General features: G+C 40.1%; 3 protein-coding genes across 5 annotated transcripts; 1 reads left to right on the top strand and 2 right to left on the bottom strand.

The window, feature by feature from the left end:
• Window positions 1-12,573: 12,573 nt before the first annotated feature.
• On the bottom strand, window positions 12,574-38,164 carry Daao2 (D-amino acid oxidase 2). 2 transcript variants are annotated; one of them, XM_083139538.1, is made up of 8 exons: window positions 38,062-38,164; window positions 30,654-30,843; window positions 26,754-26,951; window positions 24,530-24,752; window positions 22,867-22,934; window positions 16,009-16,126; window positions 15,236-15,337; window positions 12,574-12,724 (listed from the first exon to the last, which is right to left on the bottom strand). In XM_083139538.1, exons 2-8 carry the CDS (start codon window positions 30,839-30,841, stop codon window positions 12,590-12,592), a joined length of 1,032 nt encoding a protein of 343 aa, XP_082995664.1. In that variant the 5' UTR covers window positions 30,842-30,843; window positions 38,062-38,164; the 3' UTR covers window positions 12,574-12,589. The 2 variants fall into 2 exon arrangements, with proteins under 2 accessions (XP_082995664.1, XP_082995663.1); XM_083139537.1 differs by lacking the exon at window positions 38,062-38,164 and adding an exon at window positions 34,405-34,610.
• Window positions 38,165-39,422: 1,258 nt separating this feature from the next.
• On the bottom strand, window positions 39,423-65,040 carry LOC146002388 (D-aspartate oxidase-like). Its single transcript, XM_083140138.1, has 8 exons — window positions 64,978-65,040; window positions 61,063-61,260; window positions 59,471-59,665; window positions 58,210-58,432; window positions 57,659-57,726; window positions 46,395-46,512; window positions 45,528-45,626; window positions 39,423-41,966 (listed from the first exon to the last, which is right to left on the bottom strand). Exons 2-8 carry the CDS (start codon window positions 61,251-61,253, stop codon window positions 41,835-41,837), a joined length of 1,026 nt encoding a protein of 341 aa, XP_082996264.1. The 5' UTR covers window positions 61,254-61,260; window positions 64,978-65,040; the 3' UTR covers window positions 39,423-41,834.
• Window positions 59,983-71,643, top strand: LOC146002389 (uncharacterized). 2 transcript variants are annotated; one of them, XM_083140139.1, is made up of 3 exons: window positions 59,983-60,117; window positions 70,377-70,443; window positions 71,087-71,643. In XM_083140139.1, the coding sequence occupies exons 2-3, from the start codon at window positions 70,396-70,398 to the stop codon at window positions 71,408-71,410; spliced, it is 372 nt and encodes a 123-aa protein (XP_082996265.1). In that variant the 5' UTR covers window positions 59,983-60,117; window positions 70,377-70,395; the 3' UTR covers window positions 71,411-71,643. The 2 variants fall into 2 exon arrangements, with proteins under 2 accessions (XP_082996265.1, XP_082996266.1); XM_083140140.1 differs by lacking the exon at window positions 59,983-60,117 and adding an exon at window positions 60,136-60,236.
• Window positions 71,644-72,089: the final 446 nt, after the last annotated feature.

Below are 72,089 nucleotides of genomic sequence, written 5' to 3'. Positions count from 1 at the left end.
GGTTGTTTGGGATAGCGTCAACTTGTTCTTGTGGTTGAAATAGAAGATTGCCCTGTGGGTCGTGGAGCACTGGCGTCGTTGAGCTGGCGGTGTGTCCGCGGAAATTTCTTGCGAGCTTCCAGAATTCGTTGTTTGGCTTGTCGGAGCTCTTCAGTTTTTCGTCCCAAAGGTGTTCCCTTGATCTTTGAAGGTGTCCTCTCACTCGACGTTTCAAGTTCTGGAGGAGCTGCCTGTATTGTGGATGTCGTGTCTGTTGATATTTGCGTCTGATCCATCGCTTTAGGTGCAACAGGATGTGTAGCTTGAGGTCCATTGTGTTTGGTTGCTCTTGACGGTTTTGTTTGGTGGTACTGTTTCGAATTGCTGAAGTGATCTTCGCACCGATTTCCTCAACGGCCGTGTCGATATCTTCCGGGGTTGCAACGTGGAGAGGCAGCTGGATTGCTTCGTGAAGAGTTGTTTTGTACTGCTGCCAATTTGTCAGCGGTCGTGTTGGTGCGGTCGTGAGATGCGTCAGTAGTCTATGGGCGACAACACATATAACCGGCTCATGGTCCGAGTCGAGATCGGCGACGACATACGGCGCTACGGTAAAGTTGATTCCTTTGTGTAGTGTGATGTCTAAGACATCCGGCCTAGCTCCATTTTTGGGGTAGTGTGTCGGATCCTTTGGTGCTGTTACCGCAAAGTTTATAAATGGTATGTGGTTGAACAGCTGTACTCCGTTTCGATTGGTGACCCTAGAATTCCACTCTGGATGTTTGGAGTTCAAATCTCCAGCTATCAGTACTCTGGTGCCTAATGACTGTAGTGTTTGAAGGTCTTGAAGCTCTACCCTCGTTTCCGGTCTTTTGTATGCTGCAACAAGGACCAGCGGTTCAGTTGGTGTGATGATTTTGATGGCCAAGGCTTCAATGGTCTGCAGTTGTGGGATGGTGATTGTCTCTGTGGGAAAATCTCTCTTTATTGCTATCATTAGGCCGCCTTTTGGGGTGGGTCTGTCTTGTCTGTGTATGATATAGTTTCGTAGGGTGAATCTGTTCTTGGGTTTCAGGTGGGTCTCGTTTATTAGAGCGACGTCTATCTTTTGCTGATGTAGATAGTGTAATAGTTGCAGTCTTTGGTTGAAAACTCCATCCGCATTCCAGTAGAGGAGAGTCATGTGTCGGTGTACTTGGGTTTTCTTAGAAGCACCCATCGTTGAACATGGCGATGACTGTTTCAATGCACACCGTGATTTTGGTCGGAGTGTCGTCTGCTGATCGGAGTTTTTCGAATCCGGTTTTGATGTGCTGGAGAATTTTTTGGATATCCAGGCCATTGATGAGAGTTAATATTTTCTTTATGTCATCGCCGAGAGTTCCTTTGGTAGACGTCGTTGCCGGTGTGGAAGCTACAGTATTTTGTTCAGCTTGTGTGGTGCTCTCCGCTGACGTGGTTGGCTGGGGTACATCGGGTTGCGTTTCTTTTGTTTTGTTTTTCATGACTGGCCATGCCGGAACTGGTGGCAATTTCTTTACTGGTTGGTTGTAATCAGGGGCTGCTGGTTCTGTCGACGTGGGTTTTGGAGGTTTGTAGTTTGCCTTTGTTTGTTTGTATTGTTGGAAGGCTTTGCATCCTCTAAAGTTGGCTGGATGTGGCTGGCTGCAGTTTGCACATTTGGCCGGTGTAGATCGATCTGTTTTTGGACATTCCCTAGTATGGTGATTTTCTGCGCATTTGACACATCTTGGTGTCGCATTGCAAGTATGCTGACCGTGGCCTATTCTCTGGCAGTTGTAGCACAGCAGGGCATCCCTTGCTTGGTACGTCTCTATCTTGACAGGCATATGCAGAAGGCGTGTGACGTCGTACATCTCCTTGGTTATTGGAGACCGTTGGAATGCGGCGAGGAACAGTGGCATTTTTACCCGTTCGTTGCTTAAGTTGTCTTTCTTTGACATCTGGGTTACTTGGATTACCGGGAAATTCTCGTCTCTGAGTGCTTCCTCTATGTGCTTTGGGTCCGTGTCGTATGGTAGGCGTCGAATGACCACTTTCATCGGCCGATCTGCCTTTGGTACTCCGGTGGAAAAGGACCTTCCCGTTTGTCGTAGAAAAGCTATCATCTTGTCGTAGTCGCTGTAGTTGCGGCAGGATATTTTAATGTACTCCGCTGTGGGATGTACTTGCGGGTTGTCGAGATTTGGCGTGAGTGTAGATATGAAGGTGTACTTCGATATTATATCATATATGAAAACAGGAGGTGGTTTGCCTGTCCTCCTTGTGTCAGGGCTTGTTCGTCTTGTGTTAGAGGAGCGAATCTGTTTGGGTGGAAGAAATCCTGCTCAACTGTTCCTTGTATATACGGCTTCACTTTTTTTTCTTGGTGTCAGGAATTCTCCCTCCTCTGGGTCGTCCTCTTCTGTGGTGCTGGATTCGCTATCGCTTTCTGCTTCGCTTGGTTTTCCGTGTTTTTTGTTTGCCAGTGTGCGTGTGTTGGTCTTCGTCGTGCTGGGAGTTGGTAGATCGTCTCTATCTGAGTCTGGACGTGACACTTTGTTCTTGCTGTTCGCTTTATTGTTGACCTTTTCCTGGCATTCTTGTAATAGTGCATCTAATTGTTGGTCGAAGGAATGTTCACTGGCTGTGTTCTTGGGCTGGATCCCATTCGCTTTTGCAGGCGTCGTTGGTCTGTCCGGTGTTGATTCTAGTTCGTTCTGGGGCATTCGTGTGCCTGTCCACCGCTGTTGACCTCTGCCTCTTGATAAACCACCTCTTGTACGCATTTTTCCTCTTTCAGTTCTACCTCCCTTTCTTTCTATTCGAAGATCAGTCTATTTATCCCCCTTGATTCTATCTCTCCTCTTTCTCGCATGTGGTTCCGTAACAGAAGGCAACGTTCGCTTACCCGGTGTCCAGTATCTTCCTTGTTGTTAGTGTGAGATATCGCCTTTGTTCACTTTACCTCCTCCGCTGATGCTGTTCGCGGTAATTTATTCCGCTCACCCTGCCGGACCGAGACGGGGGAGGGGGGTTTCTGTCGAAGTTTGCACACTCTCCTCTCACCTGTCGCAGACGTAGACTAGCTAATACTGCTCCACACCGTCTCGTTACACAAAAACGCTCACTTGTTGCACTCTTGCACTACACTTCTACACACTCATCGCCACACTGTCTTTGTCGTTAATATGAGTTGATTCTTCTTCACTTTAATTTCTCCGCTGGTGCGGTCGGTGGGGGGGGGGGGGAGAGGTGATGGTAGGGCACTGACAATAGGTGTGCGTTCTCTTCTCTCCTGTCGCTGGTCGACGGTAACACTGACGCGTTACACACTACAACTTGCTACCCTTCCTTCTGCATTGCACTTTTACACCACACGCGTCACAATTTTTTTTCCTCCCCTTTTTTCCCTCACTCTTTGGACACGATTTTTCACTTGGGACACTTGACACTACAAAACACTATTTACACGAAATTTTATAGGTTGGGGGGGGGGGGGGTTAACATATGACTTCTGCTGCTGGGCACATTCACTACACTGTTTTAACCACTAAACACTTTTTTTTCCTTTCACACACTACAACACTTTTCTATTTCCCGCCTACGAACACAATATGAATCGCGGTGTCACTTGTTCCTTCCAGGAAGGCAACCCAGCTCTTTAACTACGCCTTTTTTTTTTCCTTTTTTTTTCCGACTCTGCGCTTCGGAAGAAGAGAGCGGACCTGCGGTCAATTCCAGGTTGACTCTTCCCCTCTTCGAAGGGGCTCGTGAAAAGTGGGGCTTCGCTGCTTATATAGCATTTCTCGGTGCCGTGAAAGATTTACCAACTTTTATCTTAACATCAATTCTACATTACAATAAAATACATGTTACTAAAATATCAATGAGGAACATAATTAGCTACATGTAAAAATTACTATTTTTACCCTTTTGTGAATAATGCATATGCAATATAATTTTAATTGTTACACTCAGCATTGAATTTGACCAGGGAGTATAGCTTCTTTCAACTCCCTCTCTCCCTGCAACGGCCACGCGAAATGACAACAAAGAAAAAGATAGAAAAATTTCCAACGTCAAAATGTTAAGCAAATTTTTTATATATATACAGGTTTTGTCTTGCGCGGGCATAACTTTCTTTTACGTTATCGTAACTAAATTCTGAATACACTGTCTTGCAGTAAAAGAATCAGGGATTATTATGATATTAGTCTAATTATTGTCCGCCAAGGGACACGACAGATATAGCTTTGGAAAGACAACTTAATCTTTCGTCTTTTCCCGGAGACAACGTTTTCATGAAGTTGAGTCTGCCGGGCTCTTACACAATAGCGTTATATTAGCTTTCTTGCATTGTTGTCACCGATAATAAACTTCCAGCTCAGCTTGCTGGCAGAAAGAAACAAACTCTTGGAACTTATATTTAACATCAGGATATATAGTTTATATACTAGGTGTGTTCCACATTCCTTGGTAATTAAGCATTAACACATAAAATTTTTAAGTACCAAATAAAGAAAAATATTAAGTTTATATACATCTTTGTAACGTGAACACTGCTACACGTTACATATGTATGTATATGTCTTGTGTTGTAGTTGTGCTGTCTAGTATGTTTGTGTAGTAGTTGTGCTGTCTAGTATGTTTGTTTAGTCTTGCGTAGTAGTTGTGCTGTCTAATTTGTTTGTGTTTGTCTTGTGTAGTAGTTGTGGTGTGTAGTTTGTTTATGTTTATATTGTGTAGTAGTTGTGGTGTGTTTGTGTTTATAAATTGTGTTATAGTTGTGATGTGTTTGTGTGTGTCCTGTGTAGTAGTTGTGCTGTCTAATGTGTTTGTGTTCATCCTGTGTAGTCATTGTGCTGTCTAATGTGTTTGTGTTTGTCTTGTGTAGTAGTTCCTCCATTCATATTGGGGGTTAGGCGTAGAGCTGACAACTCTGCACTGTAAAAAAAATGTCAAGAAACAGCAATATAAGGCCATGGATGTTCCCAAGGTAAAATATTCCGGAGGTAAAATAGTCCCCCGTTCGGATCTCCGGGTGGGGACTACTTTGGGTGGTCCCTAGACTAAGGATAAGATCTACATTAGGAATAAGGATATTAAATTAGGCACCTGGAATGTTCTGAGCCTTTACCGGCTTGGGGCATTTCAGTGTACAGTTAATGAGATAGTTAAGTACAAATTAGATGTAGTAGCTGTCCAGGAAGTTAGGTGGCCAGGAGAAGGGAATTGTAAAACTAAAAATTATACTTTTTCTATGGTGGTACTGAAAATCATAATTTTGGAACAGGCTTTTTCATAAATAATAGAATTATCTCGGCTCTTAAAACAGTAGAATTTATTAATGATAGGATATCATATGCAGTTTTACAGGGTAGGCGGTGTAAAATTATTTTAATAAACATACATGCACCAACGGAAGATAAAGATGATAATACTAAAGATGATTTTTATACAGAGTTAGAACAGGTCTTTGATAAATTTTCTCAGTATGATATGAAAATTCTGTTAGGTGATTGTAATGCACAGATTGGCAAAGAAGAGACATTTAAACCCACGATTGGTAAAGAAAGTCTTCATGAATTAAGTAAAGATAATGGTATAAGATTGATTACTTTTGCAACCTCAAAGAATTTAATTGTGAAAAGTACCACTTTTAAACATAAAGATATCCATAAATATACTTGGTCTTCTCCAGATGGTAAAACTCATAATCAGATAGATCATATTCTCATTGATAAGAGAAGGCATACTAGTATAATTGACGTTCGTACACATAGAGGTGCTGACTGTGCCAGTGACCATTATTTAGTAATTGCTAAATTAACAGAAAGACTCTCAGTGATAAATCATAAGCAACAAAATTTAAAAGTTCTAAAATTTGATACAGGAAAGTTTACTGATAAAAGAATTAACAAAGATTACCAAGTTAAACTGTCAAATAGATTTGATGTTTTGCAGGATTTAAATGATGATGAAAATATAAATGAAACAGACGTAAATAAGAATTGGGAGCACATACGTAATGCAATAGAATCAGCAGCTAAAGAAAGTATGGGATACCATAAACCGAGAAAAAGTAAGTCATGGTTTGATAATGAATGTCATAATCTAATAGAAATAAGAAATCAGGCTAGACTTAGGTGGTTAAATAACTCTGATGATAAAAATCTAAACAATTACAGTAGAATAAAGCGAGAAGTTAACCGCACGTTTAGAAGTAAAAAAGAGATTACTTGAAAAGCAAAATTAACGAAATTGAAACAAACAGCAAAAATAAAAATATCAGAGATTTATATAAAGGTGTAAATGAGTTTAGAAAGGGGTGGCAACCTAAAGTAAACTTGATAAAAGATAAAGGCGGTGATTTTCTAGCTGACCCAAGCGATATTCCAAATAGATGGAAGAACTACTTTAATGACCTTTTAAATGTCCATATAGGAGATAAATCAGAAGTAAATGAAGTCCACACAGCAGAACCTTTAGTTCCAGAACCTAACTTGATTGAAGTTAAGGATGCTATTAAAAGGCTAAAGAATAACAAAGCACCTGGCATTGATTTAATACCAGCTGAGTTAATTAAATATGGTGGAAATTCATTAATATATCAAATTCATAAATTAATTTGTTTAATATGGAATAAAGAAGAAATCCCTCAACAGTGGAAAGAATCCATAATTGTTCCTGTGTTTAAAAAAGGTGATAAAATGAACTGCAATAATTACCGTGGAATTTCTCTACTCTCAACAACATATAAAATATTATCTAACATTCTTTTAACAAGACTAACCCAATATGCTAATGAAATTATGGGTGATTATCAATGTGGATTTAAACGTAACAGATCAACTACAGATCAAATTTTTCACATCAGACAGACACTTGAAAAAAAGTGGGAATATAATCAAAATGTCCATCAGCTATTCATTGATTTCAAAAAAGCATATGATTCGGTCAAAAGAGATAAAGTATATAATATATTAGTAGAGTTTGGGATACCTAAGAAGCTTGTTAGTATGATAAAAATATGCACCAGTGAAACAGAAAGTAAAATTCGTATGGGTATTAATATGTCTGACAAATTTACAATTCATGATGGGTTAAAACAAGGAGATGCATTATCTCCTTTGCTATTTAATTTTGCCTTAGAATATACTGTTAGGAAGGTAAAAGAAACTAAAGAAGGACTAAAATTAAATGGTGTGACTCAGTTGTTAGCATATTCAGATGATGTAGACTTACTGGGGGATGATGTGAATACAATTAAGAATAATGTTAAAATATTTTTCAAAACTGCTAAAGAGATGGGTTTGGAAGTTAACAAAGAGAAAACTAAATATATGCTTACAGGCCGAAACCAAGTGTTATTTTTTTTATTTATTTTTTTATTTATTGAGAAAATTTCAGATACAGCACGTAGCCATTTTACACTGAAATCAGTAACAATGAAAATAACAAAAAAGAACAAAAATAAAAATAGCAAAATAAGACAAAATATTAATATAAATAAGTCAAGATAGCACAATTAAATATTATTTAGCAACATATCTTCTGATGGTTGACCGAAAGGCATATTCTGTGGAAAATACATCAGCACTTGATGGGAGGTCGTTATATTGAGTGGGAAGTCTGTGGAAGAGCGATCTTTTTTGAATTTCCAGTCTTGGCTTTTTTGTGTAAAATAGATTTGTGTTGCGTGTTGAGCGCATAGGCACTCGAAAGTGGAATTCCTGGAGGAGTGTGTTGCAACGGATTTTGCCATTGACAATTTTGTAAAGATACCTAAAATCGTTCAGTAAACGGCGCTGATAGGGAGTCTGTAGGTTTAGAAAGGCCAGGAGATGTGGTGTTGGAAAGTTGCGTAATGAGGGAACCCTGTAACGAACTATAGCCAGGAAAAAGTTAAGAACAGAATCAATTCTGGAGAGCTGAGTGGGACATGCCATGGACCAGACGGGAGAGCAGTATTCTATTATTGGGGAGATGAATGATTTATAGTACAAGGTGAGGGCTGAGATGTCACTAATTTCGGTGAAACGGTAGAGTAAACCTAAGAGACGCATAGCCTTTTTTGTCGTGCCTGTAATATGTTCTTCAAATGTGAGCTTTTGGTCGAAAACAATGCCTAGGTCTTTATGAGAGGATACTGCTTTGATGTTATTGCCAAAGATGGAGTAAGATGACTTTAACAGGTTCTTTTTGAGAGAGATGGTGAGAGTAGTACATTTTTCAGGATTTAAAGTAAGTTTCCATGTCAGGCACCATGAGAAAAACGTTGTTATGTCATTCTGGAGAAGATGAGCATCGTTGGAAGTGGAGATTTCTCTGAAGATCTTACAGTCATCTGCGAAGAGAAGGTAATTACTAGAGGCGGCTGTGAGATGGTCGGTAAGGTCATCGACGAATAATATGAACAATAGGGGTCCTAGAACACTGCCCTGTGGTACTCCAGAAAGGACGGGAAGAAAGTTAGATAGAGTTCCTGGAAGGACTACACGTTGTTGGCGATCGCTAAGGTAATCTGTGAGCAAGTTAAGAAAGTTACCATGAATGTTGAATCTATTGCATAATTTATGAATCAAAAGACGATGACTGACAGTATCGAAAGCTTTGGCTAGATCAAAATATATAACGTCCAGTTGTGAATTGTTTGAAATACATTTCATAGCATGTGAGAGAAAAACAGACAGGTTCGTAAGACAGAAAGTACCAGAAAGAAAACCATGTTGATTTGAGCTAAGGTACGGAGAAACAAATTTATATAGCCTGTCTTTGATGATTTTTTCACAAATGATGGACAGAGGAGAGAGTGACGAGATTGGCCTATAGGAAGAAGCACGGTTTTTGTTGCCATTTTTGTGAATGGGAGTGATGTTAGCTTGCTTCCAAGCGTGAGGAAAGACGCCCTCCGAGAAACATCTATTCAGAAGAATGCAGAGGGGATAAGAAAGGGATTCCCCAGTTTTCTTCAGGAACATGGTGGTGATATTGTCCGGCGCTAGGGCACGGTGAGCTGGGAGAGACGACAATAGACTTTTCACTTCATCGGTCGTAGTGGCAAGCTTTGTTAGAGAGGAAGAACAGACTGATCTTACGTTTGGCAACGTTGCAAGGGGGGCAGGCGGACAGAAGTTGCCGTGGAAATAAGCATTTAAGAGTTCAGCCCTTCGGTCACCTTTCGCACTTTCACTATTGTGTGTAATTTCAAGAGGAATTCTGCTGTTGTTTCTTCTCGAGTTTATTAGACTGAAGAAGTTCTTTGGATTTTCCTGGATTGTTGCATTGATACTGTTTATGTATTCTTTGTATTTGTTTCGGAGAAGGTACTTTGAGTGCCGTCGAAGAACAGCGAAAGTATTGTAAGTGTGTTCACTCGGGATGTCCTTCCAAACTTGCCAGGCTCGATTCTTGTTAGCCAGTACAGCACGCACTTCGGAGTCGAACCAACTTGGAAATCGGCGAGATGCTATTCTTTCCGAAGGAACAAGGTCGTTCACCGTTGCATGAATGGCAGCTGTAAATAGCTCACCTGCGTCGTCGACTGTCCCGTCTTCCAAAAGCCCCCAGGGGAAGCATTCGAGGGTACGTCTTATCTCCTCCCACAGTGATCGGTTCCATAGGTGGCGCTTCTTCTGGATCGATGGGCGATGACCTCTTTTAGTAGGTGGGGGGATGGAAATGGACACGTCCAAACTATCGTGGTCAGAACTGAGGAGATTCTTACGCGGCGTAATGTTTACATTGTTCAATGTGGACACAACATAATCTAGATTACTGTCCTTCCTGGTGTTGAATAAATTATGCTGCCTTAGCTTTAAACCAGAAATGAAAGTTTCGATGAACCATAGGTCATTTGCACACTTCGCGATTCCATGACCAGGATCTTGCCACTCAATAGACAGGTTGAAGTCTCCGAAAAGTGCAACGTCCCCCAAGGCAATTGCTGCTAGTAACGAATCTCGACATTCTTCGAGAAGGTACAGTGGACTATTTTTATTCGGTCTATAGTACGAACCAAGGAGAAGATTATTTGCATTGGATACTGAAACCTCGACCCACGGTAATTCACAGTTCCGATTTAGGTCATTGCATACTTTACTGGGCCATTTTGTGCTAACACATATCATTACACCACCCCCGCGAGTCGCACGATCTTTTCTATATATGTTAAAATTGCTTGCGAATGGTAGTTCACTGTCACTAACATTTTCAGTTAACCACGTTTCCGTAAATATCAAGCAATCGTATGTCATTAGCTCACACACAAGAGCAGCACAGTCAGAAAGCTTGTTCTTAATGCTCTGTGTATTTTGGTAATACACAGAGAAATTTGCCAACGTCTTCACAGGTCCTGGATTCACTTGTATGTCCCCACAGATTAAAGCCATGCATAGGAAGTGAAAGTACCGGGCTGGGGTCCCCTTACCTGCCGAGCGCTGCTCCCTGCTGCTGGGTGAAGCCATGGCGGAGACACGCATACCTGTTGCCGCGAGTGCCGAAAATGAAAAGTCTCTCTCAGCACATCTCCATCGCAATAGATCATGAAAATCCTTTGACATCGGTGAGGAAACACTGTAGCGGAGGCACGAGTACACCAGGATTAAAGATAAACTCAGAAAGAACACTGAAAATTCTCGAAAAACGGGACGACGATCAGATCAGCGCAGCTTCTACTAGTTGCCGCAACTCGTTTGAACCAGTTTCCAAATTCAAATACTTAGGAGTAATATTAACAAATGAAAATTATATTAAAGAGGAAATAAAAAGTAGGCTTAATTCAGGAAATGCATGTTACTTCTCTCTTCATAAACTCTTGTCTTCTCGTTTAATATCTAAGAAACTAAAAGTTAAAATATACAAAACAGTAATTTTGCCTGTAGTATTATATGGATGTGAAACTTGGTCCCTTACATTGAAAGAGGAACATAAATTGAGAGTATTTGAAAATAAGATCCTTAGGAAAATCTTTGGACCTAAAAGGGATGAGGAGACAGGTGAGTGGAGAAGGTTACATAATTTAGAACTACATAATTTGTATTCATGTCCAGATATTATTAGAAAAATTAAATCAAGAAGACTTAGGTGGGCAGGCCATGTGGCACGAATGGGAGAGGAAAGAGGAGTTGACAGGATTCTTGTTGGGAAACCTGATGGTAAGAGACCTGTAGGAAGGCCAAGACGAAGATGGAGGGACAACGTTGAGATGGACCTAAAGGAAATCGGTAGGGATGGAAAAGAGTATATAGATCTTGCTCAAGATAGGGACAGATGGAAGGCCTGCAGCTGCAGCCATGAACCTTCGGGTTTAAGAAGGCTAGGGAGTTAGTTAGTTAGTTACTTAATGCATAATGGTTCTGTTATTTGGGAAGAAAAGTTTAAATAAGCCCAGCAACTGCTTATCAATTTCTCCTCTGTAAACGATCTCTTTTCTTAAAATACAAGTGATAGAAACATGGTTACCCAGCTACGCAAGAAATGTGGGTCTTTAGACAGGAATTTATTCAATATTTGGAATCATGTGAGAGTATCCGTGAGGTCATACTACAATTTCTAAGGTGTTCCTTTCAATTTTAATGCACATTTTGATCTTTATAGCGCATATACCACCTTGCCATACCACACAAGTATGAGTGAAGTTCCTGGTTCTATTGAAGTTTCAGTCTCAATTCTCGAAGAGTTGCGTCGGATTAAAATTAATTTATAATTTTTGACCTATTAATATCATATGTTAAATATACAAAATAGCAAGAAGGTGAGGTATTTAATGTCCGGTAGTGTTGAGTATACAGTGTATTCGTCCTGAGCCTTCGAGGGAAAAAAAAGAATGCTCACAGTATCCTGAACGCGAGGAGGTTGTCAAGAATTTTTGAACAATTCACTCCAAATTTGGAAAATATTCTCTTAAATGATGTTTCTCACACACATACACAAAACGTTCTGGCTTGAAACTCATTATCAGTGTTCATATTTATATACATTCCTGACAATACATCGAGTTCTGAATGTTCTGTCTCTGACATTTTATGGGTGAAAAATACTTCTCTTTCACTTAACACCTGAAAATTTGTGGGGGAGGAGGGTACCCCCCTTGCCTCTCCCAAGTTACGCCTATGTTCATGGCAGCAAACTGATGATCCTAAGTTCCGTTGCCTGAATCCTAAGATCCGTTGCTCCGATCTTAAGATACGTTGTGCAGCCAGCCGGTTTCTTATCGCTTCGGACTAAGTAGTGAAGACCCTTATTATTGGATATTTCATGAACGTCAGTTCGTCGCCGCCTTGTAATCAAGGGGGGCCGGGTTCGATTCCCGACGTAAGTAAATAGTTGTTCGGATCCCGCTTTAAACTATGGGTCCAGTACCGATTAGCTTTACTGTGCATAAAGTGGACTTAAAACGCCAAATCAATCAATCAATGAATGCCAGCTGGTGTGGCGGCCACCTCTTACCCCACTGGCGACGTCGCTGATTCGAGTCCTGACCGAGCACGCATTTTTGGCTGAAATATCTACGTCTATCCTCTTTTGTATAGCTCAGGAAGGAAACTTATGAGAACAGCTATATTAAAATTTGCTATAATAAAACTGATTTATTATAACTCATTGATTACAGTTTCGCTTTGAGAGTTTTGTCTGTCGATTGCGCTTCTTTCAGACACTCCTCAACAAGATTCGCAGCGTCCTTGGCACAGCCCCAACACAACGTCACACCGCTTCCTCCGTGGCCATAGTTGTGGACGACCTGGAAACAAAATTTAAACATTTTATTTTTGAAGTTGCCGGGACAGATGGAAAGTAGGAAAGGTTCCACAGGAGTCACGCCGATTTCATACGATTTGGAGAAGGGAGGGGGCAAGGTTGACAATATTACATGTCTCCTTCTACCTATTGGGTCAGGGATGCTCCCTCCCCCCAAGTCAATGGAGCATCACACATAAAATCATGCCATAATCCTCATAAGTACACTGGTCAAAACAATTAGGGGAGCAAGCAAGAAATCACAAAACCAAAGTTGGAAAGTCAAAAGTAGCAATGGATGTTGATGAAGTGAGTGTGTCCTCAACCAGTACAATTCATCTGTGATGAATCATCAGCATGAAGAGCTCTCTAGTGACACCATAAGGCACGTGGCAGAATTTGTGATATGAAGAGCAATCACGAGGTCACTTGGGAACACCGGTTGTTTGGTGCTGGCAGACCGTAAGTGCAGGTGGGATTCAGTTGAGTAGTGTTGAATAGGAACGATGGCAGAACAACACGATTTAGGGGAATCTAGCTCATGGAGAACCATTGGGAGGATGGAAGCAGGGCAAACACAACGTGAGGTGGCTGCAGCCCTTGGTGTGTCACGCAGTGTCATTTACAGGTTGTGGACACGATTTTAACAGACAGGTACAGTACGAAGGAGGCCTGGGCAAGGTCGCCCACGGTCAACAACAGTTAGGGAAGACCGGTACTTAGCATTGTCGGCTCGCAGGAATAGGCAGCAAACTGCAACTGACTTGCAACGCGCCCTTGTTTTGGCAACAGGATGAAGAGTCTCGGGCCAAACTGTACGAAATCGCCTGCGGGAAAGGGGTCTTTATGCAAGAAGACCAATGGTGTGTGTCCCTCTGAATGCCCAACACCGTAGGGCCCGCAGACAGTGGGCTGTGGAACATCGTGAGTGGGGACATGGAGAGTGGAGTTCAGTTCTCTTCTCGGATGAGTCGCGTTTCAGTCTCCAGTCAGATAATCGATGCATTCTCATCTGGAGGGAACGTGGGACTCGCAATTATCCCGCACATGTGCGCGAAGTGTCTCAGTATGGTGGCGGTGGCTTAATGGTATGGGCAGGGATCAGTGTTGGTCGACGTACCCCCCCCCCCCCCTGCACATTATCCGGGACGGTACTTTGACAGCCTTACGGTACCGGGATGAGATCCTCATGCCTCATGTTGTCTCAATGGCTGCAGATATCAGTGATCGTTTCATTTTTGTGGACGATATTGCCCGACCTCACCGAGCACGTCTGGTTGACGCCATGCTACGGGATGAGGGTATCGAACGAATGGTATGGCCAGCATCCTCCCCAGACTTGAATCCCATTGAACATGTGTGGGGCACACTCGGAAGACGCATTGCTGCTCGGCCAGCGCCGCCTACAACTCTGCAACAGTTGGAAATGGCCCTTCTGGAGGAATGGGTGAATATCCCGCAGGCTGTCGTTGATAACCTTATTGGTTCCATGCAAAACAGATGTGCAGCTGTCATAGCAGTTCATGGCGACCACACGCCTTATTAGAGGCATGGATCTGTTGCGTATCTGTCCATTTCTGTTGTATCATCACCGTGCTGTTCTCCTGATTTTGTGCAGTACCTTGCAGAAATCACCCCTAGAACTCTGTTGTGCTAATGACTCAATAGACATGTATTGTACTGGTTGAGGACACACTCACCTAATCAAAATACATTGCTACTTTTGACTTACCAACTTTGGTTTTGGGATTTCTTGCTTGCTCCCCTAATTTTTTTTTACCAGTGTATTTAATTTCGACAGCGTCTCTACTACTAGCTATCCTTATGGTTCATTGGTTGATTTGGTATTTTAAGTCCACTTTATGCACAGTAAGGCTAATCAGGCCTGGACCTACAGTTTAAAGTGGAATCCGAACCACTTGTGCCTCCATCGGGTATCGAACCCGGGACCCCTTGATTACAAGGCGACGACGCTACCACTGCGCCATCAGTGAGGCTTCACTGAACACTTTACTTGATTTGTCCACTACTAAAATTCTTCCTTTTCTTCATCTAACGGATGAATTACTAAGGAAATATATTCTCCCACCCAACCTCATGGCATATATTGGCTGAAATGCTTCCCCGACGGCGCAGTGGTATCGTCGTCGCCTTGTAATAAAGGGGTCCCGGGTTCGATACTCGGTGGAGGCACATAGTGATTCGGATCCCACTTTAAACTGTAGGTCCAGTCCCGATTAGCCGTACTGTGCATTAAAACACCAACTCCATCCAAACTCAATCTGAAAAAATATTACCTGAAAACTTATGAAACCAAAATAGAAGTGAAAATTATCGTTAGGAGTGTTAGATTTATTGGCGTTTATAAGTTTACGTCGATGGGTTTGGACTGTTAGGTTCAATGGACCGTAAATACGAAGGCACCGGAAACAAAGGAACAATAGTGAAACAAGAAGAGGAGGAAACTGTGAAACTCAGTTAAGCTAAGTCCAGAAGTTGAAGTTGTTCTACTTACATCTTTTACAGAGCCACCCTCGCCTGTCAACTTCTCCCTCTCCAATCTGACCCTGAAGCGTCCTGGACGAAGACCAACCCACTCCTTCACGTATTCCGCGTGCTGCAAAGTAATTGTACACTTGGTTAAGTATATTCATTTTTTTGCTGCTATGGCTGTGTTAAATGTACCGGCTGGTGAAGAATGGGAGACAGAGAGAAAGATAAAAGAGGGAGGAATTGAAGAAAAGAGAGAGGAAGAGAGAGAAGCAGAAAGAGAGAGGAAGATAGAGTGAAAGAGAAAGAGAGACAGAGAGAAAGAAGGAAAGAGAATCCATATTTTTCCTAATATGACTGTGTCACCAATTTGCACCGCTGGAAGCCCACATAAGAGTGATGTGCGGAAAGATTATCGTGTAATTGTTGGCTCTTTCCTCGTTACACTGTCGTAACTTAAGTATCTTCAGTATATTTAAAGAAAACTATGATATCTCGAGTAGGGGATTGGCCTCGCCCTCCTCTTTAATCCATTAAAGCTTCAAGTTCTCTTTTCGGAGCAAATTCCTAGTTATAGTAATGGTTTCATTATTGGTAGGAATCAGATTAACTTGATTTATTTACCAAAACTAGGAAAAATAGATATTAAGTCAGCAATAGCTACTAATGCATGCAATTGAAACAAAACCACGTGTAATCGTTAAATACATACATTGAGATTACAAGAAATATGATTAAGAAGCCAACACGGTTTTTAAGAAAAACGAAGAAACAATTCAATAAATACACGATACTAACCTTAAGGCCAGGAACAAGTTTGGTGCAACCTTCTCGGATGAACTTTGTATCCTCAGGGTAGGGCTTTGTCGTCCAATCGTTCTTTTGGTGAGTGCCTCCTAGAACCACGGTCTCTTGGCTTCAAAGGAACACGAGGTAGCTATCAGAATGTGACCACCGAAGGGGCAGATAAAGCTACAAATTCATATCTTATGTTAAAGCTAGACACAGTCAGACTTTTAAAAATGCTTTCGAGTGCTCGCTCATTACTCCTTCCTCGCTGAGTACTTCGTACCTCATTGGTACGTATTTGGTTTAGCTTGGACACTGATTTATAGGTATTCTGTATCCTAGTAGTTTGCGTACAATACCGCAAAATTATTTAGTTACAAGGGAGAGTCAAATGAAAACCTTAATTTGTCTTATTTTTTTTTCTAGTAGCTTTCATCATGTAGTGTTGCACAAGTTTGCTGCATTTTAGCATAGACCCAGTCACTGTGCAAATTAGAGGAAAATAACCAAACCTGGACCCCACTCCCTAGCCGGACCCCCTTCCTGTTTCCGTAAGTAGGCGCTGCTAAGTGGACGAAACACGTCCAGAATAACGAAAAGATTGTGTAGGGAAGGTGTCACCAGTAACGTTTAAGTATCAGGTGCTGTAGTCTGCCATGACTTGTTTTTGTGTGAATGAAAGTTTGTACATCGCTGCACAGCAGTGGGAATTTTGTAACACCATTAGGACTTGTTTCCATGATATTAAAAACTCAATATGCTGACCAAGGCAGAAATTAATTTTATTATGAAACATAAACTAAACGTAACGTTTCAACCTTCTAGCAAGGTCTTCTTCAGACTCTGCACCAAGTACAAATGTAACAAGGTACAAAAACAGGACGATATATATACACAAACATTACTCCCATCCATACTATTAGAAATGTGTTCTGAAACATTCTAGAAGGTGGCTTTCCCTTGTCAACTGTACTGTAGAAGAAGAAGACAAGATAAGCTACCTAGATATATTGATGAAAAGGAAGAGAGGACAAGAAATTGAAACCGCTTGGCATCAGAAGAAATGCGCAGCAGGGGTATTCTACCACGAAAGAAGTGATGTAAGTGAGGTGACAAAAATAAATTTTATAAAGAATATGGAGGACAGAATCAAGAACACATGCACAAAAGAATGTGAAAAAGAAGGCAAAATAAATAGCCTATGGAAACAGCTGGAAAAGAATGGCTATGAGAAGCAGGATAGACTGGACATAAACAGAAGAAGGAAGAAAAGTGGCAGGGGAGAATTGGAAGAGAAAGAAAACGAGAGGAGGAGTATGGGGAAGAGCACAGAAAAGATATGCATAGTTCTTAGGAAAGCGGGCATTAAAACTTACAGGAAGGGAAGGAGAAGCATCTTAAGAATAGCAAAGAATGCAAACAAGAAAAAGGAAAACAGAGAAGAGGAAGAGGAAGGGATTATCTACGAAGTGAAATGTAAAGAATGTCAGAGTGTGTACATAGGAGAAACGAAAAAGAGGCTGAAAGACAGGTTGAAACAACATAGGGATGACGTACGACTTAAGAGAGAGTGAGAAATGCGATATTTAAACACACGAGATAAACAGGACATGACATAGAGTGGGATGAGGCTAAGCAGATAGGAAGGGAGAAGAGAATATTAGTGAGAAAATGGAATGAGTCCAAGTAAATAGAGAAGAAAGGTGAAGAAGATACAATGAACTGGAATGGGGGACAGAAGATAAACAAAGAATGGAAGAAGGTGTTAGAAAGAGTGGAAAGGACAAGAGAGAAAGAGGAGAGAAGAAGGAAGAAGAATGAAGGAAAAAGAGCGTGAAATAAAGAGTCCAACCACATTCTAGATGGAAGAAAATATGTTTAGCTTTTTAGGGGAAAGTACAGTTGACCTGCTAGAATGTTTCAGAAAAACTTTCTAATAGTCTGGAGGGGAGTAATTTTTGTGTATATATATCGTCCTGTTTTTGTATCTTGTTACATTTGTACTTGGTGCAGAGTCTGAAGAAGACCTTGCTAGAAGGTTGAAACGTTACGTTTAGTTTATGTTTTATAATAAAATTAATTTCTTCCTTGGTCAGCATATTGAGTTTTTGGGAATTTTGCTAATTAAGAGAGAGGTAAGTAGCAATCTTGATACAATTTAGACACTAGTAAGTATTGTACTTTGAAATTATGGTAATGGTTTGTTTGAAGATACGTGTGGTTTTATTGTATAAACAATAAGACTCCACGAGTAAAATGCCCTAAGTAGGACCCCTCAATGAATGCCTAACATTACAATTGTAATTAAAGCAAAGGGTCGTTACTCGTTAGTAAAGTCCTTTTACATATTGTTTCAGATGTTCAAAGGAAAAGGCAATGCAGGTGGGAGAAGGTGGGATGTCCAACAAATGGAAAGGGCGATTGATGCAGTTAGGATATTGGTAGTGTATATTCTATTACTTTTGTACACCTATATTCTTTATGCAAGCTCAATAAATGTAATTCATTTACTACATATCATATATTTACATTTCTTTGCGTCTTTTCCAATTTTTGGAACTTGTTAAAGGAGGGGTCCGACTTTGGAATCTTTTCCTCCGTTGTTACTTTTCGTCCCTTTTTACAGAAATGCTTACTGGCAAAGCACCATGCGCTTTAAGGTGGATTAAGTTACTCAAAACGTTAGCAAACATATCAAAGAACCCATTTTATTAAATTTCTAATAGAAATAATATGCCATAATGACACCAGGGATGAAAAACAAAACGGGTGTTCAACTTTGGTCACTTTCCTCTAAGCTTTTTGCTTTGGAGGGGATGCCAACTAAGTGATTTCATTTCTGGAGGTTTTTTCGTATGCAAATTTGCATATGTTGCCAGTCAGTAAATCTAAACTCGTGCCTTGCGATTCTAAGTACCTTAGAAAATTGGTTCTAAGCTATTAAATCTTATGATAACATTTACACATAATTTAGAAACATTCTAAGAAAACCCAAACTCAAGCCCAAAAAGAGCTTTGAACTAATAACACCGAAAACTTGACCAATATCTATTGCCAAGTTCAAACTGAATGTCCATCTAATCTACCCACAAGTTTCTTATGAACACTTCAGAAAAATATCAGTACCATGCCATGAATACTTAAAGTGGGAAACAGCCTGGTGTTCCCTCTTCTCGGTCAGGTTGGTCAGTTGCAGAATGGTGTCTTTCTTGAATCCACAAGGCTGCATACTTTTGGCAGGAAAATGTTTGGTGACGGAAACTTTAATGGACACGAATGATTTTGTTTGTTACCTGGCAAATGGTTTGATATATGCTTTCAATCCCATGCTTTCATTCTCTGTGGGGGGAAATCCCTGCCCCCCGTTAATTCGCACACTGGACCCAGTGCTGATCTACATATGATTTCAAGTTTTAGTTAGTGCCCTTAAACTTCAAGTCACTTTTAAGCCACTGCGAAGGCCATTCCACCCATCTGCCTGCGAATTGAGGACATTGTTGAACTCCCTCCTTCGTTTGCGAACTTGCTGGTGTAGTAAGCATGAATAGAGATAATTAATTTTCATTTACGGGAGAATTTCGATAAGTTTTAGGCTTCCAGAGGGCAAGAAACCTCGCTCTTTACTGGTTCAAGTGTGTAGAGGAGGCGCCATCTTAAAATGACAAAAATGGCGTTTTGAAGTACACGTGATCAGTGTTGCAGCATTGAGGTTGTTTTGTAAAGAATTAATGAGAGAGTTAAAAAAAAACTCATAAATAAATTTACAGTATAGTTGATGCCTTATATAAATTTGAACTATACAGTCTATCATAAAATTTTATCTCGGACTTTTTAAGGTTTTAATTGGCTCTGCCTCGTACAATTATTTCTTAAACGTAACCTACAGTCCAGCAGAATTAACTTGAGAGAAATGGCCGCTCTGTGAGTGATGCAACTGCGCTCGAATTGGCTAGAGAGGGGGACTTCCCGCTGTAACGGGCCAATGGAAACTCTAGAGTAGAGTTTGTAGAGTAGAGTTGACCCGTTACAGCGGGAAGTCCCCCGCTCTAGCCAATTCGAGCGCAGTTGCATCACTCACAGAGCGGCCATTTCTCTCAAGTTAATTCTGCTGGACTGTAGTTACAGGTAGAGTTCACATTAAAAGGCAACTGTAGTTATTTTTACAGTAACTCGTAGAAAGTGCTACGTGTATGAACTGCAAGTGGGTTGTTCCTATGAACATGTAAGTAAAAATAGTATTAATTTTCATGATTTTTAAATAATAAATCTAGTTACATATATAAAAATTATGAAAGTAAGGTTATATCTGAAGAAAATTGTGAGGTGCATAACATTTGCTCAGTCCATACGACACTCTTCACTGATAACAAGGATTGATGGAAGGGATGAGTGAATGATAACTCTTTTGCCTTGTAAAATAAATGGTTCCGGGTTGGAGATTCCGTGCTCGTAGCGAACACGTGCTCTTAGCGAACACCGAATGGAAAGGATTTGCAGGTGCGTGCTGTTAGCGAACACACAAACTTGTCCTGTCTTTTTTGTCCTTGAAAGTGGTCAACATTCAAGTGATGCCAGTGATACCTTATAATCATTTTAGATTGAAATTAGCTGTGATGGATCGTCAACAATTTAGGATGAAAGGTTTTGTTAAAATAGTGATATATTTCATCTTCCTTAAAATCAAATTTTGCATAGGAAATGGGAATGTTAACCAACCTAGGTTACGTTTTGTACAAAGGACAACTTCCTAAGACATTTGTAAATGTTGTTATCAATTTTAGGTTAGGCTAGCTATGTTTAGTTTTCTTAGCCTAAATAATATTTCTTCATTGTATTTATGCTAATGGAACCTAACCTAACAGGCCTAACCTAACCTTGTAGGCAGTGGCGTGCGGTGCTAAATCAGGCAGGGGAACAGGTGACCTGCACTTGCCCCCTCCCCTCCCATACCTGTCGTAATATAATACAGTAAACCAAGTAAAATTCAACCCTTGTTGAAATGAATCAAATAAACATACGAAACATATGTTAAAAATTTTCAGAAGTGACATACATGAAGCACGTTCAAATTATGAAAATACCAATGTTAAAGCAAATATGATATAATGTAAACAAAACATTAAAAACAAAATTGTTGATGCGCAACAAAGGAAAAATTAATAAAAGCAATTTATGATTGATCAGAAAAAAAATGTTTTGTTGAAACCGGTTTCATCTCTCCATTTGTAGATTAAGTTCACTTTTTTTTCTACAGTTGAGCATTGTAATTCAAACGTCCTTAATGCAATAATGGCAATCAGATGGCCGAGTTTTTTCATAACGTGCGCTAGATTTGTAGAAATTGTGACAAAATCCGAACTGTTCCAAACTCCCTCTCGGGAACAAACAAGGTTAAACAAATATTTGCCACTGGAAGAGTATCCAGTTAATCATTTTACAGAGTTGTAGTAACTTGTTTGAAAATGCCTTGTGTACGATTTCGTTTTAGTTTCTAATTAGGTTAGGATAGGTGTATGTCTGCTGTCTTTTCTGTAAAGTTCAATGTACTAAAAGCTTTCGTCTTCAGCTGGTCGATCATACAACATTCGCTTTCTTGTCCTGCGCTGCGCTTGTCTTGCTGGTGGAACAGGTGGATGCGAGCTGTTCCCTCGGAAGCTATTTCGCAGCGTTTAGCCAAGGTATTTAGCAGACGCTTAGACTCTAGAAGATTTTTCCAGTTCGTTATGACTGGCAGAAGCAATTTTGCAATGAGATTAGGAAACTATAGACTTACTACACTCCAAACTATCACTACGACGCAATTAAGCTTTAGCACATAGCAAAAACTCGAAGCAAAACGAATTCGCTATGTCTCTCGTAGGAAACAGCTTGAGAGTCCAGCTTCCGCGGTGGGAAGTGGCTCCATGAGGATCGTTTACCTTCGCGCGTGGTCGGAAATACTCGGCGTCAGAGCAGAGGGTGGGACGACGAGGGCAGGTGAAGTAAACAAACTTCCAGTCAGGGTGAAAGTTTTTCTTCGGCGTGTTGATTTCGGAAGAAAGAAGTTTTCTTATTATGTTATTATAGATAATTTAAATAGCTGAAAAGGGCGATAAGTTGAAGGGAACAGCCTGTTCCCTCTGTTCCATGGAGGGACCGCCACTGCTTGTAGGCATTCCTCGTCTGACGTCAGAACACAAGGTAGCAAAACTGTTGTGCGACAAGGAAGACCCGATTGAAGAATGATTAGGGGTGAGTCAGGTCAGCTACTGAGGTGTTTCTCCACATATGTTGGCTTATCACTGGCAACACTTGCATGATGACCACTTTCAAGGACAAATAAGACAGGGCACGATTGCGTGTTCGCTAACAGCACGCACCTGCAAATCCTTCCCTAACTGTGTTCGCTAAGAGCACGTGTTCAATACGACCACGTTCGCTAACAGCAGGGCACCGAATTGGAACACCTACATTGCGCAATGGTTCACGTACCATTTTAAACCCACCTGAGCCTAAAGTGGACTTAACACTTTGGATGAATGAGCAGCCACATCGGATAAATTCGCAAATCCGTAACCGAGGTTCGAAACGATGAACTCTTGCTTTGTAGAACATTCGCCAGTACCGGGCATGCCATTAAGATAACGAAGTAGAGGGTTTGATAGATACATACAATACATGTTGATTGATTGATTGAGTTGGTGTTTTAAGTCCACTTTATGCACAGTAAGGCTAATCGAGACTGGACTTACAGTTTAAAGTGGGATTCGAACAACTATGTGCTTCCACCGGGTATCGAACCCGGGTCTCCTTGATTTTATATATATATTAAGGAAGTGAAAATCATACCTATACTTTAAACTCAATTTTATATCTGCGTGTACTTACTTGGGTATCATGTAGTTGCCAATATCGCTGTCATCCACGATTACATGAAATAACCATGGTGCCTTCACCTGCAAAATAATACATTATCATGTAATTAACAGTTCGAACTTATACCAAATAACTCCAGGAACCTCAATAATATCGGCACCATATCTGGCATGTCGGACCCGTTCTATTAATTACATTAAAAATAAAACGACTAACAAAATATGCTTATTTTCACTTCATTTTTACATTTCGCTATGTATTTTTAAATAATAGAGGGATACAACCTCAGAAACACTCATAGAATACGGAAGTTGAAGTTTCTCTAGGACTTTGACTATCTTTCTCTCTTCTTTTTCCTTCCTGGTTCTCTCTCTCTCTCTCTCTCTCTCTCTCTCTCTCTCTCTCTCTCTCTCTCTCTCTCTCTCTCTCTCTCTCTCTCTCTCCTTTCTTTATTTTTATATTTCCATCTCTTTTGGTTCTGTCTCTCTTTGATGGTCCGTTTCTAACTAACTCTCTAGCCTTCTTAAACCCGAAGGTTTATGGCTGCAGCAACACAAGCCTTCCATCTGTCCCTATCCTGGGCAAGATCAATCCAATCTTTTCCATCTCAATGTTATCCCTCCATCTTCGTCTTGGCCTTTGATGATCCGTTTCTCTCAATCATCTGCTCCCTCCTTGCTTCTCTCTCTCTCTCTCTCTGATCATCGGTTTCTCACGCTGTCTGTCATCCTGTCGGATCCAGAATTGACACTTGGGAGGGGCGATTTTCCCGCGGACGGCCATTCTAACCAATATTTACATATAGTCTTTATGTAAACAATATGTAGCACTACTTTGTGGCCTGTAGGGATTAACGTGCACGGAATGAAGATAGAGATACCGGGGGTTCGAATTCTGGAATAAATAAAGGATGTTGTTACTTTCTTGAATCATTATTATATCTTTCCATTGTCGTGATAAACTTAACTATATAAAGATATGACGAAAAGTGGGGAAACGAAGAAACAAGGGCCTTTTCTACAGAGCCTTTGTTGGGCCATGAAAATTCGAAAAAATATATATAAAGCATTAGGGTATTTTTTTTTTATTTTCATTTGAAATGTGGATTATTAACAGAAGACATCAATAAAAACAAATAATAATATTAATGATAATAATTTACATTTGCTATTACAATATTTACAAAATATGAAAAATGTTGTAGCTGACATGAAATTTTTATACAAGATAATAAATGGCAAAATCAGAACAGATCTCCTAATCAGAGAATTCACACTTAGGGTACCCCAAAAGCAAACGCGCAACCTGCAACTCTTCCACAACCCAACCACTAGGCTATCCCTTCTACAACGCTCCCAGAAATCTGCAATAAACTTCTCCTGAATGTAGATATTTTCCTTCCACAACGTAATTTTTGTATATTACTGACCAAGAACATGTAAATCTATCCCATCTTGTTATTGTTTTTATCTTTTGTTATTTTTTGTTTCTACTTTATGTTGTTTCAGTGTAAAATGGCCAAATAAGACTGTATCTGAAACTCTGAGTACATAAATAAATAAATAAAAATATGGTTTAAATATAATGTATGCAGGTATTGGGAGGGGTGATCGCCCACATACCACGAACTTCGTTGCCACGAACTTCAAATGACGAAAAACATTGTTATACTCACCCTCATCACTTGCCCTCTCAGTGGATGAACTGATTTGTCTGCCACCAGGTGGTACGCTCCAATGCCGCAACAATTAACTATTACGTCATACTCTTTTGACAGAGATTCCAACGACGACACATGTCCAATTTTCATAATTCCTCCCTTGTTCTTGAAGATCTTCATCAAATACGGAAGGAACTGAACAGGTTCGCAAATGAAAGTTACAAATTCGTCGCCAGGCCTGAAAGCACAGAGTGTGAATTATACAAGAATGTCGGTCTTAAATACGTGTACCAATGCCCAAGCCCGTAGCCAGAAATTTATTTCAGCTCATCCCGTATTAGCAGACGCCATCTAAAGGCGAAAAAATGAAGGAGGGGGTACAAGAACTGAAGATCAATGTCTCAATATATTACAACTTATTATATAAGATGTTTAATCCTGCTAATGAAGTTAAATTAATGACCATTGTACACAGTTTAAATTAGACATTTGATTGATTTCGGAGGGGCTTGAGCCCCCTGAGCACTCCCTCTGGCTACGTGTTTGCCTATGTCATGTAAGCCAAGAGTTTATCAAGGATTTTCCATCTGAGAGAAGTGGGAGATGTAAGTGTAAATTTAGGGCCAAAATTACCATAAATAAGCCTTTATGAAAACTTTTACGGGTCTGCTGAAGAAATTTTGGCGGAGTTTCGGAATGAAAGGGGGTTGGGGTGTGTGGATAAATCACTGGCGTGAACAAATAGTGGCTGTAGGACCTAAGAACTCAGACTGAAAGTACACGTCCGTACGATTGGCATTTAACGGCAGAATCGCCCAGACCCATGCCCACGCAAGGACTATAGAGACCGTTGCGCCATCTCCAATGGCGTCACCATACTTCTTATACACCAAGGTATGTCTGTAGCAAATTTCATTACATTTGTGACCAATAGCTTGATTTTTATAAGCTAAAATCAGAGCCGAGAGCGAGTGAAACACCTAGCGTGCGAAATAAAGTTAAGCCCCTATCACACGGAACTGGATTTCTAGTTGGAATGCTCTAGTTGGCGATGAACTGACTTTCTAGGTAGTAATCATGGCCGCCTGGCTGACTGCTTGACTGGTTTTGAGGAATAGGACATGTTCTAATTGCTACTTGCTTCCTCGACTGAATTCTGTGGAACAGCCAATCAGAGCAAAGTTTGGCCATGTGAAGATAATCTGTGAGTTTGCAAAGTAGCGTTTTTTGTCTGTGGTTTCCGAGTGCATACAGCACGAAAGGCATGTTTACAATTGAAAAAGCTAAAATATTCTTCCAGACGTGTATAGTAAACATTGTAAAGTATGTATTTTATCAGCGCCGTTCTTCTCTACCTAAAACCATTTAATGCGATGCGATATTCCTCTCGGTTGAATAGTTATCGTATTTTAAAAGTGTGAAGTGATACGTTGTTTACATCTCGCGCGGCCGCCATTATGGGAACGAAAGACTATCGACAAGTACGGTATAACAAGTACCGTGTGAGGCGAAAACTAGCAAATGGGTAGCCAGTCCAGCGTCAACTAGAGCATTCCAACTAGAAATCCAGTTCCGTGTGATAGGGGCTTTAAAGTATAGACGGTGTTAAAGGCGGAGCTACTGCGGAGCAAGCGCACTCGTCTGATCGGTGCAGCGAGTGCTGTTGTGTGCGTGCGTGGTTGAAGTGAACACCATTTTGTGGACTGCCCTAAAGCATGCTTACAAAGGTAGAACAGCGATTGTGGATCCAAATACAGATGGCCCGTGGTAAAAAATGTACGAGAATGTCATCAAGATTTGCATGAAGCCTGTAGCAACAATACCTAGCCCTATCTGATGGTTGCACAATGTTGACAATATAAGGAACTCAACATGATGCAATTTTCCTCATTTTCTTACTGACACATCCCAACCTCCTCAAGAAATGCACTTACCCATTGTGCAACCATCAGATACGGCTAGGTATTGTTGCTACATGTATTTTTGTACCAACTCCTGCAACGTTTTTACAAGAAATCAGAGGCAGTTCTCACTCCTTTCACAAGTGCATTATGAATATCTGGATTTTTTGGCTTGCCTGCACCTAGTGCAAGAGCTAGGCCAGTGCATCTTGAAACGTTGACTGATGAAATGCCTTCAATTCCACCAAAGAAGAGAGTTTACTAAGTTTCCTTGTAAACATGCACAGTGTTATCACCTTTTCCTGACAGTGTTGCCACTTTTAAACCCACGTACTTACCAGCAATTTGGTAGCCCAAGTTCGACAAGCCTTTGTTGCTTCATCTTGTTGTATCCGAGGACCAGATCCAACCACAGAGGTTCTGGTTGAGGTTCCTGAGAGAACTTCCACACAGGAAGCAGCGAGAGCCCTATCTCTCCTCCATCCGGAGACCTCCAAAGGTCTTTGAAGAGCTCGTATGTCGCTCCGGACCATCGCCTGTACGAAAGGAAGAACCACAATATGAAGAGAAAGCTCTTAAGTTATTCTCTCATCTCAGCATTTGTACATAAGCGTGTTATTTTCATTATTAATAAAAGAAACAATCAGGGTGCGAAATTATTGAATACTAGTTGGAGGGGGAGAAAGATTTTGCTCCACACACACACACAAATATATATATATATATATATATATATATATACTATACCGAGTGATCAAAAAGTCACGCAACCCATGTAACATTTGTTTTTTATGGTGTTGCAGGTGGCTGGTGGTGTTAGTTGAGGCAAGAAGCAGTGTAGAGGTCCACAGCAGGATGGTGTACTCACTTGAGGAACGGAACAGTACATACGGAGTTTGAGTTACGGAACCACCGCGTATCCTGAGAAGACACCTCCGAAGAAATCAACAATTAAACGTCTGTATGATAAGTTCAAGATTACAGGGAGTGTGGTTGATGCACCCCGAAGTGGTAGACCGAAAGTTCTCACAGAAGACAAAGTAACGGATATCAGTGCAGCAATTGCCATAAGTCACGCAATTCTTTGACTCTCTGACTGACGAGGAAAAGGACAGAACATGGTTTCAGCAGAACAGTGCAACAGCTCATACCTCTCGTGTAAGCATGGACTATCTTGAATCTGTGTTACCTGGGCGCATCATTACGAAGCCACTATGGCCGCCCAGGTCTCCCGATCTCACTCCGCCGGACTTTTTCCTCTGGGGATTTCTGAAGTCTGCGACCTACGTAACGCATGCACACACTTTGGATGAACTGAAGACGAATATTCAACGTACTGTGGACAACATTTCATGTGGTACACTCCAGAGGGTCTTCAGGAACATGATCAAAAGGGTGCACATGTGTGAGGAACTGAATGGTGGCCATTTCCAACATCTTTTATAGTCTCTCCATGGGTTGCGTGACTTTTTGATCACTCTGATATATATATATATATATATATATATATATATATATATATACACACACACACACAAAATATGATATACCGTATGCATAAATAATGTTATTAAATATTAAATATAAAAATAAATTACTAAATATTTAAAAATGCCTTACTATTAAATACATATAATGGAATTAATATGTTACATACGTATATATAAGATATTTGTAAAGTAGCAAACATATTCCTTTAGCCTCCCCGATGGCGCAGTGGTAGCGTCGTCGCCTTGTAATCAAGGGGTCCCGGGTTCGATTCCCGGTGGAGGCACATAGTGGTTCGGATCCCACTTTAAACTGTAGGTCCAGTCCCGATTAGCCTTACTGTGGATAAAGTGGACTTAAAACAACAAGTCAATCCAATCCATATTCCTTTACTAACTGAATAAAGATGTAAATAAATTACAAAATACTTGGATTAGTTTTATTATGTATAAGTTTTTGCTTTCTTTTAATGTAAATAAATTAGATTTCATGGTATATTTGTCGTGCATTCTTCTATTATTTCTATTCTGTGTGTATTGGTATAGATACCTTAAAACATGCAACACTTACATTACAACCACGCTACTATGTGAGTTCGTGTTTTCAATATTATTCTAAGTAAAGTAAAGTATATTTGAAATCAAAACCAACCTTTTGTTGTTACAACAAAAACTCTCCCCCCGGATATTTTTGGTGGGGGAAATTCCCCCTTTCCCCTCAAGGGTTTCGCACTCTGGAAACAATGTTCGCTTAATTAGTATCCTAACAAAATAGCCAAAGTAAAAGCAACTTTAGATCTAAGAGAATTGAATATAAAATACAGTAACCAAACCAGGTGATGTTTTCATCTGACAATTTATTCCCAAAAATAAATGGTTCTCAATATTCAAGAAAATAGTTTTATTGTAAAAGGCCATACAACATATATTTTATGACTAACATTTCCCCCTTACTTTTAAAGATCATTTCTTGAACGAGATGTATAGAAGTTAATATCAAAGTTGAACGCATTTTAATACACTAACTGCAATGTAAAAAAATAATTAGGATCAGTTGTGCTTGATGTTTGTTCACGCATATGGTGGATCGAGTACTTGTCTCCCAAAGGATATAATACTTGTAACAGCAGTAATAATAAAAAAGGGAATAAAATTAGTTTATTTTTAATAGTTTATAATAGTTATGATTCAATTAATAACAATAACAATTATTATTATTATTGTTGCTTTTACTATTATTGTTATTATTATTGATTGGTTGGCTTTATTTTACTTCGATTTTTGTGTCACTTTTGGCTAATTTGCGAAGATGGTGATCAGTGTTGATATGACGAAATTGATGAATGGACACACACAAACATCCATGCCTAATCCGGAATTCGAACCCGGGAACAGGATCCCTGGCGTCGTAGCGCAATGTGCTAACCACTCCGCCACGGGGGCCGGCTGTTATTATTATTATTATTATTATTATTCTACGATTCAAGTTTTTTTCAATGGTCTGCCCCCCCCCCTCCATAAGCGACGCACATTCCGGGGCCTCGACTCCTTGCTCTTCGGAGGTGAGACAGTGACTTGAATATTCAAGAGCTCGACCACCGAGCTGCACATATGCCTTTATTTCTTAGGCGACTGGTTGATTTGTATTACTTACTATCCTTTAAGGAGTTGGTGTAAACAGTATTTTGTTTACATGTATGTAACCTTATTTAAAAATAAATATTTTAGATCCTATCGAATGTGATGACATGAGGCTTCCCTGGAAAAATCCTGGCTGTTGGCAACTAATTGATTTCTCAGACTGTGTCGTGTAGTCCATTCTTTTCACAAGCTGTGCAATCGGCCTCAGGAGTTGAGAAAACTGAATTGAGCCAATCACTCGTCTTGCGTAACCCAATTGTGTCTATTTATAACCGCGTCATTCCTAAATTTAGCTTAGCGGCAACGCAGCGTGCACTATCTTATCCCTGTTCTCGTCTGCTGCTTTAATTGAAAAGACATTTGCCAAGACCGAGAAAGATAACCAGGTATAGTAGAGAAAGGTAGAGAGAAGTAGAAGTAAAAATAGGGACGAGAGAAAAAAGAGAGAGAAAGAATCAAAAAAGTGTGAAAGAGGAATGGAAATAGTAAATGAAAGAACGAAATAGGAAACAGGGGAATGAGAAAGAAACTGAAAGATGGAGGCAAAAGATATAAAGTAGTAAGAAACAGTGAACCAGAGAGAAGGAGAGAATAGTCATGAGAGATGAAAATATAAGCAGGAATACAGAAAGAGTTACAAAAAAAACGGAGAGAAACGGAGAAACAGATATGGGAAGAGAAATGGAGATAAAAAATAAACGAAGAAAAGCGTTTGAAGGAAGACTACAAGAGTAGGAACACAGGAAAGAGAAAGATTGAGAGAATAAGGAAGAAGGTTGTGACAAAGGAGAAACAGGAAGAGGATAAACAGAGAGGTGGAGAGTGTAGAGACAGAAGATAGAAAAGAGAAAAGGAAAACAAAGGGAAAAGATATGGACAAAGACGAAGGGTAAAATGGAATTGGTTAACCTGCTTACATTAAGAAAAAACATTATCAGTAGTAATCCCGCTCCCATAAAATTTCGTGAGTAGGTTAGGCACGTCAGGTTAAGTACTCTTTAAGTGTTTGTGACGTGACGTTCACTGACAGCGGAACTTCAAGACACTCCATGTAGTCCGGAGGGGAGGGGAGTTGAACCCCCAACCACCACATTCTCGGTAAACACTTACCGAATGTCCTCCTCAGGTGTATCTGACAGAAGATAAGGTTCCCATAGACCTGCAGAGCCATCTGCCGTCGTGTTCGGAGACAACTCAGAAGAGATTATTGTGACGTCAACATTCGGAAACTTTTCCTGTACAGCCAAAGCAGAAGTGAGTCCGATTACTCCGCCTCCCACGACTACTACACTGGGCATGACTGGAACAAGAAGAGAAACATCATTAATAGTTTATGAATTTACCGGTAGATGGCAGCAGTGTATAGAACTTTGCCTCTTCCCTTTTACCTATTTCTAATCTGTGATTTCTCCATTATGTGAACTTACAAAGGTGAGGATACGTTAGTGGTATATAAAATGTACCTTCTTGGAGTCACAGGTTGATCTGATCACCGGTCCATTTTCAAAGTTTAAATTATTTGAACTTGCAAAGGTGAAGATACGTTAGTGGTATATAGTGCGGGGGCAAAAATAGCAAAATGCGGGGAGCAACTGCACCCCTAATCGCAGCCTCTGATTAACATAAATTACTGACTGAAATGAAATTATATGTGTGAAGTATATAACTTTAAAATTATATCCATTTTCCAGGGAGACTGTGCTCCCTTGCGCTCCCCCTGGACGTCCATGTTGATATGTATTAAGTCTTATACTCCAAGATAGTGGTCATACAATGCAAACATTCAGATACAGGTTACAGTCTTATTGAACTATGTAGTGAAATACAAAATGAAATTACCCTTGTCTTTAAAAACAATTTTTGAACCTTTTCAATGTAACCAATGGAGGTACTACAAAATACATAGTACCTTCCGTCTGCTACTTCAGGACAAAACGCGAAGTGCACAGCAACTTCGTCTTCGTTAAAATCTCTTCTGCCGCACTATCCCCAACAACGAACTGTAAAATTTCTTTGTGAACATTGGACATCTTCCTAACAGTTTTTTTTAACATGTTACGTGGAACAAACACATAGAACGTGTTAACAAGAAAACTACCCTTCACGTTACAACCAGTGATGTGCCGTAAACTATAAGGTTACGTCTACATGCGTTGTCTACACGTAATCTACGCGTAGATTACACTGGGTTGTAATTTACATAGAATACGTAGACAATCTAAAGTGCATTAAAATTAATTTTCAAGGTTTTCATGAAAGGAAAGTGAAATTTTAAACTATATTGGTTCCTAACGAACTGAAAAGAATCCTATTTACAACAAAATTTCTCTTCTCTTCTATTATCAACTATGGAAGAAGATAAAGAGTATGCAAATGAAACAACAGATGGCAGTCGTGAGGCAAAATTAATATTTTTCCCATAAAACACTAGAATATTTCCTATGTGAGGTATTTTCCTAGGTGAGAAATTGTTCGAATTTGGAAGAAAGAGTATGAAAAGTTCTCCTCACACATTAGCAACTGATACGCAGTATAATTTTATTTTAATTCCACGGCGCCCTTTGCTAAGTTATCACCTTTCGCCATGTTGTTTACGTAGATTACGTCATCTACGTGTATAAAACTGTCTACGTGTAAAATGTAGACTATCGTTGTTTACGCGTAGACGCACATCACTGGTTACAACTCGCAATAACTACAATTTCCCGATACCTTACCTTTGAAAGCAGCTGAAATTTTTGCTTCAGTGCGAGGAAGAACAAGCAGGAGGAAAATATACAACTCACATTAAGCTATAGGCAATTATCGAAAACCAAACACAACACTTGAAGAAACAAACGAAGAAATATTCATAACAACAATGCTGACGAAATTAAAAACGGCCGCTGTTCTTTATAGAGGCTGCCGCCAGTACAGGGAAGTATGTGTATCGGCATCTCTTTCAGTGCTTGCCTGTTGCAATAATAACGGTCTTACTTCAGTACTTAACATTCGGTGCTCAATATAACATGACATAATATGGCACTCTAAGGGTTAGTGTTTTTAGTTGAACGTAGGGGGCGTTGAAGGGGGCGCGGAAGAAAATTAAGGGGTGCGCAAGCACCCCCTCGCTCCCTCCTGGTGATGGACAATCTGCATCCCACTCTACTGCTGGAAGCCTGGGATGTTGTAGTAGGGTGTGTGTGTTGACTTTTTGAGAAGAGGCGCCCAAAAGTCAACCTTACTTACACTTAGTACACCCCTGTATCTGTAATGTTGCAGGCGAATGAAGCTCTGACGTCTGGACATACGGCCAGTGTAATCCTATGTAGGGCTGTGTGTGTGTGTATTGTCCTGTGTTTTATCCTTGTGTATGCTAAGTGCCCCATTACAGCTTCAGCTTTTAGCCTTGGAAATTATATATTAGTCCTCAGAGACACAGTTAGTTTTAGTTACGATAAACAGTCTAGGCCCCACGTAATGTGACGGATGAAAATAACCGAAGTGTTGACGCATCAAAAATTTATTTCAATAAATTCAATGTGGTTGCTGTTCGGTTTAAGTCTCTCCTCTTGAAATGTACAGTATTCAACTCAATAAATAAACTTGTACTTGAGGGTAGTTTCATATGGACTAAACATGAGAAAATGTGCGTACACTTAACGTATTAAATATGCTCTAAAATTGTTATTTTCGGTGAATATTTCCCAAATATATCTTGTAACTAAACCAGGAAAATTACAATAAAATAAAATCAGATACCTCTCACGCTTCTGTCCCACTAACAAAAAAATATGTATTTCTGGGCTATTGGGGGTGCGGTTGATAGATTCCCGATAACGTAACATTCATAACAGTATTTTTGAAACCTCCTTTCTGTCTCCCACATCAATCGTGATAATGGAAGCGCACGATGAGCCTGATTAAATAGACAAAATAACAAGCACAGAGGAACGTCGTATTTCACATTCGAACCAAGACACATGCTTCATATCGGAGTGAGATAACACACATAGAAAGCAGCACCGACATGTGACGAAGTGGTCAGTGTAACGTACTGTAATGCCAGCCAGCCATCCTAGGTTTGTTTCGTCCAGTGGCGGCGATTAGGGGTCCGTGGAGGGTGGTTGCCTCCCACTTTTTTGACACTTTTGCCCCCGTACTATTATGACATTAGTAGTCATAATGAATATTTTGACCAACATTTGTAATGCTAGAATACTAATTAAGCTAACTTTATCTCGGTCAGTAACGAACGGATTTAGAATAGAAGAGAATTCACGAACATAGCTAGCAATTCAACATCTAGTTCAACAATTTCTCACGAGATGTCCTTCATATGCTCTTGAGAGCAAAGGATCTCGTCAGTAGCGAAGCGTAGTCTTACGAAGGAGGCAAGCAATGTTTCAGTACAACAAAACATGTAGTACAATGGCACGCCAAGAAGGGGATTAAGGGTTTATAGCCTCATTGGCCCGGTCGCTGGATTTGTCAAAATATCATAATAAAATGACGGTTCTAAAAATAAACCATATGATCCTCAAACGTCACATTTACTTTCGAAATTCCAGGTAACGTTATTCGTATGGTAGTAAACGTCTTACATATGCGAACTTTCCGCACGACTAAAGGGGTACGTAATTTCTTATTTATTTATTAGTACTTTTATTTGTTCATTATTTTTTAATGTGGGCAAACGGTGACCAAACGGATTTAGGTAAAATAACTCATTTATTTAATTTACACTGCGTGATTGTAATTTAGGATTTGTAGGCACCCTAAAAATCGCATTCGGAGTCAAACATTAAAATAAAAAGTTAAACACAAACTTTAAAAATTTCATTTCAAACCAAAGAAACACATGCATAGACGATGTACTCACCACAATAAATTCCAAACTCCTTTGCATATATAGGAAATTTCCCGCTATCGAACAATTCAACAAATCTTAGGGCCTCAAGGTTCTCAAAACGTGAAGACACTCCCATGCTCTTTCCACAACTGGAAAGCATCCACGCAAGATCACTTTGGAAATCTCTGAAACGACCGAAAGTGATACCAACCTATTTCCTTAATTTTATCCCTCATGGGAAGGAAAGATATATCAGTATGGAGATAGAAATTAAGTGGTGGAATCAGAATCATTACAGCAGAAAGAGTATATACATAATATTTAAGTAATAAAGTGTCATACAGAGGCGGGGCCGGGGGAGGTTTTTGATTGATTGATTGATTTAGTTTATTTTACTTCGCGTTTTGTGCCTCTTAACTAATTTGCGAAGATGGGGATGAGTGATGAAATGATGAAATTGATGAATGGACATTCACAAACAACCAAGCCCGACCGGGATTCGAACCCGGGACCCTTGGCGTCGCAGCGCGATGTGCTAACCACTCGGCCACAGGGTCGGGCGGCCGGGGGAGGGTTGGCCCCCCTTTGGCCCAGTATTCCTAAGAAAAGGAAAGTCAAAGGCAGGAAAAGATGACAAAATGAGGAGACTACTACAAAAAATCCTGGGAGCACCACTTGTGTCATAATAATAAAACTTAAAACATGTTCTTGTGTTCATAATGTGTGCAATGTATACGATTTAATTGTGCTGTGTAAATATCAGTAGAGAGTTCTTTTTAGATAGCTTTATTTTCACCCCAAGTTTTATTCAAAAGCAGTCAATTTATTGAATGTGGTTGTAAAATTTGTGAAACAGCTCACTTGAATTACTGTGTAAATAATTAGGCAGTTGCAAACACTGGTGCGGTCAACACTTTCGACGTAATTTGAGCTGGACCGAGCTGGACACAGGGTGCAGACCAAGGTCCGTCGAATCTTCCCTCCCTCCCTGGGGAAACTCTTCACGGGGGTGCAGACATTTCACTTCCTGGAAACACAAACCCCCGCCCTTTACCATCTCGCTCGAACTCCCAATATCCATTTTTGTACGCGTTTTACAATTCGCGAAATCTAAAATAAATTGTAATATAAAATGATATATATATGGAATTTAGAACAATGATAATAACTTATTTTAGTTATTTTATGACTAAGAATTATTTTTATATTCGCGATCTTGTTTACGTGTTCATGAAGACACAAATTCTTTACTCGTAGTTTTTGGTGGTAATATATCCTTCTGCTTTCGGTTGAGCTCGGTTATTTTCGGGAATCACGCAAGCTCAGCAAGCAGAGCTTTTGGTATAAGCGTTGTGGACGGGTTCCACTCAAATTTCACGCTTCGCCGTGTGACTCCTTCGGGTGCGTTATTTTCCCGCAGAGCAGCCGCAAGCATTGAGGCTGGTGCTTGCTACAGAGCTGCTGAGGGAGTTTGCGGCCGTAATTTTTCGCGAAATCGAGTGCGATGGAAACGAAATAAGGCTAAAACATTAAGTACATTAAATGATATTCGAATAATGCAAGCAGTGCTTGCATTGCTTGTACTATATCTTCGCCTCTGGATCTCGTATTTATTTTCAAAGCCGTATTGTTAGTAAAACTTACCTTTTTTAACAGAAAAGAAACCTTGTTGTCTGTTTTTAGCATTGTCGTTGCGAAACAATAGTTGTTAGACATGGTAATTAGTGAACCGCGACAATATCCAAATTTGTTAATACGTATTTACAGTTGGGATTTTCTGCCTAAATCTCGGTCATGGACGTGTTCATATAGCACATTCGTTGAATCTGGTAAAAGGTCAGTGGGTTATTTACGCTTCATTTATTGTTAATTGTTGCTTGACATCAGTTCAAATAAAAAAAAGATAATTATAGATAGTAGTAGTTCCTTAACACACCATCCATTGTTAAAGGTTTCGGTTTTCTTTATTGTGTGTTTGCGAGTGGACAATTTTGCAGAAGTGCCGAATAGTTGGACAGAGGAACGGAAGACCAGGACCGGAAGCGGAACAATCGAGATGGAGGAATGTGTGGATGATGGGACTCGGATAAAAAATGGCCGAGTCTGCTGCCACGCACGTGTCAGCAGTAAGAATAAGCGTCAAATTTGCTCCTGCCACGTAATTCGTCTGCTAAGAGTATGCTACAAATCTTAAGAACAGATGAAGATGAGAAAAATGCAAGTTTATGATTAGTGGGAATGAATGTACAGGTAATTTAGAACCTTTTTCTTTACAAAGCATTTAGCGATATTATTTTAATGCCAACGGAACCTAACCTAACTACAAGAGCATTTAGGTTTATTATCAGAAGAATGCTAAGGGACCCAATCTCAAAACATTTATGTGAAAGTAATCGCTACAACTTCACAGTATGTGTTACAGACGTAATTGCATACATAGAATGATGAAATCACGATGAAACAAAGACCGAGTTTGCTGCCACGCGCACCTCTTTTGAGGATCCAGCAGAAAAAGAACGTGGCAGCAGACACTACCATAAAAAATAGCAGAGGATATTGCACGAACGATGTTTTCGTGAGGGACAAAATGAAGAATCATTACAATTAGCATCGATCTACGCTGGGGTACTATGCTAAGAAGTGATCACAAGGCTTCGAGGAACAGTTGTTGGTAAAATTACCGGGAACTCATCGTCAGGTAATAGAGATATGCTTGAAAATGAACGGACCGACAGCATAGGGGCGGGGGAAGCCTCGCTAGTCTAGTCTCGTCATACTATGCTAAACCTTATCCACCAAGAAAAAGTAAACTGTCCTTGTCCCCCCCCCCCCCAAGTTTTTGCACTTTGCCCCCTAGTTTTGAAACCCAATCGCCTAACGTCAATGATGATGATGACGATGATTATAAATGGGCTCTGTGTATGCAGAATAAAGCTCCTTGCTTTCATTATCATAGTTAATAGTTTTTTCGGGATTAAACGTGGAGAACTCTTCATGAAGGAAATAACATGTAAGGCGTTATCGGAGGATATGATTAGGAATCGAGGGATGGATATGGGGAACGATATTTATATTATCGAAATAACACAGCGATTTATTTATTTATTTAGTCTTATATACAGTGACCTGGCATATTATTTCATTACGGACTGGAAGTAGTGGCGCTAGTGTCGAATGTTTAAGGGTCTTCCCGATAGCACAGTGGTAACGTCTTCACCTTGTAATCAAGGGGTCCCGGTTCGATACCCGGTAGAGGCATATGGTGGCGTGGGTGCCACTTTAAACTGTAGGTCCACTCTTGATTACCCTTTCTGTACATAAAGCGGACAAACTCCAACTCGAATGTTTAAATCGCAGGGAATCCTGTACTTCGCATATTTTCCGATAGCACATATCTTGGCGCTACAGTAATCATTCTCACACACGCACAATGTAATTGATATCGTAACTAATTTTATACGCGAATAACTATATAAAGCGTGGTAGTTATAACACGATAGTAACATTACACAGCGGCTGATCGAGTCTGTGTTACACTTTGGACATGTTAATAGCCACCAAAAAGGAGTAAAATGTCATTTCATTGCTAGCTACATGCAGAATAATAAACTTGCACCTTAATATAAATTTATTGTTTTGTTTTGGAAACAAAAGAAAAGCAAATATCAAACAAATCAACATCCCTACCTTATTTCCAGAATCTCGTCTGTAATGGTAGTTTCTACAAAATCACAGCTGTAATGTTTTGGTGCAGTGATAAGATAGGCATGTTTACGAAACATTGCTTATCACGTGACCTTTGAGCTGTTGCTAACTTAGAATCTATCTATTTTATTCTTCCACTTTTATTCTACAAATCAGACATGTTAAATAAAGAACTGCATGCTGAGCAGGATCAGGGTAGGGATGGCCAGATGCGGATCCGGATCCAAAACTTTTTTGGATCCGGATCCGTTTGACCATCCCACACGAGCGCTTCTTTGGAAAGAAAGAATGTGTTTATAACATATTGTTACCTGCTAATATATATATATATATATATATATATATATATATATATATATATATATATATATATATATATATATATATATATATATATATATAATATACATACATACATACATATATAGTGCGTGTGCGCGATTTGTAATTAATACACTTACAAGGGAGGTTATCTAAGTGTCCCCCTCCGATTTCCATGAAACTTGGCAGGTGTATAGAGGGCCCAAAGGAACAAGTACAGTTTTTGTGTTTCAGCTAAAAAGCGGTTTTTGGGGGCAACCACCCCACGCTCAAATGTCAAGATGAGGAGAAATTGAAGTGGGGATCTGACCCCGAAACTACGTAAATATGGCATAGGAAGAAACAGGGGCATAGGGTCTCTCTATACACCTGCCAAATTTCATGGAAATCGGAGGGGGACACAGGGGTCAGATCCCCACGTCAATTTGTTCTCATCTTAACATTTGAAGGGGGGGTTGCCCCCTAGAACAGTTTTTTAGCCGAAACAAAAAAAAACACGTATGTCTCCCTTTGAGCCCCTCTATACACCTGTCAAGTTTCATGTAAATCGGAGGGGGACACAGGGGTAAGATACCCACTTCAATTTGTTCTCATCTTAACATTTGGGGGGGGGGGGGTTGCCCCCTAGAACAGTTTTTTAGCCGAAACAAAAAAAAGTATTTCTTCCTTTGGGCCCCTCTATACACCTGCCAAGTTTCATGGAAATCGGAGGGAGACACAGGGGTCAGATCCCCACGTCAATTTGTCCTTATCTTAACATTTGAGTGGGGGTTGTCCCCTAGAACAGTTTTTTAGCCGAAACAAAAAAAAACACGTATTTCTTCCTTTGGGCCCCTCTATACACCTGCCAAGTTTCATGCAAATCGGAGGGGGACACTTAGATAACCTCACTTGTTAGTCTTACACTTTGTAATTATATAACACTGCATATATTATAATGTTTTATTTTAATTTTTAAAACTGTAACTGTAGAACAATTGTATATTTTTTGTATAACATTTCTATCTTGTTAAATGTGTTAAAGTTTTCATTCTGGAATGGAATGTCTCACATTTATTCTCACAATACATTCGAATGAATACATATTCGTTTCAATGGAATTTACAAAATCACCTCTGAAATTTTATGTTAAACAAGTAAGTTTATTTTTGTGCACGAGTGTGTTAGCCGATGAGTAGCAAATTATTTTAGGAACAACACTTGAAAAAAATCTTGTAGGACTAACAAATGAAAAATTTCTTTGTAATCGAAGATCATAATACCTTTTAAGGTGTGGTAATATTATAATTGGATTGAGATACGAAACTATCGGATCCGGATTTTCGGATCCAGATCCTGTATTTCGAACCTGGATCCGGAATTTTCGGATCCGGATCCAGATCCGGAACTTTTGGATCCGGATCCGGATCTGTTTGGCCATCCCTAGATCAGGGGCGGCGCCAGGAGTGTGCATAGGGGTGCATGTGCACCACTTAATTTTCTTCTGCACCCCATCAGCACTCCTTTTTCAAAAACCTGTTTTTAGCCGAAAATACTATTAACTCTTCAGAGAGAGAAAAGTTTGGAATAACCAAAGATAGTTTCTGGCAACCAAACATTTATTTAATTATAAACAGGCGACAAACAAATTATTATTCACCAGTAGTAATCGAGCACATGAGCTTATGCGTTCGGAAATGAATTGGACAAGCGTTCTATAATCCACATTTGTTATATTTTACCTGCAATACAAAGATGTACATTACCAGTAATCTCTCCCTGACTGAATGCACCGCTCCCATTTATCGGGAAGTTTCCTGATGGCCGCAGAGAACCACTCTCTTGGAGTAGAGTTGCACCACTCACGGACAACGGTCTGGAGTTCTTCATTAGATTGAAAGTGTCGACCACGCAATGCGTCCTTCATTTTGTCGAACAGTGCATAATCCGAGGGGGCTAAATCCGGTGAATACGCAGGATGTGGGAGCACCGTAAATCCCATTGTTGCCAATGCCTCTTGTGTTTGGCGGCTCGTATGCGGCTTCGCATTGTCATGCTGAAGAATCACCCCGAGAGCCCATTTTCCTTGCCCCTCTGCTGAATTCTGCGTCGCAGCTTTCGTAGAGTTTCACAGTAGCTGTCGCTATTTACAGTTTGGGTAGTGGGAAGCCAGTCCACCAGCAAAATTCCATCTTCATCCCAGAAAACTGTACCCATTTGCTTCTTGGAAGTGAGAGTCGGTCGAGGTTTTTTGGAGCGTGGACTTTCAGTGTGTTTCCATTCCTTGGAAACTCCATTTTTTTCTCTGGAGTTTCGAAGAGGAACCAAGATTCGTCGCCAGTCACCAGTCTTTCGAAAAAATGTTCTCTGTTTTGGTTGTAACGGCGCAACAATTCTCTGCACATGTCCACTCGCTGTTGTTTCTGCTGATCCGTCAGATCGCGAGGCACCCACTGAGCACAAATTTTCCTCATTTGCAGATCCTCATGAATGATTGCATGCAGAGTTGCTCGCCCAAAACCAGTTTCACGTTGCAGTTGTGCAATTGCTATAAGTCGATCTCCCATAATCAAGTTGGAAACACTTTGGATTGCTGCTGGGGTACACGTTGAGCTTGGGCGACCACTGCTGACACCTTTCTCCACACTTTCGTTTCCCCTTTTCAAATTTTGAACCCATTGAAACACTGTACTCCGTGAAGGCGCTGACCCACCACAAACGGCCACAAGTTGGCGATAAATTTCGGATGCCGAAACACCCTCTTTAAACAGGAAGCACGTAGTCCACCTCTGACCACGAGAATCACCTTCCATTTCGTAGCTTGTCCACGTATTCACTCACACCCGTTCACGTTATGAGTCAGCAATTCTCTGGTAGTGGCGCTAGCAGACGCATCTTGTGCATCTTGTGGTGGAATGTAGAACTATGTCCGACCGTTAAGCAAAACAAAGTTCGCTTGACAGATGTTATTTGCAACAATGCAGTGTTGCCAGTCCAATTTATTTCCGAACAACCCATATAGTTATAAGGAATTTGTTAAAAATTACCAACTTTAGAAAATGTTACTATTTTTTGTTTACAGTTACCAAATAGTGTCATTTAAGTTATGACTTATGAAAACCATGTCGTCACATTGAGTGTATCTTTAGTATGAAGATAGATCATTATTATTGTATACTAAAGATGCAAGCCCATGATACTGAAAGGGAGGGCATGTTTACTTCTTTGTACATGCTATGGTCAAGCACAAATGAATCAAGTCATTGGCATATTTTCATAGAAGCATACTAAAAGTTGATTAGTATTTGATGTAGTGGCTAAAGCACACATGTATGTTTCATTTTTCCTTTATTTTCAACATTGCACCCCCTAATTTAATTCCACACCCCCTAGATGGTTAATCCTGGCGCCGCCGCTGGGCAGGATGAGCCAACCTTGACAGAACCCCACTACCCTTACAATTTAGAAACAAGGGATTTTTTATGCTTTAGACTTTCCAGGTGTTTCTTGACCATATCCGTTGCTTCTCGTGCACATCCCCATGAAAGGGTAACTCCATTTCCGCCATGCCCGTAGTTGTGGATTACCTAGAACAAGAGTTAATCAGTTAATATCCATGAATTCACTGCCTTGCTATAAGAATTACATTATTAATATTAAGGTAGCCCTGGGTGCAAATGATGGTCAGGGGTTCTTCCTTCAATCACTGCGTGAAATGGAGGCAACGCATGGGTCCCATTCCCCCAGTTGAGAAAATTTTCATACCAGTCAAGAATGTCAAGAAAAAGTCAAGAAATTATGCTTGTGGTCAAGAATTTTTGCTATTTTACATTGATATATTCCTGTACTGTGATTTGATAAAATTGAATATTTGAAAATCTAAAATTGTATTGAGTTGTGGTTAAGATTTGCACACTTTGTTTCTTAAGAATTACATTCTTGTATGTGTGAAGTTTTGTAAAAATATTAAATGAAGTTATGTGGCCATTTCCCATCCAGGATGAAGTCTAAATCATTCATTTTTACATGCACTAATAACTATTATGATATATTCAGTATATTTTATATATTATTTTATTATGCATAATAATAATAATTAATTTTAATCAAATAAACTCTAAATCTTATGTTAAACTACAGCTTCAGTTTTCATCTTAACAGGCCTTGTGGTAAGGGTTTTTCATTGAATAAAAATATCTGTGTTCTTAATTTCCAACTATATCTAAGTATGGGGCTATTAAATAAATGTTAGGAAAAAGGTGAAGAAAAAGTCAAGAATTTTGGATTTGTTATTTTGGTAGACACCCTAATAAAGCATCCCCCAGGTACCACAACTTACATAAACACCCTCCTTATCTACGCCATTGTCTCCATGTTGATCCATACATGCCCCCTCTCCCCCCAAAAAAACTATCCCCAAATTCGACCAAGCATTCCCCAGCCAGGAACTCAAGCACAGGCTCTTCCAGGGTTGATTCTGCTCCTCAATACTTATCCACCACAATATCTGTAGTTCTGGCCTAGAAGTAGTGGCGCTAGTGTCGAACCAGGGATGAGGTTGTATTCGGGTATTTCCAAGGACACAGATATACTGGTGCTCCTGCAGTCACATATGAATTTCTGTTAAATTTTAAAACTTATGTCTCTTCAAGAATCGAGTATCGCCACATGCTTTCAAAGTTATCATTACGAAACTAGAGCATTCCCTGACATTCGCTACAAGACTCGGCGGCAAGCGGCCCGGCGTCAGCGCTTGTCTTTCCCAGTGAACGGGTCCGCGACAGTCGCACGCTACAGTCTGTTTTTTTTTTTTCGCTCTCCCTACCTTCGCTCTGTTTCCCTTTCTGTTGACGTTGCAGACTGACGCCAGTATAATCCTCCCTCGGAAGTTGTGTTGTGTCGTGTCGTGTCCGTGTGTTGAAGATTGTGGCTATATTAAACCTTGTAAAAAAGTTTAGAGTAACAGGGTCAGTTCTGAATAAAAGTGGAAAGAAAAATGGGGAAATCTAAAAAATAAAGTATACCAAGACAATCCGTACACCATCCGTGAGTTAAAAGAGAGTATTGTACGAGAAATCGGAAGAATTACAGTAGACGAATTTCCACGCGTAAATGTCAATTTCCTTCAGAGATGCCAGGAATGTGTTGCAGCAGAGGGACATCATTTTCAACACCTTCTGTAGTCAAGGTTAGTACACAATATGAAAACTATAATTTTAATAGCCGACTCTAGCGACTGTCGCGGACCCGTTCACCGGGAAAGACTAGCGCTGTTGCCAGGCCGCTTACCGCCGAGTCTCGTAGCGAATGTCAGGGAATGCTCTGTATATGCTGAGCTAGTGAAGCTACTAGCACATTTTCCAAATATTCGAATCACGAAATACCTTTGACAATGAGAAAGCGGTCTAAAAGGTATTTCTTTTAACAATCTACAGATATTAGTGTTCCGTTCAAATCTCCCTAATTTCAATTAATTACTGTGAACGAAGTACGATGAATTGTGAAATAACTGTAACACCAAATGAAAGGACAGATCTTCAAGTTTTGTCTTCATGACTAGAAGTTGTCGGTTTGCTCACTACGCAGCGCCACGGTCGCATAAATAAAAATGGCAACTATTCAACAACGCGCGGAGGCAGTGGTGTGATATGCTGAGACAAAATCTGTGATTGCAACGCAACGAAATTTCAGACGAGGGTACGGAGGAGTTGCACCTGTGCTAAGTCAATTAGGCTGTGGTTAGTAAGTTTCAAACAACCGGCAGTGTCCTAAAACAATCTGGTGGAGCTCGCCGTCGTGTGTCAGAAGAAAAGGTGGAAGAAAATCGAGCGGGGTTTCAGAGAAGCCCGAGTAAATCCATCCACCAGGCATCTAGGCAATTCAATGTGCCTCCAACAACAGTGCATCGAGTTCTGCACAAGCGGCTTCGGTTGTATCCGTATAGAGTGCAAATTGTGCAACAATTGAAGCCAGATGATAAGCCGCGTCGCAAAGAATTTGGTATGGAAATGCTGCAGCGTATCGACATGAATCCTCACTTCCTTGACAACGTCCTGTTTTTAGACGAAGCAACGTTTCACGTGTTGGGGATTGTCAACCGGCATAACGTACGGATCTGGGGATCTGAAAACCCATATGTGTACAGAGAACATGTCCGCGATAGCCCAAAATTGAATGTTTGGTGTGGTCTAATGAAGGACAGGATCATCGGTCCGTTTGTTTTCAATGAAGATACAGTAACAGGCCCTGTGTACTTGGACATGTTGGAGCAGTTTGTGTACTCCAAGTAGTTGCTCTACAACCGGACATCATCTTCCAACAAGATGGGGCTCCCCCACACTGGGGTCTGGATGTTCGGAGGTCCCTCAATTCGACATTTCCTAATCGCTGGATTGGACGCGATGGACCAATACGGTGGCCGCCACGTTCACCTGACCTCACTCCGCTGGACTTCTTCCTCTGGGGTTACGTCAAGGATCGTGTGTTTGCGACTCCAGTGAATAACATTTCAGAGTTACGAACCCGCATACGTGATACGATTGCAACAGTAACAGGGGACATGTTGGAGAGAACATGGCAAGAAGTTGAATACAGACTGGATATTGTTCGTGCTACCAATGGAGCACATGTGAAGGTGTATTAGTGTGTGGAAAATAAAATGGATGAGTTTTTCTTCAATTCTCTGAAATTTTAATGCTCTATCATTCATACTTTCTTTTCTACGATTAATTGAAATTAGGGAGATTTGAACGGAACACCCGGTATTACGCACGTACCAGTGGCGTGGAAACATATTTGATTTTGGAGGTACAAAGTTCAATCTCCACATACGATTTTCAAGTTGAAGGGTTTCGTACCATTGTCGTTTAAATTAGAACATTCCTTATACATTTTTGGCTCACCCAGCTTCAAATCAATGGGTACCTGGGGCAACCCTGGGCGGTAAAGGAGGTCGGAGCGTGGTGCTGATCACACCTCCAAAATGGCCGATATCGAGAATATGTGGGGCCCTACTACCAAATCCCTTAAATATGCCTTCAATTTATCGATTCATTAATAGATAACGGAAACAAAAATCTCATATTAACGCATCATGAATATGCTAATTTTAACTGAAAAAAAGAACAAGAAATATGAATTCCACAAACCTTGAATTCTTTACCGTTGACCAGTAGATTATCAGCTTCCAATCTCACCCTTGAACGTCCAGGACGGAGTCCTACCCAATTAGTTAAAACCTCAGCGTGCTGAGAAAAATGAAAATTGAAGGAATAATTTAATACCATTACACAACGCATTGTAAAAATTTGAGGGGAGAAAGGATTCGATCCTCAGTTCGGATTCCACTTTAAACTGTTCAAGTAGATCAAGTCTCGAACGCGCATTTTATTTTTCCAGTCAACTTGTGAATTCGGTTTCATTTCTTGCTATCTGATTGGCTGTTGGAAAGTTACGGTGCTGTGATTGTGAGAATATCTTGTTTGCGCTGTACGTTAGGTTAGGTTAGGTTAGGTTAGGTTAGATAAGGTAAGGTTAGATTAGATTAGAAAGCAGCAAATTTGCGCTAAAAATAGGAAATAAGACATTCTCACAATAACAGAACTGTAACTTTCCAACAGCCAATCAGAGAGCAAGAAATGAAACCGCATTCATAAGTTGACTGGAAAAAGAAAATTCTCGTCCCTAACAGCAAATCTCACTGTACATAAAGTGATCATAAAACGTTGACTTATGACATCGGGTTGGCAGCGGGGTCTTACAAATTACTGTTTATAACTTCTTAAACCCGCCTCCATGGCCGAATGTATTGAGTTGTAAAGTCACCGACAGACGTTCCAAGATCGAGTCCTGGCGTGAGCAGGCGTTTTTCTTTATCATTCTTTCCCATCGTCACGATTATCCTAAAGAAGCAGGAAAGTGACTCAAGATAAGAAAAAATCGGAACTCTATCGACGTCAAGTACTGGATTATAACAGTCCCTGAATCTACTCATCTTGAAGATACCTATTAATTACCTTAAGTCCAGGCAGCATTCTACAGCAATGCTCACGAATCATGGAAGCATCTGAAGAATAAGGGGCCGTTGTCCAGTCTCCTATTTGCGCCGTTCCTCCAATCGCCACTGATTCCTGACTGCAAAGAGCAGATTACTTCAGCTGACAAAAAGATGCAAGAAATACAGGGTGTTTCCGGGCTGATGATACAAACTTTCAGGTATGATGGAGAAGGGCACATGTATGAATTTGAGATAAGGAACCTTGGTCCGGAAACGACTTAGTCGAAAGTTATAAGCGAAAATCGGTGGATGAAGATGTAATACTTTTATTACCTGCACAAGTTTCACAAGCTGCTACATTGACAGCAGTTGTTCTGAGTAGCTTGACCCAGCTTCGCTGCAGGCATGACAAGACAGTCTTGTGAACGAGACACCTGTAGTAGACTGAAGAGGATCTTATGGCAAGAATTCTCGCTGAATGTGACATTGTTCGAACGACCCCGGGGTTGTTCCAACGGGTACACCAGGACTTTGTGGGACGATGATGTCATGTCTGCAGCGAAGCTGGGGGAAGCCACTCAGAACAACTGTTGTGAATGTAGCAGCTTGTGAAACTTGTGCAGGTAATAAAAGTATTACATCTTCATACACCCATTTTCGCTTACAACTTTCGACTAAGTCGTTTCCGGACAAGAGTTCCTTATCTCAAATTGATAAATATGCCCTTCTCCATCATCCCTGAGAGTTTGTATCATCAGCCCGGAAACAACCTGTATAATCTAGTTGAAGGCTAACATTTCTTTCACTTCAGGCACTACTTGAGGGTGCGAATAGTTTTTTACACTGTCGGGAAACATTTCCACTCCATCAAACACCCCTCCTTAGCCTGGAACGGTATTTCCGTTCCGAAAGTATCTCATGTTCCAATCCTGTCCCGCACACCCTTGATACTTTTAATAGCAACAAATTAATTTGAAACCACAATTTCTAGACTCCAGATTGTGATAGTTCTTGATTGACGTTGGTTTCTCATTCTTAAACAAAGTCAATAAACATTTTATTGTTCACTATTGTCACCGAAACACCGCAAAAAATCAAGTATAAGAAGCGCGCGACACTATATTGCCGGCAAATTTGGTCGAAAAACAAAATGATTTGCTTTGAATTGACGGTCGGTGAAACTCGGCTCTGAAAGGCAGATGCGAAATCCTTCGACCACCAACAATCTTGTCTTAAAAAATCCCCACACCAAAAATTTCTGGGGAGGAGAGTTTTCGTTATAAGAACGGAGATAAACAATTACTTTTAAGTTCAATTATACTTTACTAAGAAATAATCAAAAACACATTGAATGAACGAAGGATAATGTCTGTCTCTGTGTGTGTGAATGTTTCATGCTCTGTCTGTCTCTCTCTCTCTCTCTCTCTCTCTCTCTCTCTCTCTCTCTCAAGAGACCATTAACAGATCTAAATCAAAAACAAAATATGCACAATAAAAGTAAGAAACAATGCAAGACAAATATAAGCATGAAATCTAATTGATTTATACAAATTAATAAAAAAACAAAAATTAAACGAAAACTTAAACACAGTAAAATAATCTCGACTATTTTACAATTTATTGACATTCTAAACAAGTTGATGAAGGAATTAGTTTGCCACTTTATAAATTTTCTAATATACATAAAGTAACAATGAATTCCTTTTGATATATATATATTAATTTACTTTTATATGTAACAACATAAGAAATATGTATATCATAATAATAATTAATATGCGAATGTATATACTCTCTCTATATATTTTCTCTGTGTGTGATTCTTTTCCCGACAAGTCTTCAATGATTTGCCGTCCCCTGACGCCCATAGTTATTTACGTACAGTGGGATCCATGACTATTACCGTGTAATTGTCCATCACCATGTTCGTGCACTTTATTTGACCCAATCAGAGCTTCAAGAATTAAAAGAAAGCTCAAAACAAACTGTTGACAACTTCTGCACCAGCATACATAATAATCCATCGCTCAAAAACACACAGAACGTAAGAGAAAAATTAATGAAAATAGTCATGGACAATTTGCACGGTAATACTCATGGATCCCACTGTACATGTAGTTTGTTCTACCGTTTCTGTCTTGTACAGTAGGATACATGAGTATCACCGTGCAAATTGTCCATGACTATTTTCATTACTTTTTCTCTTACATCCTGTGTGTTTTAAAGCAATGTATTTTTATGTATACTGGTGCAGAAGTTGTCAACAGCTTGTTCGGAGTATTGTTTTAATTCTTGAAGCTCTTATGGGGTCAAATAAAGTGCACGATCATGGTGATGGACAATTTGCACGGCAATACTCATGGATCCCACTGTACGTCAGTGAAAGAAATCGGTCTAATGTGGCCATATCTTTAGTGCTCAAAGCTCTGTGATTCTGGGTGCAGGTGTTCCTTTGTGGTTCACTTATTTTCTATTTATTTATTTGTCGTGTTAATGTGCTGTTCTCAACTGGCACAAGCGGGGAGAGGGGGGAGGCATAACCGAGAATACATCAGAGGCTCTGGGCCTCCCCGATGGCGTAGTGGTAGCGTCGTCGCATTCGGATCCCGGGTTCGATACCCGGTGGAGTCACATGACACAGTGGTTGAGATCCCACTTAAATATACTGTACGTCCAGCCTTGCTGAGCATAAAATGGACTTAAGAGAACAATTCAAGCATCAGAGGCTCTGTTCAATTTTCTATTGATTGGATTATGTTATTTTACGTCGCCTTTCTGCCAATTTTGGTTAATCGCGACGTTGCAATGAGACGGATGAAGGGACATACACAGGCACATATGATGACACCATGCAATTCATACAGCGGGTTATATTGGCTGTAGGTCTGGGCAGCAAAGCCTCGGTCGTCTGCAAAAGGCAGTCCAAGGAGTACTACGTGTAAGTAGAGTTGATATTTGGGTACATTACGAAAGGGACATCCATTCAATCTTCGAGAACATTTCGATAGAAGTACAACAAACGGGAACCTTGTGTGATATTGTACCCCGTACTTTTAATTTGCACATACTTTTTGAAATGTGAAACCTGACATGAGCAAGGGTGTTCTGTGTGGGTGTCCTTTCATGAGTTCCATCAACCGTTGGTTCTTTTTACCCCTTCCATTCACCGTGACTAACAAGCCGAATGACTGGAGACAAAAGCACAGAACAAGCAAACAAGAGACGGTTTAGCGTTTAACCAATTAGTTGAAAACGGTGCGGCATTATCAAGGGGTCGGAAGTCATAATTCCGTGAAATCACCACGCAGTTTCAATGAGCTTAATATCGGAATGAGACGAGATATTCTACGACGCTGCTCGTTTCTTAATTTCTTCTTGAAGGATCGCGTTACGTTAATTTCATTCGCGCCGAGTTGTATTATATTTGCGTATGCAACAATGGGAAACACTGTTGACGGCCACCGTGGCTGAGTGCTCTGAGCATCACGCTAACAAGCCAGAGACCCCAGGTTTGAACCATGATCAGGCATGAATGTGTCATGATTCGGGAAAGGATTTCAAGGTGCAAATTATGGTCGGGAAAGGAAAAAAAATGTTTCTGAAAATGTTTTCAAGAAGGTGCTGAAGGTGCTGATAAAAAAGACTTTATTCCATACTGTCTTCATCATCATCATTCTTACTGGTGTAAGTAACGTCCCGTGGAACTTGGCTTTTCTTTTGAAGGGTGGTGCTACACTCAGAGAAATAAATGCATCATATCGATTGATGCACCAGAATGCATCGATTGTTGCACTAAAGTGTTTTTTGTAGCTTCTTCAAAGAATCAGATTCACATTTCATGCATTTTGGTGCATTTTTGTATGTCGTGAAAGAAACACCAAAGTGCACCATTTGATTCAAGTGAGGTTTTTTTTTTCAGTCGAGATGTACTTTAATGCATCAGTTGATGTTCCTTGATGCACCTTCCTGCATCTTCTTGGATGATGCACTTAAACGTTTCGTCTGAGCTACATGAAGCATCAAAACGCATCAGCTGATGCATTAAAGTGCATCTTGACTGAAAGAAATCCTCACTTGAATCAAATGATGCACTTTGGGGTTTCTTTCACGATATGCAAAAATGCACCACAATGCATCAAATGTGAATCTGATTCCTTGAAGAAGCTACAAAACACACTTTAGCGCATCAATCGATGCATTCTGGTACATCAATCTATATGACGCATTTAGTTCTCTGAGTGTAGGTAGGAGTGGAAAATTTTGTTGCTTTCGTTTTTGGGATATGCTTATTCCTGCTGCAACTGCAACAGCTGAGTTTCTAGGGTAGGGAAGAGGTTTTTGCTCCTGTTTACTTGGCTGGAGCTTGAAGTTTTGAGGCGTTGTCCTCGAAAGGGTTTAATTTGCCTCCTTAGAGCCTGAGCGTACCGGCAGTTCGTTGGGGGTGGGGGTTGTCTCCCTCGGCTGGTATGAAGGAAGTGAAGGATTTGGTTCTTCCAAAGAAAGTACAAGGAAATTTCAAGAAAGGTATATGAATTTACAATGGGTCTTTGGTTCCTAATTTATTTTGATTTTGCAATTCGGCGTATTTTGATGGGGGATTAATTAGCGCCCGCCTTCTGTATATAATGCGCGCGGACCGCATAGAGAACGGTGGTTCTGCCGAATAGGTTACGTTGAAGTTTTTGTTTTCTCTCGCGGGTTTTGCTACATTATCTTAAGAATTATTGGGTCTGCAATGATTATATTGTACTATTTCATAGCTCTCGTTCCGCTCTACAAAATGAGACTATAGGATTTTATATAGCTGCTCAAAAAGAGTGATTTTTTTTTCTGTCCAATATTTTTTAACAAAACATGAAAAAAGAGTAGGAAAAATGTGCTGAAACAAAAAAGAGGGGGTAAAAAGTGGATAAAAAAGGTAATATAACGAAAAGATGCAACAGAGTGTGTTCACTTTACTTAATACATATCTCAAACGATCGTTATGAAAGCAGCTATATTTTTGGAAAGGTGCTGCCTGCACCTTAAAATCCGTTCCCCAGCCATGATACTTGTCCCATCAGGAATTTAATATATTTGCCTTGGCCTGACCGTCACGTTCACTTGGGTGTCCGGTGACTTTTGGCTACATAGTGTACATAACATGGGATTAATTCCTAAAGAAAGGTATGATGATAGTTCCAAACTCTGATTTAGCATAATTTCGTTCTTGGTATTCGCTGTTTCATTTCCGTCGTCTTCTACCTCTGCTTCTTATCTTAATTCTCTTCTTTTCCTCTTCCTTTCAATCTCTGGATGACCGTCTTCATGACACAAGACATAGTGCACTAAACATCACGTAAACAACCGCCCACTACCAAAGACAAAAATGGCGGCGGCAGAACGATGATCCAGCATCGTTTTCTTTCTTTGCAGAACTTCATCTCCTTCTTCACAATCTTGTACCAGAGATTCATCTCTTCCATTCTGTTTTCGTTTGGTCGTCTCAACATTTAGCGCCCTAATGAAAATCTCTTTTGTATGTATGTATTTTAATGTTATCTTCTACTTATTACTACCAGTAATATTGATAATAAATAATATGCAACAATCTACTCTCCCATTAAAAAAATACATTTCCTTCCAAATATATGCATTTCCTTTTTATATTTGAATCCAGAAATTGAAGTCACTATAAGCCCCCTGCCCCCCCCCCCCCCAAAGAAAAAATCAGAAAACTGTTCGGATTGAATGGAAATATTGCCGGCCAAACCTTCTTCACTTTAATTCGTTTTGTTTCTCGAGGGCCTCTTCGATTCCGTAGTGGTAAAGAAAGACCCCCAGAGTTCGATACCCCCAACGGCATATAGTTGTTCGGGTCTCACTTTAAATTATAGGTCCAGCGCCGATTTGCCTACCAGTGCATAAAGCGGACTTAAACTTCTAACTTAGTTTTCCGCAGTGTAATATTTCCAGAATTGAGAAAAAATGTCAACGAAACAGTCAAGGGTACGCCCAGTTACGTTGTTTAGAAACAGGCAGGGAGAAGAATTAATGCAAAATAGATAAATTTCTGCGAAATTCTTAAAATGTGCCGAAAACTAAAACATTTTATGGGGCACGTTTAATTTTAAAATTATATTTGTTAAATAGTTTATAAAAACTCTCTTAATAATAATATAGCTACATGGTGTATTAATGAAAACTAAAACTAAAGTGGACATTAGTGCCGAAGTCGTAAAATTCATGATTATCCTTTTCAAGATATAATTGTAGCATTAGAACCTTAGGCATATTCAACACCCTACATATGATAACACATAACAAAGATTTTTCTTTATTTGCTTATAATTACAGACGGATTTGAATCTCAATTTGGAATGCTTCTTCATCTATCTACCTCAGAAATAACAATAGCACTGCAACGGAATCCGTGCAATTATATGTTCATAAGCCACTTTCACTCGACAAGCAGAAATTCCTGCGGCAGAAACATGACAACCTTCTCCAGCACCCTGTCTTGACCTTATAGAACTCCATCTCCTTCTCAAGGATTCTAAAATCCAACTTCAGCTCTTCAATCAGATTCTTTTTCGTTTCCTTAATTGACAGGCAATGACTTTTCATGAACCGCACAGCATGTTCGTGGTCGAGTCGCTTGGGTTGTTCAAAATAATATTTGAGTCTGTTTTCGGAAGCCATCTGTTCGTCCGAAAGCTTTCGTTTAAGGCTTGCTTCCAAATCCTGGATCTTTTTGTCAAATCTAGATAGCGCACTTGTAGAAAACAGCTTTTTCTGCAGTGAGGACTTCTGGGAGTCCACGAACTGACTAATTTCTTCCTCAGCACGCTTCCATTCACTGTTATAAACTATGGATATGGGACTATCTTCGCTCTTTTCAGCTTCTTTGTCGCCGTTTGCCTTTCTCTTCTTCTGGTTTTCGGTATGGACAACTATCATTTGCCCTCTTTTCCCTGCGAAAGTTAAAATCTCAGGTGCCGGGGGGGTTCGCTCCTCTCGTGGTGGACTTCCCACGGAGCCCCGCCGACACTGAATGCAATAGTAACAAGGCATAAGCGGCTTCTCCTTTTTCTTCCCAACCATCTCGTAGAAACTTCTCTCTTCCAGAATACGTCTGAACTCTCGTTCTATGTGGTTCATTAGATTCCTCCTGAACAGTTTTACAGTCTTGCATTGGAACGTAGCGAATTTCAATGTGTAATGTGCTCTGTTGTTTTTTTTGGAGAGCAGGAAGTATTGCAGCTCTTCCTCCTGTTTCGATTGAAGCTCCTCGCACCTCCATACCAATGCTGCTTCCAAGCTGGCAACCTCCTTCTGGAAGACGGTTAACGCGCTTTTCTTCAAAAATTTCCCTTTCAAGCTCTTCATTGAAGAGGATTTTTTTGCTTGAACAGCGCAGTTAACCATCACCATCGTGTCCTCCCACTCAGCACTAACGTAAGTTCTGATGAACTTTTCGCCCCGTCGAGAGCGCGAATCTTCATCTGCAAGCTGCGAGGGCGTTGTTTCCTCTACGTTAACCTTAATTCCATCAAAGCGATCCATTTTAGTAGTTTCGTGTTGCGTTGCATCGTCCCCCGAATCTTGAGTGTCTGTGGGCGAGATCGCCTCAACTGCCAGAGCGCCTTCACGATTCGTGGTCGATTCCTCACGATCTTCTGCCATTTGACGTGTCCTGGCCTCATAAATCCTCTCATGATGTCGTTTATCCTTTCCAGCGACCTGCACGCCGTTGGAAGAAATTCTACTGTAGTCGTCGCCTCTTCTGTAGACGTTCCTAGCAGTGCTTCCTTCCTTCGATGTGCTGGCTTCTCCAGGTGCTTTCGCATCGGCAGACAGAGCGTCTTCATTATTCGTGGTCGATTCCTTACGATCTTCTGGCAGTTGACGTGTAGTGGCCTCATAAATCCTCTCATGATGTTTTTCCTTTCCAGCGACCTGCACGCCGTTGGAAGAAATTCTACTGTAGTCGTCGCCTCTTCTGTAGACGTTCCTAGCAGTGCTTCCTTCCTTCGATGTGCTGGCTTCTCCAGGTGCTTTCGCATCGGCAGACAGAGCGTCTTCATTATTCGTGGTCGATTCCTTACGATCTTCTGGCAGTTGACGTGTAGTGGCCTCATAAATCCTCTCATGATGCTTTTCCTTTCCAGCGACCTGCACGCCGTTGGAAGAAATTCTACTGTAGTCGTCGCCTCTTCTGTAGACGTTCCTAGCAGTGCTTCCTTCCTTCGATGTGCTGGCTTCTCCAGGTGGTTTCACATCGGCAGACAGAGCGTCTCCATGATTCGTGCGTGGACCTGCGCGGTCTTCCGTCAGCTGATGCGTCACGGCCTCGGCCATGTTTTCAAGTTCTCTTGCATTGTAAGGAAACTGTACGCCGTGGGACAAGAGTTCGCAGTAAATGTCACCGCTTTCGTGTACGTAGCTAGAAGAATACTCAGATGTCGGTTCCCTCTCGTCATAATCCGTGGGTCTTCTGCCACGGTCTTCTGGCAGCTGACAAGTCACGGCCTCAGCAATCTTGTCAAGTTCTTCCTTCTGAGGAATACTCGTTGCTTCCTGTATTGTTCTCCTCGCTTTCCCTTCAAAATATCTGTCGCAGCAAGCACAGGGTGCTGCACAATCTATAATATAGTTCATTTCCAGGGGTTTTATCGGCAAATCACGGTTTAGTTTAAAATCTGTCTGCGGCAAGTGGCTGCGTGACCCTTTGACGCTCTCTTCTTTTCCAGTGCACTCATTCTGGTCGTCGGTGGCCTTTCTGAGCGACTGCGAAGTGCTCAGTGCCCTAGCAGCGATGCCATATCTACGCTCGTCATTTACAATGTATGCACCTGGCGATTCATTATCTTTCACCCTCCATGCAGGAGAAAGAGTGACGACCAGGGCTTCTCCTTCAGGCAAATCTATCTCTTGGCCACGTATCGGGTGCGAATGTGAGTTGGGGTCCCGATGCCTATCTTCTGCATTAACTAGTAGAATATCGTCTTCTGTTAAAGCAATGTTCGTTCTCTTCTTAATGTTTTCATTGTTCTCAATGGTAAGGAAGATTGGATCCTTGTTGGTTTCAATCGTCTCCGTAATCTTGACGTGCTCGTCTTGGGTGAGAACAGCAGCTTCCTTTTTGGTCTCCATATCACTCCTTATCACTGAACTTTCAACAATCTTGTGGAAACCATGAACCAGCACGTCGAAAGCTCTAACTCGTAGCGTTTCGTCAGTCATCTTATAAATTTCTCTAATGCTGACAGAAAAGATTACTCGAGGTTGGCCGTCCGTCTGAATTAAAGAAGCGTATCTCAGAACCGAAGATGATTGATAAGACAGGAGTCGATAGATGAAAGAAGAGCTGTAAAGACGATCCTGAAAAGTCCATACTGTGAAGAACTGGGTTGTTTGTATGTGATATGCATGATGCGAGTAACACTCGTCCAAATTTAGAAATTTTCTTAAGTAGTTTTCTGCTTGACTTATATGTTTATGTACATCATAGCAAAGTCCCGCAAGCAGTTTTCTTCGAATTGGGGGATTAAATGCGCTTGTAGTCTGTCGACTGAGAATTTGCAGCCTGGTCCTGACGGACATCAAATCACGAAAGATCTGCGAAACAAGATCCATAGCGCTATCTACTCACTTTTGCACCTTTTTTTCTTCGCAACGTTTAACGCACTTCTATGTCCAAATACTTGTATTCGCAGGTCTAATTACCGGGCAACGTGTTCCCCTTTATATTCAGAGCCAACAATGCGCTTGATCGTTTATGTACTGTTGCTAATCCCATTTTAACTTTTGCTCTGATAGTAATTATTACTTTGCTTCCCTTATTTTTACAACTCACTCGTGTTGCTTTCCCTGAATGTATAAACCTCGCTCTCCCGTTCACTCGATCTGATTGAACCCTTTCCCTGCTCCGTTAGGGAATGAGGAAACGACAAGCGCTACAGGAAGCGAAGAGGCGAAATACTTTTGTAGCCCCACCGCAGTTAAAGAGTGTGGAGGGATTGTAAATGCTCGTCTAGTTTTCGAAATATATACTACAGGGTGTCCCACGAACGGCGCAACTGGGAATTAAGAGTGGCGTTACTTGTAACCGAAACCTGTACGTACATAAGTCATACAACAAATGTTAGCCCTGTGCAAGTAGATATTTTTAAACATAGAAACAACAAACGGGGTGCAGTGTTGTTCATGCAGTGTTGCCAAATGTAAGTGAAAGTGTAAATTTATTTTTCCACAAAGCATGGAAAATTGCATGTCAAACATTCGTACGGAAATTTGGACGTCAATTTCCACCTTGGGTAGGTGAACTATTTCGCCATCTATAGTTCAGAGAAGAAAACCGATCGTTTTCGCGTATAGCCAATCCTGAAATGCCTCGTAAAGGCGTACCGGTCCAAATGGGTGTTTTAAAAAAAATATGCGGTACAGTGGCAACACTGTTGATGTTTGAATGCAACAAAAGGTATGTTTAGTGATGGTCTATGACATGGAAATACTGGAAACAGGAAAAAAAGAAAGTGAAAATTATGGTGAAAATAGTGTTACTTACCTACTCCTGGCAACCATGCGAAATAGTCCACCTACCCAAGGTGGAAATTGACGTCCAAATTTCCGTACGAATGTTTGACATGCAATTTTCCATGCTTTGTGGAAAAATAAATTTACACTTTCACTTACATTTGGCAACACTGCATGAACAACACTGCACCCCGTTTGTTGTTTCTATGTTTAAAAATATCTACTTGGACAGGGCTAACATTTGGTGTATGACTTATGTATGTACAGGTTTCGGTTACAAGTAACGCCACTCTTAATTCCCAGTTGCGCCGTTCGTGGGACACCCTGTATAAATTTGTGTGTGAATATGATGGTTGATGTTGTTTACTCTTCGCTTTTCTGCCACTTTTTTGGCTAATCGTGAAGAAGAGTGATTAACTCAATGTACAGACACTCAGAAATAACATCCATGCTCAGGTCGGGATTCGAAGCCGGCCTCCTGGGATCGTAGTGTGATAAGCACTCTACCACGGGAGCCTGGTAATTGCATATGTATTTACATATATTTAGGTATGTATGAGTGTATAAATAATTGTTTTGTGCATATCGACGAATTTCCGTTTTCACTGTGGTTTGTCTTTTGTGATGGGTATATGTTAAACCAACGTCGTCGCCCTGTAAAGCATATAGTGGTTCTGATCCCACTTTAAAGGGCAGTAAAAAGATTCCAAATCAAGAGTACAATCAAACTACATTTTTGCCATTCATAGGAGATATTGGACTTACTTTGGAGCGACAATATCAGCCTCTCCACTATCATCTAGCAGCGCAAAATACACCCAAGGCGCCTTCACCTAAAAAATAGAATAAAATGGCAATAAGGTAAATTGTAAATAAAAAATGTAGATGTAAATGTTGCGTTTCATTTATCCTCAATTAATTTGTGAGCAGTTTGGTCTTATTTATTTAGTATTATATTTATGCTGTCATAAATTTAACTGTGAGAATTGAAATAAATCGACGCTATGTTTGAGTTCCTGAGCCTCCTCTCTCCCTTCCAGGGAAAGTCTCATTGGCTTTCGAAGTATACTATATATCAGGTAAAGACCTCAAAGTATGAAAATAGGATACCCTTATTCATATTTATCGTCACTTCGAACACAATATGTGATGTATGCTAGAAAATATATAAATAACTTGACAAAACAAAATTATATCCTGAACTAGTGAAGCACTACCACATTTTCCAAATATTCGAATGACGAAATACCGTCGACAATGAGAGAACTATCTGCAAGGTATTTCTTGTAACAATCTACAGCTATATACACACGTACCCTGGTCAGTTGGCCTCGTTTTGGAAACACTAAACGATCTTTGGTGAGTTCCCCAGCCCGAAGACCACAACAATTAACCACAACGTCATAATTGGTAGCGAGACTCTCCAATGAAGGAACACTATAGCGTTCTATGACCCCGCCATTCTGACGAAACAGATCTTGAAGATGCCTCATTAATTTTGATGGTTCACATATAAAGGATACAAATTCCCCTCCGTGGCTAAAAAAAACAACAATAAGAATTAGGTAAACCAAGTTATATGAAACAAGCACAGAAATTACTAAGTTTTGGATTTTCTAGTAGACCTATCAGGTTGTGGATACTTCTGTAATAGTGATGATGATACAGGTAGTTTGTTTTTTTAGTGCTGAGAAAAAATGTAAACTTATAGAGAAATAAGTCAAATAGAAAAGTAGATTACACAAATAAAATATATAAGATATAGAAGAGCGATTCTCTTTCCTCTGCTTTTTTCTCTTTTGTCGTATTCTCTTTCCTATCTCCTCCCTTCCCTCGCTCTTTCTACCTATATGTATCTTTCTCTCTCTCCTTCTATCTTTATATTTGCTCGGCGTCTCTTTTACTTCCCTCTCACCTTCTATGTCTCTCCCACCCCATGCTCCCTTTCTTTCCCACCGTAAGTTTTCTCTCCTTATCTCTATATCCCCATCTCATTTCCTGCAATCTCTTCTTTCTCATCCACCCCTCGCCGTGGGTTCGTTTTGTACAGTGGGATCCATGAGTATTACAGTGCAAATTGTCCATGACGTACATGTAGTACGTCTTACATTCTGTGCGTTTTTAAGTGATGGATTTTTATGTATGCTGGTGCAGAAGTTGTAAACAGCTTGTTTTGAGTTTTCTTTTAATTCTTTAAGCTCTTATTGGGTCAAATAAAGTGCACGAACATGGTGATGGACAATTTGCACGGTAATACTCATGGATCCCACTGTACAATTTGCTTCCATTTTCGTAACCCTACTCAATAAATTAAAACACCAACAAACAACTATGTCTAAGAAATTTGAACATTTCTAGTTCACAATGAAAATGAGCATGGAATCGAAACCATAATATTTCTGTAGATGTGAAAATATATTTATTCCACATGAATAAATGAACTAGGCAGGACTTTTGGCACAGTTCCTGGAAATATGGAAATATCGCAATGCGTTGATGCAAGCAAAATTGTTAAGAAAATGGTGTGGTGATTATTGGATGCAATACCTGGCACTACTGTGAATGACATCATCTAACCTGTATTCCGCTTTCCCCAGTTCCTTCAGTTTCTGCTTGCTCATTGGACGATAACCGAAAACTGTCTCCTTCCAGGGCACCGGACGTTTGTCCTCTGAGAATCTGAAAATCGGCAGGAGAATTATTCCTGCCTCCCCTCCCACTGGAGATTTCCAGAGATCCAAAAACTTCTGGTGAGAAATATCTGCCCATTGCCTGCGAATTTTTAAAACCTATTAGTTACAAAAGAACGTTTGCAGTACTTAAGAGGCATTCACATGTTTATTACACGACTTTACAACGAATACTTTTGTATTAAGATGCAAGTACGTAGATGTTCACATTTTGAAACACAGTTAAAAGTTCTGGTAGCAAAGAATTCACGGTCGATTAATCTTTATTATAACATGTTAAAAATAATTGAATAGATGTATAAGTCATACTCTTGGTAAGACTGAATAGCGTTTCACAGTTCTTTGTGTTGCATTAGATTGAAAAATATTTCCATTCAGTCTCACCACTTTCAGTATTTCTGTACATTTTTTTGTAAATTTCACCCTCCTTTTTATTCGATAATAATGCTCCACAGTATGTGTGCAACACCAGCGAGATTAGATTATCGATAAGAGTCAATACAGTGCACACAGTTTGTAAGAAAGCATACTCAGGTTTGTGTTTTAACCAGTGCTGCTCTAAATATCTATGGCGGATTCATACCTTTTTTTTCCTTTTCAGTGACCAATGTTTCAGTCAAGTGTAGAGGTGTACAATTTACAACATTTAAGGGGTAAATAGTGAGATTGTTAACAGCTATTATGTGCATAAATTCTTTAATATATAAACTGATATCTTATCTTGCCTTCTTCCAATATTTTGTTTAACTGGTTAATGTAGTATAATCCACTGGCGTACGCAGGATTTTTTCTCTGGAGGGGCTGGAATTGTGCAGGTGGATAGTACAGTGGGATCCATGAGTACTACCTTGTAAATTGTCCATCACAATGTTGGTGCACTTTATTTGAGCCAATAAGAGCTTCAAGAATTAAAGGAAAACTCAAAACAAGCTGTTGACAACTTCTACACCAGCATATATAAAAATCCATCGCTTAAAAACACATAGGATGTAAGATAAAAATTAATGAAACTAAGTCATGGACAATTTAAAGAGCAATACTAGTGGATCCCACTGTATGTAGCTGCTTTCTAGGGAGGCGATACACATGATATTTCGTATTTTTAGAAATTTCCACTTTAGGGGTTATTTTAAAGAAGGTATTCATTTACCACTTTTGTTTTTCCCCGAGTTCTTCACTGCTTTTATTTGAAAATGTTGATTTTCTCAAAATTTCGGAGGGAGCTGTAGCCCCATCAGCCTCATCCTCCTCTGCGTACGCCAGTGATATACTCTGTCCCCGTAATCTCTGGAGCAAGCGAACGAAAACAAGACTCTGCGCAAGTGGTGACTCGAGAGGGCTCGACCGAATACGCGGAAGGGGAAATGAGCGCAGCTACCAACCATTTGCAGTAGTGCGCACTGCCTTGCTCCCCATGATTCCAGGGACAGAGTATACTATAGTTTATAACCTGGAGGCACATTCTACACGCATTCTTACTTGATGTCTTCCTGCGGGGTGTCTCCCAGCTCGTACGAAGGGGCCCAGAGTCCTCCGGCCCCGTCACTGGTTGTGTCGGGGGTGAGTTTATCGGCTAATATGGTGACCTTGACCTCGGGTAGTCTCTCTTGTATGGTGATAGCCGTGGTCAGCCCAATAATGCCTGCTCCAACTACTGCAACCTTCAACATTCCGAATCTGTTACAAGAAAAACAATTCAACTGATTTGCGGGAATGCCTTATCCAGCAGTGGTTTCAACTAATAGTGGTTATTCTCCGATGCACTATTCATCCACTCACTGTCAGAGAAATATAATATAGAGGCATGTGCTAGTAAATAACAACAACATTAGTTTAAGTGTTAAAGTAGACATTTTCCTAGTGACGTAAACTTCTAAATAACACATTCATGAAACTGATAGCAATTTTCTATAGCTATTTTCTACGTTTTCATTTACGGATTGTAAGGGACGATGAACCTTCCACGTGGGTGGTACACCCAAATCAACCTCACTTCCACGTAGTACACCCTTGACTGCATTTTGCAGACTAACGAGGCTCTGGCGACTGGGCCCATGGCCAGTATAATCCCCTATTGTGTGCCGTCCATATGGGTTTGTCCCATCATCTCATCATCTCTCATCTTCATCTTCGCAATTAGCCAAAAGTAACAGCAGAAACCCGAAGTAAATTAAATCAAGCAATCAATAGTTTCATTTACACATTTGAAATTTCTCCAGAAATGATCTCACCCCAAATGGCTTCACACACAAATCTTCCATTGCATTAATATTCCTTTTAACTTTCATAAACAGAATACTAACATGGCCGTCATCCAAATTCACTAAAGCTAGTGGCGTAGCAGCAGCCGCGGTGCCGGGGGCCCTGAGGTGTAGGGGCCCCGAAATGCTCTCTTTGTGCTCTTGAAATTTATAATAATCCCAGAAATTCAATAGATAGAACTATTTACGAGACAGATGTGAGTCAACAATAACAATTCAAACTACCCAAGCGAGAACTAACTTAGAATATGTATCCACAGATTTCACACTTTTGTACGAGTCAACGGGCACCATAAGTAACTTCCACGACTCAGTGTTCTTTATTATTATTTTTTAATGTGTGGTCGAATGGGTTTGCGGCAGAATATTAGATAATGTCTGCGTTAATAAGCAAGGATGCGCTGGCTCAGCAATAGGGGCCCCGGGTAACTTGAATCCGAAAAGCTGAATTAATTTGCTTACAAATATCCAACGATTGGAAAAAAAACAACATCCATACCTTTACACGTACTTTTTCTATATTCAAATAGGAGTTAATGTACATTTCCTACATATGCACACCTGCCAAGTGTTATACTTTGTTCTCGATTCTTAGCTATAGTTTGAAAGGTTAGTTAATTCTTCATTTAAACACTTCAAAGGAGCCCTAAAAATAAGTAAGATGTGGGGCCCAGGGGACAATTATTCTGTTACTCCAGGGGCTAGTACTACATCTTCTGTCGCACAATACACGAGTTAAGTGTCACTGTTATTTTAGGTTAATTTGTGAACTTCATTTTACTTTTGCATTGAAATTTTCTGTCGAATCAGTCCTTCTTTTCCAGTTTGATATGATTTTGTAACGATCTACAGTCCTCGAAGAGTAATTTTTTTAGCTGAGAGTATGCTTGATCGAGATTGGCGATAGGAGAGAGAATAGCTATTTGGATCAACATGGAGATATTGCAGTAGGTGGGGGAAGCTAATGCAAATTATCCTGTTATGAAAATTTTCTTAAATAGGGGGGAGGGTATAGCAACAACCTCCCAGTAATGATATATTAAAAAAAAGACCTTGTTTAATATAAAAGTCTAAAAAATATATATATTCAGTGGTATATCGAAAATTGCATTTAACATTATGATAAATAATATCGAGGTCCCTTAACATTACACTTCTGTTACAACCATCTTTTTGGGCTTAAGTCCTTCCGTTCGTCTTTTCATGGAGTGACGCATTTTCAATTAACACATTCCCATCGGAGCTCAATTAGCTACCTTTCAAGACTTGGGAGTCCAAGAGAATTTTTCTCTAGATTCCAACGGACCTTGGATCAACACAGACAATCCAGAGGTCCATTTCAACACCAAAACTTGAAGTAGTGCAGCCACGGGGACTAAAGCCCCACCCACCTCCAAGTCCAAAGAGGAGTGTTTACTATCCTTTGAACAATTCCCCAAAACATTATATTTTTAAATATCTGTATATGTACACACTTAACCTATCTGTCTTCTTAACAAATATGAAGCGAAAAATACAAAATATCATGCGCTACATACTTGACCCCATGAAGCTCCTCTCAGTCTCCAAGAAAGAATCCTGTCTGCGCCACTGCATTGAAAAGCTACCACACAGATACATTAGTCGATAACGAAAACTGAATGCCGGGTATTTGGGGCAAAAGCTAATTTCTTTTACGCCCCTATTCAGATTATTGGGTGACAAATACTTCAACTATCCAACCTTCTAGTTGTGTGTACGTTGGTGCAGGGGGGAGGGAGTAGCTACTTTTTGCACATATTCCATGGTATATACATTATAGTATTCTAGACAATCTTTTCACTGAGGGGGCCCCCGATATTTTATTTGCAGGGGGCCGCATAAAACTGCGCTACGCCACTGACTAAAACCCTGGCAGCTACACAAATAATGGGTTTCCGAATTGTCCAAAAGAAGCAGAAACCCACCAACCACATACATTGAATTCCTTTCGTAGGTCTTCTAGGGTGCTTCTGGCAAACAATTCCCTTTCTCACCTTAAAATTCCCTGCATTGCGACCACGGTGGTTGTAAGTGTATCGCACACAGTTTGTTGCTTTCATCAATTCACCGTCACTGTTCATTCTTATCGCCGAAATTAACGTAGAGGCCGAAAAACAATGTGAAGAAATTAAGATGGAAATAATCCTGCCGTATTTTCATTTAATTATTTAATTATTCAGTTCTGTGAAAGAAGTACCCTTACTGCTTCTGAAGCTACAGGAAACTAAATAATCACGCAATTTTTTAAATACAAGAAATGAAAAATGCCTGCAAATAAATGGCTTAATTACTTAACTTTTGTAATTTATTTATTCGAATTTGCTTTATCTTAAATATTTAAGGCCTTCACGATGGCGCAGTGGTAGCGTTGTCGCCTTGTAATCAAGGGGTCCCAGGTTCGATTCCTGGTGGAGACACATAGTGGTTCGGATTCCACTTTAAACTGTAGGTCCAGTCCCGATTAGCCTTACTGTGCATAAAGTGGACTTAAAACACCATCTCAATCAATCAATATTAAAGCTTTTACTTTGAACGATTTTACAGTTTTAATACATTTATATTCATACAGTAGAAATCTGTTGCCTGCAAGTGCAGTAGGACTAAACAATGGTGAACCGCATTAATGCAACTCATATTCTTGCATGCTGTCTACGTTTTAGTGACGTAATCAATGAGCGTGTGAACTATTCAGCTAATGAAGGTTTTCTACAGTAGTAATCTTCTGATTCACTTTCTAATTTACTGATGACCGACATTTTCTGATTTCGGATATAAATATTCTTTTGTTTCTCTTTGTAAACTCTTTTAAGAAAACACCATTGACTTTGATACAACGAAAATTTATTTTGAAAAGAAGGAATAAAATAGTCATGACTTCAGTGTCATTCCGTACGATGGGGTTGCGGGGGTATTGTTCAACTCTGGTGCGATCGTTTCAAATAAACTACCATTACACTATTGCTGTACCAGTCGTTTCACTAAAAGTTCACACTTATCAAGCAGAAACATAATACTGAAACGAAACTCATAATTCAGAAAAAAACAACTCTTGGAAATAATTTGTTGTTGTTATACATTACATAACTAAAGGTTAGATAGATATTTTACTTACCCGTGGAACGTAAACAGTTATATCACCTGCTCCCTGACACACTAACACACTTCGTTGAACATTGGGTGATAAATAGACGTTGATAAGACAGGATTAAGTACAAGAGCCGTTATCTATGTACCTAAAGAAGGTAGAAGAAAAGCAGTTTCGTAAAATAAATTTATATGTGTTGGTTTCTGTGCGAGGTGGCTCTATGTAGGCACTGGTTATAATAAAATTTATAGTCTGATAACCACCATTAAAGGCAATGAACCTAATATTATTACCAATGCGTTTATTACTTACAAGAGGACATTATAACGCGACAATAAACATTCATAAAACACTATTCAGTACTAAAGTAAAATGTTAAGAGCGATGAGATTAAGTCATAACAGTACAGGGTGTTTCTAAAACACGTTGTAAATTTATTTTCAAAGTTTATGTTCAGTTGTGTAAAATCGAATGAACTAAAGCCTGGGATTGAATCAGTGTATCTTGGGCCAGTTTCAGTTAATAAAACATCTGTATATAATAATAGTGTACATCTCTCATGAGAGACTCACCCGCTCGTGATCTAAAGTGTAGTCATTTGTTTTCTCTCACTCACTTCCCGTTTGTTTGCGCCCGAGCGCCCCGTGTTGCCGTGTTTACAACTTCATTCAACAACGTTAAGTATTACATCCATCCTTTCGCTGTTTACTGGTTTCCTCTCGATTTGCAAAAAATTGACATCGAATAACCCAAGTAGAGTCGAATTACTTTCGCAACATCTCCAGCGGACTGAGCGAGTCTGTCTAGCGAGCCTACTGGGCGTGTAGAGCCTGAGCAAGGGGTTTAGCGATATGCTCTGGGTTGAGATGACGTCAGCGGCTCGATTAGTTGATTGGCTGCTTCGAGAGTAGTGACTCGTTTCGAAGCTTCAAATGTATAACAGCCAAAGATGTTATGGAGATAATCTCCCTCTAACCACCGCCGTTGGGCCAACGTCATTTTTTACGTGGGAAAGGTTGGCTTTACGTTGGTTGGCAAATTGACGTTTGGCCAACGGTGGTTGCCAACGTTTGCCCAACCATGGAAACGTGAGTCAAAATCAATTTTATAAACAACTTTTAATGCTAAGACAACTTTCACGAGAAGGCTGAAAATTCTAGAGTTTAAAATAAGTGACATGTAACAGTGTTTCTTTTCGAATAATTCAGTCACAGCACATACTGAAAATATTATATATTTTTAATGAAAGCAGAAGCTATTTTTAACTTCCAGTCACTCACCAGTCCTTTGTCGGCCTCCATGGATGAAAGATGTGTTGGGAATTGCTTATTGTTTGTCTCTTTTGCTGTAGTAGAACAAAAACATTCTTACAGGTATTATTGTGAAGGTGGTTGAGCAATTTTATATGCAGACTAAATTCCATGAAAGATGAAACATTAAGTAAACTCTAGATGGTTTTTGTGCTACCACTTGAAGGTATGGTGTGTTGAAAACAATGATACCATGTGACTGAGAAAGTGCTGTGTATTATTTTTATTTTCATAAATAACTTGAACTATTGTTTACATTTGGCCTCACAATAAATTATGTATACCAGAAAACAAACCTATCCATTCTTTAGTTTTCAGTATGTTGAGCCAACGTAAAACCATACGTTGGGCCAACTTAGTAAAACCATACGTTGGCTCAACGTAAAAACCGCACGTTGGTCCAACGTTGAAACCACGGCCAAAATTACCGTTGGCCAACTGTATGTTTTTGTGTTGGGCCACCCGGTGGCCAACCATTTTCAGTACGGTTGGCTAAACCACTTTTGGTTACTTGGGAAAGGCGATGTGTGAAGATAGCCACAAATTTTGGCAACGCTGGGTCAGAATTCTATGATTGCGTCATCCACGCTCGCCTAGGGTTAAAATTTGGGCGACAGCGCCAGAGGTTTTTCTCTTTTGGTGGAGCTATAATATTGATGCATGTGCATTAAACATATTAGAACACCTCGACGTAGCAATATTTTGAAACGAGAGTGTTAATCAATTCAGTATTACATAAAAAACAACGAATATTTAATTCAAATATCAACTTTCCCAATTTTAAAAAAGCCTCGCATATACTTTCAGTCATTGTTCGGCAAATTGTATACAACTTCATAATTAGCAAATCATATGTAATAATTGTTTTAAGTAATAAATACTTGTAAGCTTCAAGTGACTACAAAGTGATATATTGCCAACGAAGGGACCAAGGAAATTCTGATTAAATCTGTTTCTTTAAAATTCAATAGGGTTGTAAGTGGTGACCCTTTCCAAAGACAGCCAAATGTCAACCACAGTTTTCACGTACACCCTGAACTGCATTGTTGCAAACTAACGAGACTCTGGTGCCTTGACCTGCAATCAGTATAATCGTCTGTAGGAATTGTGTTGTGTCGTCCACATGCGTTTGTGATTTTTCGTTCATCCACTTCATCATATCACCATTCATCCTCATCTTCGCAATTAGCTAAGAGTAGCAGAAAAGCACGAAGAAGTAAATTAAATCATTCATTCATTCATTCAAAAACCGACGACAATATTAATTTAATAGAACGCCAATATTTTCACGAGTTTTCGCGACGTTTAGTCTTTTCCAACTTTGTCTATTGCTTGTATGGCGCCCCCATTACCTTAGCGCCCAAGGCTCCACCCCCAGTACCTGTGGCTCTGTATGGACAGAAAAGAAAGTATTTGGTTTTCATCACTCCAATATCTGTGACCAATTTTAAACAGCAGGAATGAAAGAGTGACCAATTTTCTTTTTTTCCGAAAACCCCTCAGAAGGTACACAGCAAGAAAAATTTGCAGAATTTATTCATTTGCCTATTTTACATTTCACCCTTTTGAACCTCTCACCAACCTTTATACACTGGTTACTACAATCGTTTCAAATTCTTGCGGATGCAAGGGGCAACCTTTCCGGAATGTGCCAAAATATCAACCTATCTCTCACGCTGTATACCCTAGACTGCATTTTGCAGACTAACGAGTCTCTGGCGTTTGGACCTACAAACAGTATATATAATCCTCTAGAGGGTTCACTGGCGTACACAGATGGGGAAAAACCCAAGTTAAAAATGGCAATTACAAATATTTTATTGTGTATTCCATCCCCTAGAACGTAGCTTTGTATTATCTACCTTTACAATTCCAGCCCCTCTCTTAAAAAAAAAAAAAGGCCTCCCTGATGGCGCACTGGTAGCGTCGTTGCCTTGCAATCAAGGGGTCCCGGGTTCGATACCCGGTGGAGGCTCATAGTGGTTCGGATCCCACTTTAAACTGTAGGTCTAGTCCCGATTAGCCTTACTGTGCATAAAGTGGACTTAAAACACCAAATCAACCAACCAACCAACCAACTCTCTAAAAAAAATAGTTTCTACGCGCTGGGTCCTTTCATCAATTTCATCTTATCACCTTGCATCTCATCTTCGCGATTAGCCAAAAGTGACAGAAAAGCGAATTAAAATGAAAACAAATCAATTAATCAAATGAAATTCCTGCACTCCAATCTGATAGGAAGGATTTGAATCCATCATGTACACTAATTCGAAAAGTAGTGAGTCAATTATGAGTGTAAGAAAATCTATGTCGAAGATTTGTAAGTTTGTTATGGCCTAGTAAGGCTTTGATTTATCCCTGTCTCATAAAGAAATGTGTGTCCGGAAGAAGACTTTCGAGATATTTCATTAGGGTCATCTCCACTTCGAGATACGTAGAACTTGTTGGAATTGTTTTGAAAGCAATTAGGATTGTTCCTCATTTCATTGAGATTCGGTGAGTTGGGCAAGATTTTTCCGGTCGAGTACAAGGAATGATAAGACGTGTCTTTCCAAAGCCTTTTCTGCCCTTATAAAAGAAGCTAGGGTACTCACAAGCGTATTCACTTCTTTTCCTTCATCCTGCATCAACCAGGTAAGCTCAACAGGAAGATATTTTACTTATTTAGCAGGTAACAGAGTCAGATGATAGCTAGAAGCTCTTCAGCTGCCTGCCCGTGTTTAGCTAGCAAGCCTAGTGGGCGGATAAAGCATGAACAAGAGGGTTGGCGATAGGTGCTGGCTCGAGATGAAGTCATCGGCTCACTTGTTGATTTGATGCTTCGGGATTTATAATTCGCTCTCAAGCTGCAAGTGTAGAACTGCCAGAAATATAAGAATAATCGCTACAATGTTTAATCCATCTTCCTGCTACCACGTACATGTTTGTTGCCTTTAATACCAGTATCTGTAACTTGTCTCTCTTGTTGTGTTCCGAATACCTTCCATCCCTGTAGTTCTTGGTGATCCTATCTTCCCCACGTCTGATGAAATCTAGTCTAGTACCTTCTTTATCACTCTTGAGTTGAGTTTAGTTGAATTGGCGTTACTTTATGCACAGTAAGGTTAATCGGGACTGGGCCTACAGTTTAAAGTGGGATCAGAACCACTATGTGCCTCCACCGGGAATCGAACCCGGAGTTATCACTGTTTTCAGGCAATCCTCTTCGCATATTGAAACCGTGTGGAATTGTGTAAAGTTGTACATTTTCATTAAATTGTTGTTTTACATAAATTAGAACCTGTGTGCTGTATTATATTACTGTAGTTGATAATTATAGCACATACCAAATGGTGTAATAATACACCAAAGATGATGCTAAATAAGGCAAATTACGCATAAACACAAATAGAAGTGGCTAACAACTTTTCTCCTAGATTATGTATGGGACCGGTAGCCACCCACCATCGCGAGGAAATTGGAGGGCTACGAATGAGCAGCATAACCCGGTCTTGGAAACCTAAAACAAAGACTGGGGGTTCGTCGTGCTGACCATACGTCACACCGTAACTAGATTGATATTCCAAATCTGGTGGAAGTGAGGTAGGCAGTCGGTAGATAAGCATTGACCAACAAGGGCTGTGGCGCCACGGGTTATCCCATCCTCGTCGCCATTTAATACATCTGTTGTGTATTTGGAACACACGCAGATCTTACACAAGGTGTCGAATAGATTATAAGTGATATGCACGCATAATTCAACAATATTTAATTGATCACAAAATTCCATTCCACAAACTATAATGAACTCCATTTATACAAGACAAAACACAATCTGTTTTTACCTACATTTTGACAACTTCAAAGGTCTTATAAACCATACAGACTATTTACGCAATAAGCGTCACACATACGACAATTTTATTCATTACTCTATGCAGAACCGAATAGGAAATCGATTCTTCTGTAGATACTATTACAAATTGTGTATTCTGTTACAGTACTAAAATGACTTTTCGTGGGAGAGCAGCATATGTTGAACCTCGATCGCGTAGTAAATATAATTATTACATACAAATATGCATCTATTGAATATATCTAGCGTGGAGATTATCTTACTGTATATTTTAATTTCAGATTCCCAGGTCTACCAACAATGAAAACCCTTTTCTTCTCGTTCCTGTTCGTCGCCATCTTGAGCGTTGTAAGTATCATGTTTCTTTCCCACTTTCCACACTGATTGCAGCATGTCAACTCTTCCAACCTGGTGCCCAGTTATTACAGGCAGGGTAATCTCCAGTGCTCCTCCTTGAAGAAGCATCTATGCGAGAGTTCACATCTGAACTCGCCCGCCTCGGAAATCGAACTCGGATCTCCCATGTGGCAATCAGACGCCCTAACGATTCAACCAGTGAGGATCCTCCCTCTCTTCCCAACCTATATGCGAGTAGGGTAGGAAAAAAAATCATATCATTCAGGCGCCAGCCAGAACGCAGTTTTGGACTTTGGTCAATATAAATCCATTTTAGGAGACATCAGAAGGAAATTCACGTTCGAATACTGCTTGCAACAAAATTTTGATATTCATTGTTTTGGAAACAGAAAATGAAAACACATTTTGTGTTCTTTTACAATTAATGTCAATGTAAGCGTACTGTGTTTTATGTAGCTCGTGAAGTGTCTTATATAATTGAAAAGGTATTTTTTTATAATTTACGTCCATAATTTGGTGAAAATAACTAAATATATATTTACATATTTTGCACATTTTTACTACATATAAATCCGTTCCCTGCTCATATTTTATACTTTCCGAATTTACATGTCTCAATTTTTTTCTGTCCTAGGTTACGAACGCTGAGATAAGACCATACCCTGACCAATGGGCCTTATTTGTGGATAACGCTATGAGCAATATTCGAAAAATGGTGGGCGACTACGTTCTGGGCGTAACAGGGGACAATTTCCAGGGGGTTGACATCAGAAAGATACAAGGCGAAACACTGGGCCAACAGATAGACTCCCTCCTGAGATTGGCAGAAGAGCAAATTGACTTGAACGAGATTGTGAGAGCGGCCATCAGGAAAATCAGAGATGTTATAGAAGAATCCCAGGCATTGCAACACTTAAATAACATTCCTGGAATCGCATTTGGAGAAGACGCTTTTTGAAATTTCCTGTAAATTGTGATGATCTTGTATTCACAGTACTTTACAATAGATGGCACTATAAATATTAAATTACTTCATCCTGGCTCTAGTTAATAAAGTAGTGTGTTTGTTTTCAAATTTTCGTAATTTAAGGTAGCCTACTTTGAACGTTATCACATGCTTTAAAATGTTTCTTTTGTCTATACAGCATCAATTTATAACTTGACTGGGATAATAAAGTTTCTTAAAACATAGCTTTTCTTTTATTACTACAAAGCTCGTACGATACCGAACATGTACTCGCGTATACAATTTTTACACATGTTTGTATTTTGCGAATCGGAAATGTGAATTCATTTAATTTATGTCAAGTCCATTTTGTACCGTAATATCGTATAGGTCAGAATATCTATAAATAGCACTGTAGTGCATGTACTTTAATGGAGTTACAACTAAAGTTTAATCATGGCCGTATTTAGAGGGGGGGTTTCTAGGGTTCAAACCCCCCCGAAACTTCTGACATGTTGGATTAATGGGTAACAAATTTTCAATTTTTTTTCGAAGCATCACAAAAATACATGGAGACAATGTTGAAACGATCGAGCTAGAATTTCATACATTTGGAATTCTGAAACTTGAGTGAAACAGAATTTATTCTTAGAATCATAGCCCACCCGCGACCCCCCCATTATCACTTCTG

Source organism: Lepisma saccharinum, chromosome 18, assembly GCF_977018435.1.
Source record: "Lepisma saccharinum chromosome 18, izLepSacc3.1, whole genome shotgun sequence".
In the NCBI taxonomy this organism is placed as follows: domain Eukaryota; kingdom Metazoa; phylum Arthropoda; class Insecta; order Zygentoma; family Lepismatidae; genus Lepisma; species Lepisma saccharinum.
This window is presented reverse-complemented; position numbering and strand designations above follow the sequence as displayed.

Coding starts and splice junctions, on each gene's coding strand:
- Daao2 (XM_083139537.1), bottom strand. CDS start 34,534: ATGCTTTCCAGTTGTGGAAAGAGCATGGGAGTGTCTTCACGTTTTGAG. Junction 22,935..24,529: donor TGAGAGGGCAAGTGATGAGG/GTGAGTATAACA, acceptor ATTATTTTGCAG/GTGAAGGCACCATGGTTATT. Junction 15,338..16,008: donor AACTTGTTCCTGGCCTTAAG/GTTAGTATCGTG, acceptor ATTACTTTGCAG/CACGCGGAATACGTGAAGGA.
- LOC146002388 (XM_083140138.1), bottom strand. CDS start 61,253: ATGTTGAAGGTTGCAGTAGTTGGAGCAGGCATTATTGGGCTGACCACG. Junction 57,727..58,209: donor AACGAGGCCAACTGACCAGG/GTACGTGTGTAT, acceptor TCTATTTTTTAG/GTGAAGGCGCCTTGGGTGTA. Junction 45,627..46,394: donor GAATGCTGCCTGGACTTAAG/GTAATTAATAGG, acceptor CATTTTTCTCAG/CACGCTGAGGTTTTAACTAA.
- LOC146002389 (XM_083140139.1), top strand. CDS start 70,396: ATGAAAACCCTTTTCTTCTCGTTCCTGTTCGTCGCCATCTTGAGCGTT. Junction 70,444..71,086: donor TCGTCGCCATCTTGAGCGTT/GTAAGTATCATG, acceptor TTTCTGTCCTAG/GTTACGAACGCTGAGATAAG.